Source organism: Glycine max, chromosome 20, assembly GCF_000004515.6.
Source record: "Glycine max cultivar Williams 82 chromosome 20, Glycine_max_v4.0, whole genome shotgun sequence".
NCBI lineage: Eukaryota > Viridiplantae > Streptophyta > Magnoliopsida > Fabales > Fabaceae > Glycine > Glycine max.
Window position 1 is genome coordinate 1,803,467 of NC_038256.2, and position 55,505 is coordinate 1,858,971.

At 32.1% G+C, this 55,505-nt stretch overlaps 3 protein-coding genes across 4 annotated transcripts; 1 reads left to right on the forward strand and 2 right to left on the reverse strand.

The window, feature by feature from the left end:
• The first annotated feature begins 27,384 nt into the window (after window positions 1–27,384).
• On the forward strand, window positions 27,385–28,144 carry MSG (MLP-like protein 28-like). Its single transcript, NM_001253938.2, is given in 2 exon segments — window positions 27,385–27,634; window positions 27,740–28,144. Coding segments are annotated over 2 exon segments (462 nt in total). The 5' UTR covers window positions 27,385–27,444; the 3' UTR covers window positions 28,012–28,144.
• Window positions 28,145–33,235: 5,091 nt separating this feature from the next.
• LOC100810397 (phosphomannomutase/phosphoglucomutase) lies at window positions 33,236–37,209 on the reverse strand. Its single transcript, XM_003556092.5, has 7 exons — window positions 36,597–37,209; window positions 36,032–36,295; window positions 34,961–35,477; window positions 34,670–34,869; window positions 33,954–34,066; window positions 33,710–33,850; window positions 33,236–33,617 (listed from the first exon to the last, which is right to left on the reverse strand). Exons 1-7 carry the CDS (start codon window positions 37,137–37,139, stop codon window positions 33,536–33,538), a joined length of 1,860 nt encoding a protein of 619 aa, XP_003556140.1. The 5' UTR covers window positions 37,140–37,209; the 3' UTR covers window positions 33,236–33,535.
• Window positions 37,210–41,518: 4,309 nt separating this feature from the next.
• LOC100790940 (protein C2-DOMAIN ABA-RELATED 7) lies at window positions 41,519–49,153 on the reverse strand. Of its 2 annotated transcripts, none has more exons than XM_041013132.1 (3): window positions 48,926–49,153; window positions 48,367–48,432; window positions 41,519–41,978 (listed from the first exon to the last, which is right to left on the reverse strand). In XM_041013132.1, the coding sequence occupies exons 1-3, from the start codon at window positions 49,034–49,036 to the stop codon at window positions 41,673–41,675; spliced, it is 483 nt and encodes a 160-aa protein (XP_040869066.1). In that variant the 5' UTR covers window positions 49,037–49,153; the 3' UTR covers window positions 41,519–41,672. The 2 variants fall into 2 exon arrangements, with proteins under 2 accessions (XP_040869066.1, XP_040869065.1); XM_041013131.1 differs by having other exon boundaries at window positions 48,337–48,432; window positions 48,926–49,151.
• Window positions 49,154–55,505: the final 6,352 nt, after the last annotated feature.

Consider the following 55,505-nt stretch of genomic DNA (forward strand, 5'->3'; position numbering starts at 1 on the left):
ACGGGCTGCACGATTTATTCAGACACATCCAGAATTAAGGTAAAAAGGTAGGGGCTAAGGGTTGATCCTTGATGTAAACCAATTGTGATGGGAAAATCGTCTGACTCTCCACCCTGTGTCCTAACACTAGTCGATACCCTATCATACATATCTTGGATAGCTCGAATATATGCAACCCTAACCCCTTTCTTCTCTAGAGCTTTCCACAAAATCTCTCTAGGCACTCTATCATACGCTTTCTCCAAGTCAATAAAAATCAAGTGCAAGTCTTGTTGGGCCATGCGATATTGCTCCATCACCCGCCGTAATAAATAAATCGCTTCCATGGTCGACCTTCCCGGCATGAAACCAAATTGATTCTCAGTAACTTGAGTCTCCTTTCTTAATCTCCGTTCGATCACTCTTTCCCATAATTTCATGGTATGACTCATGAGCTTGATTCCCCTATAATTTGCACAATTTTGTATATCCCCCTTGTTCTTATAGATTGGCACTAACGTGCTTCTCCTCCATTCCTCCGGCATGCGTTTTGACCTCATAATTTCGTTAAAGAGTTCGGTGAGCCACTCAAGACCTCTATCTCCAAGAGTTTTCCACACTTCAATAGGTATGTTGTCTGGCCCCACCGCCTTACCATTACTCATTCTTTTCAACGCTTCCTTTACTTCCTGTTTCTGAATCCGACGATAGTACTTATAGTTCCGGTCCTCTTCTCTTGTGTCTAGACTGCTAGAGTCATATCCATATCCATCATTAAATAAGTTGTGGAAATACACCTTCCACCTTTCCTTGATATCTTTTTCATGCACTAAGACTTTGCCTTCTTCATCCTTAACACACTTTACTTGATCCAAATCTCTAGTCTTCCTCTCTCTACCCTTAGCAAGCTTATATATAGATCTTTCTCCGTCCTTGGTTCCTAGAGCTTCGTATAGTCCGTCAAAAGCTTGGGCTCTTGCCTCACTCACCACCTTTTTGGTTTCATTTCTAGCTATCTTATACTTATCCCAAGTTTCAGAATTTCTACACCTAGACCACTCCTTGAAACACTCCTTTTTTACTCTAACTTTGCTCTGAACATTTTCATTCCACCACCACGATTCTTTACCCCTAGGTCCAAAACCTCTAGATTCACCCAACGTCTCTTTAGCCACTTTAATAATCTCTTGGGACATCTTGTTCCACATATCATTTGCACTTCCTTGTGATTGTCCACACCAACCCTCCCATATCTTTTGTTGGAAGATTCCTTGTTTCTCACCCTTCAAGTGCCACCATTTGATCCTTGGTGCTACCAGAGGACTTCTTCTCTTTGCCCTATCTCTAATTCTTACATCCATAACCAAAACTCTATGTTGGGTAGTCAAGCTCTCTCCCGGGATAACTTTACAGTTCAAGCAATACTTCCTATCAGACTTCCTGATAAGGAAGAAATCTATCTGAGAACATGTCCCTCCACTTTTGTAAGTGATAAGATGTTCCTCTCTTTTCTTAAACCATGTATTGGCTATAGAAAGATCCAAAGCCTCCGAAAACTCCAAGATGGATTTACCCTCCCCATTCATCTCCCCTAGGCCAAAATCCCCATGCACCCCCTCAAAACCTCTAGCCACGCTACCTACATGTCCATTGAGATCCCCTCCTAGGAAAACTTTCTCTCCTTGGGGTATATCCTGAAGTACCCCTTCTAGATCCTCCCAAAATTTTACCTTAAAGTGTTCTGCTAACCCAACCTGAGGTGCGTACCCACTAATAACATTAAAGGTGTCCTGTCCCACTACCAATTTTAAGACTATGATACGATCTCCTACTCTTCTTACATCCACGACATCCTTCTTCCACTCCTTATCCACAATAATCCCTACCCCATTTCTTGATCTGATTTTTCCCGTATACCACAGCTTAAATCCCGAGTTGTCTAATTCTTTCGCTTTTTCACCTGTCCACTTAGTTTCTTGTAGGCACATAAAATTGATCTTCCTCCTCACCATAACATCCACTATTTCCATAGATTTTCCAGTAAGTGTGCCTATATTCCATGTACCAAAGTGAATCCTCCTGTCATGAACTAGCTTCTTTACCCACACCCGTTCACGAAAATGTGGGAACCCTTGCTTACTTTTCACTACATCCGGGCGGCGATGCAGAAGCCCTTGCTCTTTTGACACTGTACTCGAGCCATACAGCGCGTTGCTTCCGGGCAACGACCTAGCATTCACATTATTACGTAATTGATCCATGTCATAGAGATTCGACAAAGTTTAACGTTGACTGTCGAAAGCCTAACACAATCCTCTCCTTTTATCCGGGCTTGGGACCGGCTAAGAATAGCAAAGCTACCCTAGGCAGGATTACTATAACTTGTTATTCAAGAACAAAAAAACAAATAATACATGATTAGATTAGTTTATTTTAAAAAAACAATTATTTATACTTTTTTTTTAGTTTTCCTAAACAAAACTTGTTATTAATTTCAAATAGTGATTGGAAGTCATCTCTTCACTTCAAACATCTCATTAATATCAATTATATTCTTCTTGATTATCATATCTAGCCACCCTTTTATCTCATTTCTTTCACTACATGTCAAATATTTTTGTAGTGTCTATCAATCCATTTATATATATAGATATATATTATTGATTATATTATTGATATAAAATAGTTACTATCGGAAGTAACAATTAATATTTATTCAAAACTGTAAGCGCACATAAGATAAATACTCTCTTTTTATTATGATTTATTTTATATTCAAAGTCAGAATTCAAATCCTATATCCCTTGCTTATTAAACACAAATATATTTTTTATGCATATATTTCATTGAAAATAAACATAAAAATGACACTTAATAATAATTGTTTTCTTTCTATTTTTTGAAATACCAAAACTTTGTTCCATATGTAAAAGGGGAAAGAATAGTACTAAAAATACTATTAAGCTACACTATGAATCAAACTAAAATTATCATTGGAATCATATAAAAAAATCAAAAAATTTATCATATATTATAATTTATGATTTGATAACAATAGGATAAAAGTTTTACACTTTCATTGCAATAGTATATAATATGACATTTACTTTGTACCTTTGAGTCCACTTATTCTTTAATAATAGTAGAAGAGGAAAGTGAAATTCAATATTTACTTCTTCATTTTCCCTTCGTTCATAATTTTTCAACTTTGAAAGTTTTTTGTCTTTTTTCAAAAGAAATTCTCATTGTATTAATACATTGAGAAAACAAGGCAAAGATAAAAACAATGTTAAATTTAAGATGTGAAAAACCACAACCATTTAAGCCTCTATATATAGGTGTCTTGTATGCTCAAACATGACAAGCCAGTTATAGTGGCTTTCACATAACTGATAGTTGTGTGCAATTATTTGAATTCAAGAATGTCTCACCCCGACTTATAGGTGGTTGAGATTGAGGTGAAAACCTATGCTGAACACAAATTTATTTTTTACGCAAAAGTGCTGAGCACATATGGTAAGAAACAACATCGTATTCATGATGTTGCTCGTCATCATATCCACAAGGTGGAAGTTCATGAAGGTGAGTGGGATAAATCTGACAATATCAAGGTGCTTCCATGAATCTTTTCATGCTTCTCATGTTTCTTGGTATGTTTATGGTATTCTTTTTTTTTTGCAGATGGAATCCAAAAAGAAGCGCACTGCTCCTTCTCGCCCTTTAGAGGCCTATGACTCCTCTCATTTTGTTTTTGAGGAGGCATGGGACCGCTATCAAACCAATGTCAGTCTCCGGAACGTCTTACCAGAGAGGAATGTTGAGCTAGCCCAATCGCACTATGACGAGTTCCTGCATGGGCTCGAGCGTCGCCAATGGCATTGTCATCTCACCCAGGAGATGGAGAACCCCATAGATATGGCGCTGGTCAAAGAGTTCTATGCAAACTTATATGATCTTAAGGACCGTTCCCCTTGACAATGCAAGGTTCGAGGGAAGACCATCAAATTTGATGCCACCACTCTGAATTCTTTCTTGGAGACCCCAATGGTTCTCAAGGTGGGGGAGCACTACGCTGAATACTCCCGTTATTGCCACACATATCCTGATCACCAAGCCATAGCATCTAAGCTATATGTTTCTGGAGGAGTATTTGTTCTGAATGCTAAGGGACCCCTGGAAGATCCTAAGGAAGGATCTGACCACCCTGACTCAAACCTAGAGTGTCCTATTGTACTCCAACATTGCTCCCACCTCACGTACCTCGGACCTTAATATGGAGCGAGCTTGTCTGGTTTATGGGCTTGTCATGAAGATGAACATGGATTTGGGTGCCATGATCTCCTTTTAAATTTCTCAGATCGCCCAATCCAACTCCTCGAGGTTGGGATTTCTAGCTTTGATGACTGCTCTTTGTGAAGCCCGGGGGTTGTCTTTGACTCTTTTACCTTTGAGTCCCTTAGTCTGATCATTAATTTGGCCTATCTTAGAAAGAATTGCTGGAACCCCACCGACCCATCTATCACTTTTCTAGGGACCCACAAGGCCAGGGCTAGGGCTCTCTTAGAGGCACCCCCACCTACCAGGCCATTGTCGTCTTCTTTCTCCTCCGCTCCACCATACTAGATCGTCCCCATGTTGGAAAGCTTGCATCAGGGGTAGTGCCTGCTAGCATAGAGCCTCCCTTACCTATCTTTGCAACAATCGATCATGACTCTTTAAGCTTTCTTGGAGCAGGTGGCCTGGCCCGAAGTCCAGCCTTCCCTTGTTGGGGAGGGGGGTGATGCTTTTGATGCTCCAGACCCAGATGCAGAGGCTGATGCTAGTGCCGAAATTGATTCTAATTACGTAGCTGATGTCACCTTCGCATAGGGAGCCTGGGCACCATAGCCCACCCATGATTGAGTAGCAGGATCAGGACTCTATTTATTTTCTTCACATTGCAGACATTTTATTTTTATTATGGTTTAGCAGTTTATTTATGATTTAGCAATTTACTTTTAGCACTTAGTCATTTTGGTAATTCAGACAGTTAGTTGATGCATGATAGACAATCTAATACTTTTTGGGTTTGATTAAATGATGTTTGGTAGGTAGAATTTCTCTTTTTGGTCTGATTGATTCATAAAATTTTGGTGCAGTCTGTTATTTAAATCGATTGCATGATTTAGGGTGAACTGCATTTTGATAACTGTTTTATGAAAACTTTAGACTTCAAGTGAGCATGCGTTGTTTTGATTGATAAAGTGTGAAAGTCTTGCATGTGAGTGAAGCGGTTAGTTTGCATGACAGGAAAGTATGGACTGATAAACTAATTGCTTTGTAAACCAGTGAGATGTGTGAATCTCAACTATGAGAGAAGGACTGATGTTAAATTACTGATTTTGCATGATTCTCGAAATGTTGAATAGATGCATGATGTGGAGATGATGAAGGTCATGTTGTTTAATTTCTATTTTATCTATTGAGCCAAATATCCACCTGTATTAGCAAATGAATGAATCCTTTGCACCTCTTTGAGCCAAATGTGAATGAATTTGTTATTGAATCGTGAGCTGCATGAAATTACTATTGTGCATACCTTATCTTAGGTTGTAGGAGAGCATTGTCCTAGAGAAAGATAAATTTGTTCCAAATTTGGGGGAATGTATGTGAACTGTGAAATATGGTACATTGCCATTCTAAAAAAAACTGAATGAAAAATAGGAAATAGAAGAAATTGTATCCTAAAAGAATATTGTGTGTTGTTAAAGGGGTAATTAAATAAAGGAGGGATTGTAGCAAGGAAGTCATGATAGGTTAGGAAAATAGGAATAGGTGAATGCTCTCCTAAAATCTAAGCTTTGCATCCAAGAAAAACCATGAATTCTTTGCTAACCTGACCACGCTACAAGCTTAATAAACTCCTTAGTGATCTACATCGTGTATGTATTATTGCATGGAATGAGATGAAATGCAAAGTTGGGAATTGACTGTTAGTTGCTTGGATGTATAGACACTTACTTGAAACACTTGTGTGCTTGAGAGAAACACTAGCCTTGTGAGGAAAGAAGCATGGTTGATCTTCGTTGATCCTTGTCATGCTTGCTAACCAATTTTATCCCTAGAGCACACTATTGCATGCTTCTATCTTCAAATCATGAAAAATCAAATTTAGGGGAGATGATAATTTGTAAAATGTATGCAATCATCTCAGATACTATGGTTGGTACATTCTAAACAAGTCATTAATCTAACTCAGCATAGTTAGCTTTATTTTGCTTGAGGATAAACAAGGTTTTAAATTTGGGGGAGTTTGATAACCGATGTGCATACGTATATTCTGTAATTAAAACACATAGGGATTATCAATATTCTCCTCTTTTATTGCTTCTCTTTGTGTGAATCATTGGAATTTTGGCATCCTTTGATTTTTTGTGTAGTGGATGCCTAAACTATTAGATTTATATTGTTTTGGTGGTTTTTGTTTTGTAGAAACACAAATAAGGGATTGGAAGAGCAATTGAAGCCTGATGATTCTCGCTTCGCGCACTAGCCTCGCTTAGCGAGTTGTAGTCGCTTAGCGGGAAGATCCTGCTTAGCGTGAAAAAGCTTCTTAGAGAGCTTGAAATCATGTGAAGATGCGCTTAGCGCCCAATCACTTACTCGCGCGTAGCGCAGAAATAGGGAAAATCTCATATCAGAATGGTTTTAAGTGGAAAACAAGAGAAAGAGAAGGATATTCAGAGAGAAGTGATACAAAACCCTAGAGCTTGAAGAAAAGAAGAAGACAACCATTGGGAGCCAGTGACTCTCCCAACATTCATCTTCCTTCCATTCCCCCTCATATTTCTATCCCTTTTGTATAGTTAAGCCTCTCATGACAATGAGAGGCTAAACAACCCATTGTTGGAAAGTTTTTCACCAAACTCTCTTGATGTAATGACTATCATTATCTATTTAATGTTATTATTGGTTTTCATTTTCTCTTTTTGTGCTTATTCACATGTATTTGATTTGATCACCCATTTATATGCTATGTTTAGGGTTTAGGCATTAGAAAATGTTTTTAATCCTTAGATCCAGAAAGAACATCTAAATACTTTATTGTTAGGGATAGTGTGAGGTTTAGCCTGTTTATACATCTCTTTTGGTCATGAAATTCAATTAATTTAGTTCTTGAGGGATTAAGAAAGGAATTAGGGGAATTAGGCTCTCTCACGTAAGGAATCACGGTTTGAGTATATTAACAGATGTAGGTGATAACTAGAGTAATATTAAATAGAAAAAAATTAATTATATTACATCAAGAGTAGTTTCGGTAGGAAGCCACCGACTATATTCAACTCCTACATTCACAACTCTTTGTCATTCCTAGTGTTTGTTTTCCTTGTCGAGTCACAGTTTAGAATCATATAATTATCTAATTTATAAAAAAATGATTCAAATTACACTTCTTAAAGCTATTCATTAATTGCACAAAAAATGAATATACATAATCACGAGTACAAACAAAATCTCTGTACAAACGATACTTAGTCTTACTGTTTTAAAATACTACTTGGACGAATTGGTGCACTTGCCAATGAGTTAATAATTTTTCTTTTGAGTTTTACAATTTTAATATGTAATTTATTTTTTATATTATTGTTATATTTTTTTTTACCATTTGCCATATATAAAATTAGGTGACGACAAATCTTATTATAAATCATGTCAAAAAAAAAAATCATGACTTTAAATTTTGTTTGTAAAGATGTTTTTCCAAAGTTTAATATATGTTGTTAATTTTTTTTAGTTAATGTTATTGTATAGTTAGTTATACACGTATCGTGTTTTGCCTATGTTTTTCTTAGGATTTTGAAGTATTCTACCTTTTGTGAAATACTGAAACCCACGGTTATCAAACTCTCACAAACACATGTTGCTATGGTATTCTTTGATAATTTGTCAAACTTTCAGGCAAATTATCAAAGAATACCATAACAACATGTGTTTGTTGCACAATAGAAATCCAAGAACATCAGGTTCTATGAATAAAAAAACGAAGAGGAGTTGAGTATATGAATGAAGAACCTGAGTAACATGAAGCTTCCCTCGTACGTAGTCAGCGTGATAAGGACATGGCTTGCGAGGTTTCACTTGAATCCATGAGAGTAAAAGGCAAAATAAATAAACCAAACAATAGTTCAAAATGCATGATAAGTTGAAACACAACAGTATTGATAAAACTTTTTATTATGTCATTCAATCATTTGGTATCATTTTGGGGCAGTCAAGGATGCAGTTGGCATAGACCCAACATTTGATATAACATAGACAATATGATCATTGTGTCAAAATGGAAACAAACTCCAAATATAGGAGGCCAAATGAAGGAGCAAAGACCAATACTTAAAAAAACTGAAATGCCTACTATTTGTTTAACAATACTGATGACCAAATTAAGGACCAAAGGCCAAATGAAGGACCAAAGACCAATAGGAGGCCAACTGAAATACAAACTCCAAAAATAGAAAGCCAAATGAAGGACCAAAGGCCAAATAAAGAACCAAAGACCAATACTTAACAAAACTAAAATACCTAGCTACCATTTGTTTAAAAAATTGACAATACGCAGGTTAATCGATTGAATGTGTTGCACCTCCATGGGTTAGAAGGTTATACTTTTCAGACCACGTCCATTTTGTGCAAAGGATCTTCGTGGTATGCTTTGTGGTCTGTTGTCTGAACAATGCAAATAGATGGATAAATAAATGGCCATACAACATTCTTTTGACCTCCATGATATCATGCTCCCTCTCAACAAGACGCTGGCATGTAACCTTCAGCAAAGCGTTGATTTGCCTGTCATTAAGTCTTTTCGAGTACCTTTGACCTTCCACTACGTTGCAAACCTACATAAGCAGACAACATTTTATTTAAAGTAGGTACATCCCAAAAAATAGCCACATGATTATTGTAACATGAGATCAGACCTGCAGTCCTACAAAATAAATGTTGTTTCAATAATAAGGTTGTAAGTTATAACTATATTAGGTTGGCAAAATAATGCCTAAACAAATGTGATTGTCATCCACCCAACAAAGTCAATGAGTCGGTAAACAATTCATGAAACCAAAGAAAATCCATTATTATAGCTAAGTAACTTCTATCTGATACAGTAAGCATGGCACTGCAACAACATATATTTTGAAACTTCAACATGCTTACTTCAGTGTTGTCTTTTTCTTCAAAGCAGTACTGTAAAAATCATGTATCTCCTGAGGAGCTGAGAAATTCGCAAGGCAAGTCTTTAACACATCCCATAATGCCGAAGAAAAGTATACTCATAGAAACTAGAAATATCAAACACTACCATAAATTAATGTCGTACTGTGTTGTGTTTTCTATTTATGGATTTCAGATAACAATAACAAAGTTTAATTACATTTAATTTAATGCATATAACAAGGCAAATTGATAAGCTTTTAACGTTTTTTAGGTTAATAATGAACTTGGTGAAAGCAGTTTTAGCAAACCGTGCATATAAAATTCTTGTTGAAACAACATGTAACATTGTTGGGAAAATATTGATAGATGCCATAGTAGTGGGGTTCAAATATGTACACCCATAGTAGTGGAATACCCATTGGAGTACTGACCAATGCTGGGAAATTGATGACGTCTATCCCTTGGAGATGCAACTCGTAATACAGATGGAAATTGTTTGTAGATGTAAAAAAAGACTGAATGTCATGCTATAGAGATCAATAAATCTTTGTTATCGGTCCCTACTTTTCAACCAAATTAAAACAACAAAGTAAACAATAAACATATAACACACAAAAAAAATTGGGTTTTGTTTTAATCAATTTTTCTTCTCAGAGGCAACCATAAGTCATTATGTTGTAACTTCTTCAAATTTTTCTTCCCAAACGACTCGTGAGATGAAGTTGGTCTAATCTTAGGAGACTGACAAGAAGAACACCTACAATGTTAGTTTTTTCAATTCAAGAGAAGGAAAAATGGGGATTGGGTCACATGTGGTTTACTTTCATGGGTTCACTAAGGATGCTTTCATCAGACATTTACATGTCCAATGCTTCTTTAGAATGCACAAACAAAAACCACTATTCTAAGAATGGGGATTGACTAAAAACAAAAACCAAGTGCGCGAAGTAAGTCCATGCTTCTTTAAAATGCCTCAACAAAAATCAAGCTATCGGTGTGAGTGACTAAAAAACAAAAATGACACAAAATAGGGTACCAAACTAAAACTTACCAGCTGGGTGATGATGGCCGAAGGCGCGCGACATCGTAGATTGAGGTCTGAAGACAGGGGGCACGAGCTTAAAGTTACACAAACAACATGTACGGGAGAACTAGCTAGCAGGTCGATTTGAACACGAGACAATTAAACCAAAGCGTGCGTGACACATGCGATAAATTAGGGTACTAGAGATGACGACGGTCTTTGACCAACACCCATCTTTTTTTAACTTAACATAATTACAAATATGTCACCGTGGTACATTCATAGGCGGTTATTAATAACCGTCTTAGCATGTGCGATGTAAAATAAAAAAAAATTATACTTAATTAAAAAAATGTCACCGTGGCACATTCTTAGACAATTATTAATAACCGACTTAGAATATACGTCATAGAAAGACTATTTTGCTGTAGTGAAAGCACGCATTCATGTATTAATAGTTTTTTTAAATCTAATGTACCTATAAATTGAATGCAACAATTTATTTAATATTACAAAATCCAAAACAGGATCCCACAAGTAGTCATTGAAACATCTTCAACAAAACAGTCACAATAACAGGAGTTTCTTTCCAATATTTCCTACAAATACTGCTACCATTTTACTTTCTCATAGATGGTCTCTGAACTATTCATTCATATAACCGTGTCATGCCTCTATGCAACAGCTCATAGCCACACTGTTTTCTACTTCTTTTCTTCCTTACAAAAAAGTAAAAATAAATAAATCTAAACCAATAAATTATAAAAGCCTTAGTCAATGCAAGGTTCCTACCCACATTCAATTCTATTGCAACATTTTTATGCAACCTCACCTACCTTTTGTCAATGTCATTTATTTTGGAATTACTCACTCGTAATTTCAGTGTTTGGGGCCCTCTTTTCCAGCCATATGCCAAATGCTTCATTCTCGTACGAATACTATCTGGCAAAAACTTAGAAAGTAGGAGAGTAGTTAAAGAATTAATAAAAAAAATCATATTTAATTATAAATTCCATTAAAAATATATTAAAATCGTGCTATGGTTTGTTAGTTTGTAGTTTTTGCAATATCTCTATTTTTAATAATAAATTAAGATCTTCATTTTTATTATACAATATATTTCAAGATTAAAAAAAATATTTTTTTCAATTAATTCCCATCCAAAATTTTCAATTGTCCAATTATTATAACTGCTTAGTCTTACTAATGAAAATAATAATAAATGATGTATCATATCATATTAAGATTTATCAGCTATAATTTAAATTAAAACAAGTAATTTTTTAAAATAATATATTTTTTACGACTTTAAATAATTCAGAACCTCAAGCAACTGCCTCATTGAAAAACATGATAATATACGGAAGATTTTAAATAATGCGTAGCACTTTTTTCCACATCTAAATTAGTCAGCTATTAAAACATGATAATTACATAAAATATACGGAAGATTTTATAGGCACTGAAAAAATAAGTTTAAGTTTGTGGTTTTTAGCTGAATTTCTTCCGGATATATTAGTCAACTTTTAGTTTAAGCCAAACAATATTTATCTAGATATATGCATGAGGAAAGAGTTTTTTTAGTTTATACTTAGAACAAATGTTAATGAATAGAAATATAATTTATTCAAAGGAAAAAATACATAAGTATTTAATATTTCATTTTAGTCATTATAGCTGTAATTTTTTTTATAATTTTTTTGGTCCTCGCTCTCTAAAATTGTTTAGTTCAGTTACATCTAAATCTTTTAAAATTGTTACAAAACCAGATCTAATAATGTAAAACTGCTGAAAAGGGATTTTTGGTAGTTTTTAACCATATCTAATAATAAAAAAAAGGCTTTGCTGTGCCATCCACCATGGCCATAGTAGAGCCACACGTGATAACTTTCATGAACGAATTGAGAATTTTATTGGTGTTGGGCCGACCCTTCGATCAGCGTTTGAGTTTGTTTTGTTGACGGTTTTATATCATAAATTCTAGATTTGTAACCATTTTGAAACATGAATATTTGCATTAGGCGACTTTAGACATCGAGAACCAAAAGGGTTAGAAAAATATTGTAAGTTTGTAATTATTGGAATCAAAATAAGATATATTTTAAACTAGAAGAACTAAAAAAAAGTTGTTGCAACTAAATTTACCAAAAGGTAATTAAACTTTTACTAAAATAGCAAGCCTATGAAATATACGTGTTAACGTGTGTACTAAAGTTTTGCTGCATGAGTGGAATACACAAATCCAATATAATTGATCACCATACTTCAGACAAAATAATGTTGGCTAGTCCCATTTAATGTAAGACTCAAAATCTATGGCAGTTGACACGAAGGGAATTTGATCAACTCATTTTTTTTTCCAAAAAAACACCTCTAAGTAGTTGAAAAATAGGATTTAAGATTAAAAAATCGGTTGGTTGAATCTTAAATCCTATTTTTGGAAAAAATGAGTTGACTAAATCCCCTTCGGAAATTTGTCAGGAAATTCCTCGTTTAATTTCTAGTATTTTGACATATTATGGGCCTTAAACGGATATTCCTATCAAAAGTTACGACCATTTCAAGTTCAAAAAAATTTTCGTACGAAAGTATTTCGCCATTCGTAATGACGAAATACACTGTGCCTACTGCCACATGTACCAACTGTATCACCCAGTCAACCTGGCGAAACCCTATCTCGCTAGTGGCATTGGCGAATTCGCCACGTGTCGTGTTCCAACCGTGTTTCGCGAGCCTCCTTGACGGAATGCCTTTAAAAAAAAGACTCCCTCTAGAATTAGTTTCAAAAGAAACCCCTTTTAAAAAATAATTTGTAAAATTAACCCCATTTGATCAATTTGTGGCAAAGAATCCATATTAAAGACTTTTTAAATTATCAGCCGTGGCGGATCCAAATTTTTTTCTTCAGTGGGCAAAAAAATATTCTAACATTTTCTCATACATAAGATAGTATAATCTTTTATTAAAAGACTATTAGAGAAATTAAAAACAGAAAATTTTTAAAGGATAAATAAAATAAAATTAATATTAATTTATTTTTTCTTTTATTTTTACAAATTTTTATATTCAACTTTTTTAAAAAATTATCTTATGAAAATAATATTTATTTGTTTATGGAAAAAATATTTAATATTTAAAGTAAAAAAATTTACTTTGCAAGACTCATTCCCATCATTACCCTTTATGTAAACCCGTCACTTATTGCCGCTAATTATTTTTTGGATTGAATATAATGTTAAAGTATTTATAATAATAATCAAATAATTGACTATAGGTGTTTAATGTGTTGTAATTAAAGATAAAAGTATTATCTAACTTTAATTCAAGGATGGAAATAATTATTGATCAAATTTTATTCATATTTTAATTAAATTTTGAATTACTCAGCATTCATTTTTTTCTTATGTCCGCATGAGGTAAATTGATCACATTGGGTTTTATTTACAAACTATTTCCCAATGAGGGTCTAAAAATTTTTTTAGCATCAATTAATATTTTATTTTATAATTGAAAAAGATTTTTAATCAAATTTCTTAATTGATGCTAATAAATATATTAAACAACATCAATTTCGCCAATGAAGATGGCGAAATCCACTATCAGTATCATGATAAAAAAAATTTAATTATGATAACAAATTTGGAAAGATTAAAAATCGTTTGTAATTATAAGATAATCGATGCTAATAAATATATTTATTTTATAACATTATTGATGCTAAAATCGTTTAATCAAATCTCTTAATTAATGTTAATAAATATATTTACTTTTTTTTTAGCATCAATTAATATTTTATTTTATAATTGAAAAGGATTTTTAATCAAATCTCTGTTAATAAATACGATTTCAGCACCAATTTTGTCAATGAGGATGACGAAATCCACTCTCTTGCACCTATTTTGCCAATCGAGATGACAAAATCCACTCTGTCAAGCCTTTTTTGCCAACCGCAATGACGAAATGCATTTCATCAACCCAATGACAAAATGCATTCCAAGCTGCCACGTGGACGGATTTGCTAATTGGACTCGCAAAATGTTTACCAAAATAGACTTCCCGCACAATATGTTTCAAAATGGATTCTCATTGAAAAATAATTTGTAAATGAAACTTAGTGTGATCAATTTACTGTTTGCGTGAACCAAGTGTTAAAAAAAATAATTTATTATAATTTATATATTTTACTCATGATACCCCTCGACCAATGCACCCTATTCAAGTGAGCTACTTGATTTAGAATGAAAAAAAAAGAAGTTTACAGTATACTCAGTACTTATAAATATACTTATGGACAAATCCATCTTATTTCAATTTGATTTTTAGTAAAAGTAATTAATACTTAAACTTTAATTGTCTTTTAGCTAAATTCCGAATTACTTAAAATCTATTTTCCTTCATGAATCAAGGATTGAAAAAAAAATAATTTATACATTTTATTTCCAACTAAATTATATTAATTGACAAATCACCCTATTCAAGTGAGCTACATAGTTTAGAATGAAAAAAAAAAGTATACAATACAGTCCGTACTTTTAAATATAATATTTGAAAATTTTACATTTGTTTGGATAAGAAATGCTGCCGACAACCGGCCAGGTATTCATAAACAGACAAGTCATGAATTTGGAAAAGAGTGCTGCGATATAGTACACCACTTATTAAACATAATTATTAAAAGAAAAAAAAAAACGTTTTTTTGGATAATCATGCAGGTGAGTAGGTGATAACCAGCTAATGAAAATTAATGTAAAAGTTTTAGATGACAATAATTTAATTGCAGTTTCCGTATAAATGTGATAAGTTATTTGAATTTTTTTTCAGAATATAAATTTTTTTTATCTAAATATATAACTTTACCCATTATTTATCTTAATATACAATTTTACTATTCACAATGTAAATTCGAATTAGAGAGATCCGAATTTATATTGTGATTTTTTTAAAAATTCAATTTTGTGTTGAGAATTCGGGTTTCCAAATCCAATTCTCAACATGGTTTTTTTATTTAATTTTTTAAAATATATATATAAATAAAGGAAAATAATAAAACTAAAGAAAATTATCAACTTAAATAAAATTAGTTAAAAATATACAGTGTAAATATTTTATTAATTTATTAATGATGTGAAATGAAATATATTGATAGTGAAATAAAAATTAATTTGTTTGACTTGAACTTCTGGGATGGTGGGAACACTTATTTTTCGAATGACCAATCAACCTTTAGATGAAACACCATTTTGATTGACCTTTTTCTCTCTTGTTCATATTTGTTTGGATTCTTGTAGATTTTGGTTGACCTTTTTTGTTTCTTCTCATGGCTAGATTGATACATAATTGTGATCTTTCATATGTGGCCAGTAATCATGATGATGCATGCCTGCTAATGGGACTTTGTAGACACTTGACACGTAATCCAATGTGTACACTGGACTAACATATTGCAAGTAATCTATATTGATGTGCTTACATGCAGCAATGACATATGCATATGGCATGTGTAGCTTCTGAGGTTTCCCACAATCACATATTCTTTGATCCAGCCTGACAATGAATTTCCCCATTCGACGTCGCTCTCTCATATTCACTTTTTCCTCAACTTAAAATTGAAATATTTGGCGGTCAAATTGTTGAACGAAGTGAGTGTTGGACTTAGTTTCTTCTTCGGTGATGAATTTGGCTGCAATAAGTGTGTAAACTTGTCCAGAGACAATCATTGCATCAGCCTGAGTCCCACGGTCAACAAAATATTTGTTTAACTTGTCATATGTGGCTCTGACCAAGGCTATGATTGGAAAATATCGAATTTTTTTTAGCACCGAGTTTAGTGACTCTGCCAAATTAGTGGTCATGTGTCCCCACCGTTTTGCGTCATCCCTGTGAATGTATGAATACATGATTTTGATGATGTCAAAGAATAATCAAACAAGGTTGCTTTCAAGATTACTTCAACAAACATTCAAAGGTTAAGCATTGCTTCAAGATTAAGACAAGGTTGCTTCAGCAAACAAGCATTGCTTTAAGATTCATTCAAGATCATCTTTTGCCTTAAAACACATTGTTTCCAACATATCAAGGCTTTGGTAATTGATTACTAGGCAGCGTAATCGATTACCAAAAGACAAGTTTGCAAATCAGCTTCTTAAAAGGGTTTGAAATTTAAATTTTGAATGTGTAATCGATTACCATTGATGTGTAATCGATTACCAGCAACGAAACTCTTGAAATTCAATTTGAAAAGACATGAGCCTTTAAAATATAACTGTGTAATCAATTAACAGTGAAAAATTTCAGAAAAAACTTTTTGAAAAGACACATCTCTTCAAACCATTTTGAAAAGGCACAAAGGGCCTATATATATTTGTGTCTGACTTTGAAAAGAAAGAGAAAGATATTCTAAGAGATTTTCATTGTCAAATGCTCTCTCAACAACTCTTGGGCAAACACTTGCAAATCTATTGAGAGTTCATCCAGGAACATTAAATTGTATTATCCATTCTAAAGGAGAAAAATCTTTATGTTCATCTCAGAAAGTAAGTTGTAATCAAGAGATTGGTTGTCTCTTGAATTGTTAGTTTCCTAAACACAAGGGAAAATGATTCCTTGGGTGTTCAGAAGTTGTAAAAAGGTTTTTACAAAGTTAGTGAAAATCTCAAGTGGGTTGCTTGAGGATTGGACGTAGGCACGGGAAGTGGTCGAACCAATATAAATCAAGTTCGCATTTCTCTCTTCTCTTATCTCAGTTATTTTATTGCAGTTTACTTTGTCTTGGGCATTTAATAGAACATTGTTAAATTAATTGCTTCTTCTTCTTCTTTTGCATTCTAAGCCTATCATTTAAAAGGGGGTTTAAGTTTGTTAGTGGGAAAATTTTGAAACTTAATTCACCCCCCTTCTTAAGTTATTAAGGCCACTTATCCAACAATCCCATGTGAAGGTCCATTACTCCCTTGGTATTTGATCAAGCCATGTTGTGCCGTGCGGGTTGTCTTCCTATAACTCCCGGTAGTGGCAAAAAAACTCTGGTTGAGTCATGGCATACACTGTAGTTTGAAAAAAAAATGTCAATTTGAAAGTTAGTTTAATGTTAAATAATTAAATATTATGCGTTAGAATATAAACAAAATATCTTACCCATACCCAAGACGCTTTTTCTTTCGTCCTCATTTTTGAACTATTTTTTTTTTGTAGTTTTGGCCTATGTGCCAAATACATAACACATGTAATGAGTTGTATGTTGTCCACCCATTGGCAGGTCGTCTGTATACACTTTTGATTGACTCGTGCCTGTTAGAGATTAAGCATATATCATGTTGTGGTGTCATATGTGTTCTCAAGTTTTGCAAAAAAAAGTGTCACTCATCTGCTGTCTCACCCTCGACAATGGCAAATACCAATGGAAATATGCTGTTAGCGCCATCTTGTGCAACTGCAACTAACAATGTCCCTTTGTATCTTCCATATAGCCATGTTTCATCGATTTGCACAATGGGTTTACAAAATACAAACGCATCAATGCATGCTTTAAATGACCAAAAAAGTCGATGGAATATGACCTTGTGTTGGGATTGGTTGGTTGGACTCGTCCAATGAAGGAATAGTTTGAATCCTGACAATTGTGCCAGGGACAAAAAGTTGCAAAGCTTGTAGGTATTTGGGAAGTAAGTTGTATGACTCTTCCCAATTACCGTATACCTGCTCGAGGGTTCATTGTTTTGCCAGCCATGCTTTACGATATGTGATGGTGTATCCGAACTCTTATCTTACAAATGCGATGAATGTAGGAATGGTTAGTTGCTCGTTTTCTTCAACCATCGCAAGGATATTTTTGCCTACAAGTTCCGAGTCCATCTTATTGTGATCTTGTGAAATGGTTGGCATGACGCATGTGTGAGGCTCCTCTATCATTCTAATTTCCCTAACTTTTAGATTTTTTCTTTCGGACGCTCTAAGTTTCCACTGGCACCCTTCAGCAGGGCAACATAAGACCCATGTATTCTTGGCACACCTCTTGGATTTGAAAGTTACATGGTTCTTAATGTGCCACATTTTTACGGCATGTTTAAGGTCCTCCAATTGACGGAATCGTTGACCAACATACAACTTGTCATCATGCGAGTCAAATTGTTGTTGTTGGTCCAAAAAATGCCTATAGTTGGGGTTGTTAGGCACTTGGTTGTCACCAACATCAGCGCTATTTGGATATGGAAGATAGACATTTTCAGTTGATGTTTGTTGGAAAAGGAACTATATGTCATTATCGTCGTTGTCGTTGTTGTTGCTATTGTTCGCCAAAATTTCGTCTTCGTCATCACTGAAGTCACCAACTACTTAATCCGGCAACCCATTTTGAGCATGGTAGTCCTGTGACATTTCGTTTCTTTCAGACTAAGCAATATGGATATCAGTAGTTGGGTCGACATTTAGTTGGGAGGGCTCATTTAGTTGGGGAGTTGTCTTATAGTAGTTTAACGATCCACCAAGCAGTTGTGTGTATGAAGTAAAGTAGGTATTGAATTCGGTGGGTTAAAAATGAGGGACGTAATAATCATTTGTGGTTGTGTATGGGATTGGGGTGTAAGAGGATGGACCTTCATGGCAGGTTTGAGTATAGTAGTTAGTGTATGGTGTTTCATGAATTTGTGGTGATTGAATGGTTGTTTCGACATTAGCGGTAGAAAAAGGTTGTTGTTCGTATTGTATGAGCAACTGAAAGCCACTTAAGCATTGATGTCGGTTATAGACATCGAACATGCCATCAATATCCTCATCGTCACTGATGGTAACAGCTTGGTAATTGAACATGCCAGACCTAGCAGAAATGGGATATCGATAAATGACTGCAGTTATGGTTTAACCTTGGTTTAGGCTCATCTTACGTTGGATTTTTGTTTTCAAGACATTGAAGGTCATGCCTCTCCTCATTGAAATAAGTATATTGTTTCCACCCTTAAACTCAACGCCCTCGTCACAATCAACTACATAGGCATTGTAGTAGACTATGACAGGGACGTTTTCATTTCTGCTTGCCATGGTGACTGAGAGTGATTTGGTTTGGAGACTGAGAGTGATTTGGTTTGGAGACTGTGAGTGATTTGGTTTGGATACTGAGAGTGATTTATTTTGGAGACTGAGAGTGATTTGGGTTGGAGACTAAGAGTGATTTGGGTTGGAGACTCAGAGTGATTTGGAACTTCTGTTGTGAAGTGTTTTCTGTGTGTAAAAGAATACGTTTGGAGACCTATTTATAGTTTCATGGCTAGGGATAGATCCAACGGTTGTCATCACACTAACAATTTTAATAGTCTAGATTGTGTCCACAGGGTCATGAACAATGCACCGACAGTTTTTGCGCTCGAAATTGCGTGAACAATGCCGTGAACATTGCACCAACAGTTTTTGCAGTAAAAAATTGATCTACAGTAACATAAACAGTATGTGAACAGTGTTCTGACGCGTGCGGTATTTCTGCAGGATTCCCGACATGAATAGTAAAGTGACCAATACAATGAACAATAATGAACAATGCACGCACAAATGTTTTTCTGCCTATAAATACTTTCGCAGGTAACTTGTTTCATTCACATGCTCTTCTGAATATCAGTAACTAAATTTGGAATCATTTGATTGTGTTAAGTGAGAATGGAGACAACAACATTGTTATGGAAACAAGATTGGTACCGAGCTTAAAAGATACAAAACGTGGTAAGTACCAATTAGATGATATTATAACCTTTTCTTGTTATGACAATTAAAAATGTAACTTTTGTTTTACAAGGACAACCACCAATAATCATTTCTTATTATCATTCGATGCCCGCTCCTCATCCTTTAATTGAGCCACTGCTTATTCATACTGGGTTTGCTAATGTGGCAAAATTACGCCACTTCAAAATTGATCATCATCTAGTGACTGCACTTGTTGAGCGATGGAGACCAGAGATGCACCCTTTTCATCTTCCTGTTGAAGAATGTACAATTACACTGGAGGATGTAGCACTACAGCTTGGCATAAGGGTCGACGGTAGGCCAATCACTAGTGCAACCTACTATGATTGGGAGGAAATGTGTGAACAATATTTGGGTGCTGTTTCGCCAAAGGGAGAAGCAATAATAGGCTCTTCCATTAAGCTTAAGTGGTTGCAAGATAATATGTCGCCGTTTCCCTCAGAACCGACACAATAACAGTTAGAAGCATATTGTAGAGCTTATAGTTTACGGCTAATTGGTGGGGTATTAATGTCAGACAAGACGAGAAATCGGGTTCATTTGATGTACATCACTGTCTTGGTTGATCTTGACCGAGTCAGGTGGTATGGTTGGGGCTCTGCTTGTCTGGCAACGCTGTACAGAGAAATGTGTAGGGCCACTGACCCTGATGCCAAAACCATGGGCGGTTATGCATCATTGCTGCAATCTTGGGCATGGTATCGCATGGCCTTCATTGCAGCAAGAGTTAATCGGAAACCATTGTATCCGTTGGTTACGAGATAATATGAATCACAAATTCATTGTTATATGATTAACATAGTATCAATTAAATTAATAAGTTTTATTTATTAGATGAAGTGGCGGTGGATTAAGCTTTACTGGTACACACATGGAGATGTCATTGGTTATAGAATGAGATTAGACCACATGACAGTTGAACAGGTAATAAATAAAGTATGAGTTACATAAAAATAATGTTGAGTTTTGTGTTTTTAATAATTAATTAATTATTCATGTTGTATTATTTTAGTTCTTGTGGAATCCATATCTCCACCTTTTGGATGTTTTGGAGTCGACAGCTTTCGTAGACTCCTCCATATGAACAGCCTATACCCCTCTAATTTGTTTCTCAATAGTAGAATGACACCAAGCGGATAGAGTTAAACTTCAATTTCGCCTTCAACAAGACATACCAGATCCCCCAAGAAACATGGACAAACTTCACAAAATCGACATGCGAGATCGAGCTGACACAAATTGGGCGAAAAAACATGCAAAGTGGATAAGGTATTGACAACAAAGTCAATCAATGGTTTTACAGGGACAACCTATTATAGGGCATGCAAAGCATTCTCAAGAATACATGGCATGATATCAAAGTAATACTATTATTTTTTTAAATATACAACCGCCAATGAATTTTGAAATTGGTCAATCGTCAAGGACAACAAACATCATGTAACTAGAATGTAATCATGTATATACACCAATTCCTCCCATGACAGATTACATTCCACTCACATACACACCAATTATGCCCCTCGACGGATTACGCTTTTCCTAGTGCTTCGAACATGGACTACACTCTACCGATTGTCCAACCAGATGATTTCCTGAACAATGTTTTAATTTTAGGATAAACAATGTTTTTAGTTGTTAAAATTTTTAGTATTTTTTTAATCTTTTAAACTTTTTATTTATGTTTTTTATTTTAATTTTTTTATTCTTATTTTTAATCTTTTAACTCTTTTTTGTCTTTACTTTTATTTTTTTATTAAGAAAATAAAAATAAGAAAAAAAAAGTTAAAAGTTTAAAAGTCAAGATGAAACAAATTAAACAACTAAAAATAAGTTAAAAAAAGAAATTCAGTAAAAAAAACAGATTTAAAAAAAATAAGAACTAAAAGTATAATAAATACTAAGTTTTAAAAAAAATTTATGGATCTAGATATAAACTAAAAATAAAAATATGAGACACAAATTAACATTTATACGGGGATATATTAAAATCTCGTTATATTAAAAATTTTAATTTTTTTTACTCTGTGTATATATGTTGCTTTGTTACATAAAACATTAAAATTGACATTTACTCGCATTAAGTATTATATTTATTCACATTAATTTTGTTGTGTTTCAAAGTTTGGGTACCCAATAGTTATGATTATATGAAATCATACAAAGCAATGATTATATTAACTGCAACATATCATTTAACTGTATTTATTATAATAATTATATATGATAATAAACATACAATAAAATTGTGAAACCTCAATTTTTATTTTTTTTATCCATCTTACAAACAAAGATTCAATAAAACTATGAAATGCTATGTGAACCCTCAATTTTTATTTTGCTTGACACTTCAATCTCTACATGTAAGTACAATATGTTATGAATTGAAAATGAATAGTTTAAAGGGTATATGCAGATAAATTAAATAATTTTTTTATACTTGCATATTAACAAGGCATGGGGGCACTAAGATACCCGAATCCGTCCGTAATTTGGAATTGTTTTAATAATTTTATTTATATATAAATTAAGTTACTCTAGCTAATTTAGTTTTAGTAAAAATATAAATAATTCAAAATTATTTATTTTTAATATAAATATATTTTTCAAAATTTCTTTTTATAATATGTTTCAAATTTATTTGTTTTTAAATTAAATTAATTTTTCAATTGTTTTAAATTTTTTATTTTAATTGATATTCATGGGTATCCATGAATATACTTGAAAATATTAATAAAATTCATTGATAGTAATTTATATTCATGTAAGTACTAGGAAATCACGACATATATATCAGGTTTTTTTTTATTCAATATGACGATCATAAAAGAATATTATCCATGTGCTTCACCTTATTATTATCTCTAATAATGATTTAGTCAACAAAATAACAAATCATATTTATTAGAAATATTAATATTTTATACACTATATTAACATTTAAGAATTATTATATCTACTATTTATATATACATATATTAAAAATACAAATACACTAGAATAATAACATAAAAGTAAACATCATCATTGTTTTTATATTAAGAAAGCATCATCCACTTAATTTCACTAATATTAAAGTAAATACACTTAGAATTTTAGTAATAATACAAGATATATATTTTTAAAAGTTGTTTTAAATATATTTGTTGTGTCTGATAAATGATAAAATTTTATTTTTTATTCTCATTATGTTTTTTGTTTTTGGTCCCTAAATAATTTATAATTTTATTTTTAGTCCCTAATGGACTATCTAAATCTCATTATTTCACTATTTAAAGTGTTGTCTATATAAATATATGGATCAAAAATAAGATTTTAAATTTATCAAGACCAACAGTGGATCTTTTTTTTTTAGAAATCAAAAATAAAATTTGATCATTTATTAATCATAAAAAATATATTTAAACTTAAAAAATTAATATTACATATTAATTAAAATAATAATAAAATTCTAATTTATGAGCCCGACACATGTCTACATACTAGTTATTTGAAAAAAGAGAATATATTAAGACAAAATAGAAATATAATAATATTTTTCAAAATTATTCTATTTATTTCAATAAAAATATTATTCTAATTTGTTTTTTAGGAATGAAAAACATCTTTAAAATGGAAAATGCAAGCCTGGTCACCTAGTAGTCTTACACATGTGACTTGTTATTCATGTCACACAAAGTGCCATGTGACTACCACATCACTCAAGGTGCCCGCACGTACAAAGTGTAGTTTCATTACACATGTTTAGTACATCAGTTAATAGACATTAAGACCAGAGTTAGGATATTTCATATAAGTGTGATAAATAAAATACGAACAGCTTGTAAGAACAAAAATCAAAATTTGAAATTCTTATAAGAGCCCAACATCATTAACCCAAAATGTTACTATAATTTGTTATTCAAGAACAAAAAAACAAATAATACACGATTAGAATAGTTTATTTTAAAAAAACAATTATTTATACTTTTTTTAGTTTTCCTAAACAAAAATTATTATTAATTTCAAATAGTGATTGAAAGTCATCTCTTATGTAACATCTCATTTTTCGTAAGCTAATTTAAAAAGAATTATTATTTATAAATAAATAGAGTTTTAGAAAAATGATGAGATTTTATAAATAAATAAATAAGGAGATATAATTATTAATTAAAATAATAGTTTGAGAGAAAATAAAAAGAATATTTTATTTATTTGTTTGATAGAGAATAAAATAGAGTTTGTTTTTATAAAATAATAAATAAATAAATAGAGCAAACCTAATTATAAATAACGTTAGGTCAGTTTTCACAGTGGCGGTGGCTCTTCTTTCCTCATTTTCGTTTTTCTCATTCTCCTTTCAAAGCTCTCTCTTTTTCCCGCAGACCACCAAACCTTTTTGAGAAAAATGACGATCTCGTACTCATTCACCGTTGGATCGTCATGAAATTTAAGAATCAGGTTTGAAACTCAATTCCGAGCCTTCTTACCGTTGAGAATTACGAAAAAGATGTTGGAGATGAGAGAAATATTGTTCGCATCGTGACTTTTTGTTTACCCGCAGAAATCCAAAGATGTGTCGGTAAAACTATGATCCCGGATTATTTAACCGTTGGTTTTCACGAAATTTTGGTATGTTGTTAGAAATTAAATTCTGCACACCTTAACCGTTGGGATTTTTGAGATAATAATCGTGGAGGGAGAAAAAGGAATCGCATGAAGACAATATAAATGGAGGCTTCAATCCCTTCTTCGTTTCTCTGACGTTTGGGAACCGCTAGAGATGTTGCTATTGTAGTCGGAAGACATGTGAGTCCGCTTAGAGGTAAGGGATGAGTTATTCACAATTGGAGGTTAGTGAGAACATGTGTAGAGATCCTTAGAGGATTAAATTAGGGTTTTATTTTGGGATGTTTTTTAAATTGCAATTTTTCCTTTATGATTATAAATAAAATATTGATGTTCTAATGAGAATTGCTTGATAAATTGTGCTCTTGATATTTGTATATTTTGACCTATGATTTTGATATAATTGTGTAATATTATTTAAGGGGTTTTACTCCTCAGGTTGTGATAGTCTTTTGTATAAATTGTTATATTGAGGATATGAAATGATGATTCAAATTGTGAGTATGCGATGAATTGAACATGTGATGAATGATGGAATACATGTATATTGAGATGTGTATTATGTTGTGAGTTATGAATTGTGCAATTGCACAACTATAAGATCCTTTAAGGGCGACAAATTTTGGACAACGAGTATTGCGATGAGATCCATTGTGGAAACCCGACGAGTTTAATCACAAGCACAACGAGTTAAAATGATTTTGAAAATAATTGAGTAGTTGTGTGTATTGCATAGTTCATAGGTAAAGTGTGTGTGATTCATGAAATGTGATGACATGTTAAATTGAGATTATACTATTGTGATTGAGATCGAGTGTATGTGATAAATTGAGTATGTACGTGATTGTGATGTTGTTTGCATTGAGTTATGAACTATGAATTGTACAATCATATGACTTTAAGACCCTTTAAGGGCGGCGAGTTAATTATAAGACCCTTAAAGGGCGGTGAGTTAATTATAAGACCCTTTAAGTGCGGTGAGTTAATTATAAGACCCTTTAAGGGCGGTGAGTTAATGCTAAGACCCTTTAAGGGTGACGAGTTAAAACTATTTTTGAGAATAATTGAGGACTCGTGTGTTTTGTACAGTTCATAGATAGAGTTTGTGTGCTAAAATGTTTTCTGAGTTGGACCTGAATCAGGAGGGAGAGGCCCTGACGGACTCTTCGGAGTGTAGGCCTTGGGGGTCACCCGATTTGAGTGTTTCTTTAAGCCTATGTTGATCCCATATGATTGGAGCATTCTCGTAAAACACTGTGATCCTGACTGGTCTCCCTATGATATTACCTAGTGAGAGTTACTTGACTTACTAGTGTGTGGTTTGTCTTGTCATGTACTCCTAGGCGCCCGACGAGATTTTTCACTGACATGGTACCACATTGCATATAGACTTGAGTTTTAGCATAACTGTTGCATACGCTTGCTAATTGTTTATCATGAAATTGATGTGTTATTATGTCTTGATCAGAGTGTGTGATTCTTGTATATTGTGATGGATGATTGAAAGGTGTGATTGATTGAAAAGTGAATTTTGAATGACAAAGTGGTGAAATAATGTGAGCTATGCTAAGTAGATTGTATTTGGCTACTATATGTTATCTCGTTTCTCTCTAGTAGTTAGGAATGTGATAACTCACTCTCGGTTTGCTGGTATTTGAATCCTGTGATGATCCTGAATTTTGTATTCAAGGGAGCAGATGACTAGATGAACTGCTTTAAGGAATATTGTGCTGAAGGATGTCGGGACACAATGCTCTGATAGGATGTGACATTGGATAATAAGTTTTTATATTAATTTTATCATGTTAATCTATTTTATTTTACCTCACTGATTTAACAAAATATTTTTATAAATTTTGACGGACTTATTTTGAGCCGAATATGTTTTTAATAAGTTTTAATTGATAATAGTGCAGTGGATGTGAACCTTTTAGCCATGTGAATTTGTTTTCCAATATTTTTATATATTTTATTTATATATACATATATGTCGGGGTAGAGGATGTCACATCTTCACTCCAAACATCTCATTAATATCAATCATATTCTTCTTGATTATCATATCTAGCCACCCTTTTATCTCATTTCTTTCACTAGGTGTCCAATAATTTTTTAGTGTCTACCAATCCATTTTTATATATAGATATATATTGTTGATTATGGTATTGATATAAAATAATTACTATTGAAAGTAACGATTAATATTCATTAGAAATCGTGAGCACACTTAAGGTAAGTACTCTCCTTTCATTATGATTTATTTTATATCCAAAGTCAGAATTCAAATTCTATATCGCTTGCTTATTAAACACAAACTTATTTTTTACATATATATTTCACTGAAAATAAACATAAAAATGACACTTAATAATAATTGTTTTCTTTCTATTTTTTGAAATACCAAAACTTTGTTTCATATGTAAAGGGAAAAGAATAATACTATTAAGCTACACCATGAATCAAACAAAAATTATCATTGGAATGATATAAAAAAATCAATAAATTTATCACATATTATAATTTATGATTTCATAACAATAGGATAATAGTTTTACACTTTCATTGCAACAGTATATAATATGACATATTTAATTTTTACGTTTGTGCCCACTTATTCTTTAATAATAGTAGAAGAGGAAAGGGAAATTCAATATTTACTTCTTCATTTTCCCTTTTAGCCGTTCATCATTTTTTCAACTTTGAAAGTTTTTTTTTGTCTTTTTTCAAAAGAAATTCTCATTGTATTAATACATTGAGAAAAGAAGACAAAGATAAAACAATGTTAAGTTTAAGATGTGAAAAACCACGACCATTTGAGCCTCTATATATAGGTGTCTCGTATGCTCAAACATGACAAGCCAGTGATAGTTGCTTTCAGATAACTGATAGTTGTGTGCAATTATTTGAATTCAAGAATGTCTCAACCCGACTCGTTGGTGGCTGAGATTGAGGTGAAAACCTCTGCTGATCACTTTTACGACACCTTGAAGGGTAAGAAACAGCATCGTATTCATGATGTTGCCCCTCATCATATCCATAAGGTGGAAGTTCATGAAGGTGAGTGGGATAAATCTGGCAATATCAAGGTGCTTACATTCGCTGATGGTAAGTTAAACTTAATAAACACAATTCACAGCTATATATCTTCTATTCCATATTGTTGTTATGATTAAGTTATCATTGTTATTATTGTTGTTGAATATTATGTAGGGGACACTGTTGAGACCTTAAAGGAGAGAGTTGATTTTGATGATGAAAACAAGAAGATAACCTACACCATATTGGAGGGTGTCATGTTGAAGTACTATAAGAGCTACAAGGTTATCGTTCATGTTTTACCAAAAGGTGATGAGCACAGCCTTGTGAAGTGGACTTTCTTGTATGAGAAGGTGGATCACACTGCCCCTGAGCCAACCAAGTACAAAGATTTGGTGGTTAAACTCACCAAGAACGTGGAGGCTCATCTTGTTGAGGCTCGTTAAAATGATCCCTAAGTGGTTCACGCTAAATAAAGTTGTGATGTGTGTGGTGTGTTGCATGTGGCCCCTTGGTTAATTATCAGCCATTATGTTTGCTTTAAATTGCCGTGCGTAATATGTTGTTGGTTAACTTGTTAAAAATATTGGTTCTCAACCATAAGTTGTGTAATGTGTTGTTGGTTTATTCAAAATATTGGCCGGGGATCACAGGGAGGGCTACATGCCTTTGTATGTCTGTGATTTGTAATCTTCGACCAGCTATTGATTAATTGATGTTAAGGGGGATTTATCCTTGTTTGTCTCAAACATTTTGCCAAATACTTTTGATAACTAGAAGGTTTGTGGATAGCCGGTTTTTCTTCATTGGGAAGCTTACAGGCATGCATTGGCTAAAAACCAGAAGAAATTAAATGTCAAAATGCTTCCACAAAAGTTGTTTAATTTAAATTAAACACTTGAATATGTTTTAATCCCTGAAAAATTTACAGATCTTGCATTTGATATTTAATAATTTCTTTCTTAACTTTTGATTCCTGAAAAATTATTTTATATTTGATTCTTGTCATTACATTAGCTCTATATTAACTTGAGAGATTAGCATTTGATAGAAAACATATTGGCGGTTGTGATACAAAAAAAAAATCAATGACCAAAAGAAAGATCTAAAAATGTTTTAGGAACAACTTAACATAGCCAACATAATGAAAGAGACGAAATATAAATTAAACAAAAAATTCAGGACCAAAGGCAAAATTAGAAGGAAAAAATAGGGACCAAATGCAGAATCTATAAATTTTTCAAAAACCAAAAATATATTGAAGTCAAATTTAAATTACAATTTTAGTACAATTGTGGAGGTACTGCTTTGTAATTTTAAATAAATTTCAACTCCCTTTCCATGCATGGAAAAATTATACAATAATCACTCTGAACATTGCAATTGACATGACAATTTTAATAAAATGGTCTCAAATTTTGTGGTCCAACGTGCAATGGTACAACTCCAAATGGGGATGTACTATAATGTAAATGACCTTGGTTGGAAACGAGCTGGCAGCACGACTGCAAATAATTGAACCGATTGAGCCATGTTTATCCTTTGCTTAATCGGTGACCGTGAATTTTTTCTCTCAAAAGCCGAATTAAATGATGATGTTTGGTAGTTGTACAGTAAAAGATGATCATTACGATGAGTTTATGTATTTTTAAAACTCTTTTTAATAATTTAACGTAATGCTTATTGATATTTTATAAGGATTTTTTAAAATTTCAACAAGTAATATCAAAGTTACCGTTATTTAGATTTAAACTTATTTCCGAGATTTAAAATTATTTGATTCTAATTATACTTGGATTGCTTTGGTTATATGAATCCAATTTTTTTTTTTGGAACAACACATATTAATTGTCCATAAATTCAAATACTACCATATTGGATATTTGATTTAAATTCGAGTGTATTTTGTTCTTTGGCATCTTTAGTTGGTTTTGTGAATAACTTCTCTTCATGGCTACAGTTCACATTACATATAAGGGAATTTTTTATGCATGTAGTTTTTTGTTTTTTTATTTTTGGTTAAAAAAGGAGAAGTTATATAAGGGAATACATAATAAAAATGTCTAACTTGACATCAAAACTGATAGCACTTAAGTTAGAGCTTGGTAAAGACATGTTGGTGTATTTAGTTTTGATCTCACTTCTTGCACACTTTGGGCAATTCAAAGTGAGCTATAACACAAGGACATGTTAGCAAAAGAAACAAAAGAAATATGAAGAATTTTCTTGCTACTTCTACAAGAAGTTTGAACACTTTGGACAATTCAAAGTGAGTTATAACACAAGGACAAATTATCTATTAATGAGCTTATATCTCATTGTGTCAGCAAAAGAAACAAAAGAAATATGAAGAATTTTCTTGCTACTTCTACAAGAAGTCTGGACACATGAAGAAAGAGCGTCCAAGGTACGTTGCATGGCGTGTAAATAAAGGTAAATCTCTTGTTCTTATTTGTTTTGAAGTTAATTTAATCATTCTCATTCATTTGCATATCTAGTGATTTTTTTAATTAAATTGATTGACGTGATATATTGTCAAAGTGATCCTTATTGTGAAAATTGATTTGATTAAAATTACATAGATTTTTGTATAAATTATTTATGCAAATTGTGTTCGGCTCAAAGGAAGACACAATTTGGCCAAATAATATTATACCAGTGATAATAAATGTGTGACAATTATAAGGTGTTTTCATGTAAATTATAGTCGATCCAAAGAAAGGCCATTATTTGACAGAATTTATTGTCAATATTTGATCATTACGTTAGGAGTATCAATTACAAATTAATTTCTCTGTTCAAAGACTAGAAATTAAGGTTGTGCTAGATATATTGTGATGAGTTTGTTCTGCAAAATATTTGCATATTTTGTTATATATATTTTCATATAATTAAATTATATGTGAAAGTTGTGTACTTTTAAGACCTCCCATTTATTATATTAAATTGTCTTGTATTTTTTGGTTAAATTGTTTGAAATAACATGTTGTCAAAGTAATCCCTAATGTGTAAGTTGATTTGATTGAATTTGCATAGATGTTACATGGAATTATTCATGCGAATGATGTTCGGCCCAAAGGAAGACACAATTTGACAGAATAATTACATGCTTCCGATGGTAAACATGTGGTGATTATAAATAGTATGATTTTCCATGTGAATAATGAAATGTTCAAGAAAAAAATATAATAATTAAATAATGATGTTACTTCTAACATTATTAAAAGACAAGACAACATTGAGATTATCTCTCAAGCATCACCTAAAGTTCAAACTCAATAGTCTCAAGAAGTGTCATTAAGAAGATCCTCTAGAGAAATAGAAAATGTAATTTGATATGATTATGTCATATTTCTTAAAGAACATGCATATGACATCAGGTTGACTAAGAAGACCTAATTGACTTTAGTCAACTCATGTTGTGCTCTAACTCTCATGTGGATTGATTCCATAAATGATGTAATAAAATCGATGGTTGAACATGACATTTGAGATATCGTCAAATTGCTTGAAAGTGTGAAACTCATAAGTTATAGATAAATATCTATAGTCAAAAGAGATTCAATGGGTAATATTGAGATATATAAAGTTTATCTTGTCGCCAAAAGTTTTACAAGAAGGGAGGCATTGATCACAAAGATACTTTCTCTTTGATTTCTTAGAAAGACTTTCTTAGGACTATAATGACACAGTAGATCATTTTGATAATTGTTTTGCATAGATGGATGTAAATATTACGTTTCTAAATAGAAACATTGATGAAACACTTTATACGGTGCAACCAGAAAACCTTGTTTAAGATGATCTAAAGTCTATAGTATGCAAACTAAAGAAATCCATTTATGCTTTTAAACAAGTCTCTCATCTATGGTATTACAAAATTCACCAAGATTACTTCTTATGGTGTTGGGATAAATTTGGTTGATGATTGCATATACTAAAAGTTTAGTAGGACTAAATTTATTATTTTGGTATTATATGTTGATAACATCCTACTAGAATCATATGGTTTATTGTTGCAAAACAGTTATATTGCACTTTATCATGTATTCTTAAGTTTTTTTTATTGTCCTAAAATAATTTTTTTGTGGGAGTCCTAAGGTGATATATGAGTAATCTTGGTATGCAACACTAGAAAGTAGTAAAGTGCATTATGCATTAATTGAAGAAAATAAGAAACTACATGTTTTCATATCGAAAGTCTAGAAGTTTAGAGATCATTAGGTATTCTAACTTCGATTTTTTTGGAATGTCTAAATAGCAATCACTCCACATAAGGATCCACATTTAACCATGTTGATAGAGTTAATGTTTTGCTATGAGATATCATACTAGAATTTATGATTGCTAAATTATTGTAACTGGCTTGCTTGTTGTCGCCAACATTAAGAAGCCATCGGATGTTTATTGGGATAATATCTTAGCGGTCTTATTAAGGATTCAACCAAGTAAAAGTTTGTGAACATAAAATATTTAGTTGTTAAATAAATAATTCAGAAAATGCATATTTATATAGAACATATAGGAACTTATTTCATGCTAATTAATCCACTTACTAAAGGTCTAACACTTAAAAGTTTGTTTTTCATGAGCACACTGCTCATATGGGTGTAATTCCTGATAGTACCTTAGTTTAGTGAAAGTCTTGCTTATGTTCTATATATTATGACTTTCAAACATTTTATTGTTTGGATTTTCTGCAGAAATAAAGTTGAAATTTATCATTTCATTATCAGCTTGTTTTGTTTGCAATATTTATGTTGTGTTTGGATAGATATCTATAAATAATAAAGTTTGGACCAGTTGAAAATAGGCATGACTAAGATCACATTGCATGTAATTTTCATGTTGTTTATCCATATTGACCTATGTCATTGAGTGTACTGATGTGGTGGTCCTTGGGGTCTAGTTACATTTGTTGTAGTGACGAAAGCCATAATGATTCCATTATGGATACATGAGATGGACCAGGTTGTTAAGGTGGAAGTCTAAAGATAAATAACATATAGATGCACGCTTAAGGATTTTCGATATAATTGCTGCAATATGTAATCCAAGTGTAAGATTGTTGAAATTTTCTATTTCAATAATTAATATGGACTAATGTTATAAGACAATTATATTAGTCATTTATCAATAGTGAATTTTATTGTATGTGATCAAATTAAGTGAGCCCGTTAGACAAATGATATGGACTTAAATGAGCATTGTTGGCCCACTAGGGGATAATGAGAACCCAAGTTAACACACTATAAGAAGGCTATGTCCCTAATATACTGAGCTGTCGCATATAGTTTCTCTTCTCCCCATCTGAAGAGTTACGAAGGTCCTATTAAAAAATAAGAGATTCCGGTTGAGGAAGAACCATGAAGTCATCGGTTACACTGTTAGTGAGTTATCCGTTGTCTCTACACCATTTCGTAACAAATCCTAAGAATAACACATAAATCAGAAATCACATAAGGATTCAGATTCCGTTGTGTTTGTTTGATCAATTATTATGGATTTAGGTATTCCTAAAACTCTTCTTAATAATCTAACTTAATGTATTCCTGATGGTTATTGGTATTTTATAAGGATCTCCTAAAATTCCAACTAATAGATCATACTAAAATCTTTCAAAAGACAACATAGAGGAGTTACCTGCAATACCAATTGTCTCTAATCCAATTGCGGAGTTTGAACTGATATATGTTATTCAAAAGCTTATGACAGGAATCAGTAATTATGATTGAAATGTTGCTTTGCTTACCTAACACTATTATACTTTTTTATTTTTTTTTATGGAAACACTGTTATACTTTTTTTACTATGTACTCAATTGTAGTTGTATACTTTCTTTTCCTTTTCTTAAAGTTTATGTTGCAATAATTCACTTAAACTACTATAATATTGAAATTATACAGAAGTTTGAGCTTTGATGAAGGCTTCAATCTGCAGACTCTCAGCATTTTTATTAAGTATTGCAAATTAGGCTTTGGAGCCATTTTCAGCAAACTTATCAACTTGAGTAATGTCAAGGAATGTATGAACTCCACTTGCTTTGAGGAACCTGCAATGATTGAATAAGCAAATTAAATCAGCTAACAAAATTAAAGCCCTCAAAAATGCTTTTGAAGACATTAATGTGGCAAAATGACATACTCATCTCTAAAAGCTCTTGCCATAGACAAGCAACCTCCCCGAACAGATGATTGCAGGTTCACAGCAATGTTTGGGTTGTGAATACTCTGCCTCATGTGAACCCAACCATGTTGTGCATGCTCATCGTTTGATACTTTTGCCCTGAATTTGTCACAATTAAATCAGTTTTGATGAGCAAAACATAAAGAAATGTAAAATCGGATCTATTGAAGCGCTGCTTGAATTTTCTTTAACTTGATTCCACCTGTACATTTGAGCATCAATGGGAGCTGGGGTGTCATTTGTATCTACAAGGCACCCTTCACTCACCCAACAATCACCACATGAGTCTAACTCCCACCCTTTAAGTCTCCCTTCCTGTATAGAAAGAAACTCTTTTATGTTTTGAATCTTTGATAACCACAATGTTTTCAAAATATGGAGCAAGGTTTTGAAAAACAATTCACAAAGCCAATTTCAAGGTTTTTTTGGAATTATTATTGTGACTGAAATTGCAGCTTCATCTGCAGCATTTGTCTGCAATTTCATGCAACATCAAGGATCACAATGAAACCGTGATCCGGACTTTAATTTAAAACCTCGATATGGATTTGGATTATAAGATTAGAAGTGCTAGCACAATACTCTTCAACATACTTTTACTAACATTCTCTATTACTAGTAACAAAATTATTAGAAACCACAAAATTATAAGTAAAAATTCATTAAGGGTGTGTTTGATTGAGGGAGAGAGGAGAGAAATAGAGAAAAAATTGTGTGACCCCATATGAGTCTCACACTTCTTACACTCTAATTTAATTCAAAAAAAAATTCTATTTTTATTTTTTCTATTTCCATTCTCTAAATCAAACACACCCTAAATAAGAAGTGAGATCCTTTCAAATTTGTGATTTTCAAGAAATTTTAGTTATAATAAAAAAAACATAATTAAAGCATTTTCTTATAAGATCCAAAGTATACCTCAATGTAATTTCTAAATATTTCAATAGCCTCGATTCCTTTGGCTTTAGCAAGTCGAGGTTCAGAGATGATATTTATCCTAAGTTCCACTGATTCATACGGTTCTTCAAGATCTTCTATAAGACTACCAATCCCTTCATTTGATCCAGCAAGCTTCATCCTAACCATTTCAATTATAATCTTCACCACCATGTAAGCCCCTTCATTAAAAAGGCAAAAACATTATCAATAACAACATGGCAAATCAAAACAATGAAACAAAAACATTCATGAATATTAACTTTAACCAACCGTCATCAAGGAAATGATTTTCTTTGAGAGCACCATGACCAGATGTTTCCATCATAAGATGCGTTTCAATTCCGTCATTGTTAAGATGCACTCCCTTGTCAATGACATTTCTGTATCCGACACGGTATAGGCAATGGTGACCACCTCTATCAGTTATGAATCTAGTGAGTGCCATGCTAGTACGAGCATCAGTCACTATGGTTGATCCTGGATGTTCCCTCAGCACAATTGCAGACATGAGAGCAATCAGCTTGTCACCATTTATTGGATTCCCTTTGCTATCAACCACGCCGCTTCGGTCGACATCGGTGTCAAAAACTATTCCAAGATCAGCTGAGTTTTGTAGCACTGCTGCTCTGGTGAGTGCCATGGCAGTTTTGTCCTCAGGGTTGGGAATGTGATTTGGAAACATTCCATCAGGGTTAAGATGTAGAGAGCCAAAGGTATCTGCACCAAGTTTGTCTAACACATCCCATGTGAAGAACCCTCCTGAGCCGTTTCCAGCATTTACTATTATCTGTAGTTTTTGTTTCATTGCAATGAAAGTGTAAAATTTTCAGAACATAATGTCCAATGACAATAAGAATAGAGGATAAAGACTTAAATTAAAGCACAACATAGATGATGTTTTAATAGGATGACAGTCCCCTATATGTTATAAACTAAGACAATCAACTATTTCACATTTACATTTAATTTGCAGTAATTTATTATTTTGTTAGAAGAATTTTATTTGGGAGTGGATGAATTGCCCTAAATATTTCATCTTTTTAGACTCATCCTGTTCAGAAGTTAAGGACTAATCTATTTAAGGGGTTAAGTTTTCCATCAAATATTCTTTCATACATACGGGTCTAAGAATCAAACTCCTAACTGCATGTTCAACGAACATGATTATCTCTCAATCATATTATACTATATAGATAAATATAAATAGTACTAAATATTGTAGCTACTAAGAACCCAATATAAAGGATAAAATGAGGGTGAATTAGAATATACTCCAGAGAGGCATGTGTAACAAACAAACAATAAATATTTATGTATATTATACTGTATAATTAGTCAAACCTGAAATCCCTGGAGTGGAGTGTCATAATGCAAAGGATGATTGATTCTCTCCTTGATGATTTCTCGTAGGTGCATTGAGTAGGTGCTCATAAAATCAACTTTTGTTGGAAGAACATTAAGCAAAGTAGACACCTTGGCCATCCTATTTGCATATTTACGAGCAGCTTTTTCACATATTTCCTCCACCTCTGTTGAAGTCAGTCCACCTCTCTTTGTAAAAAATTTCAGACCATTTCTGGTGTATGGCAAGTGAGAAGCTGTCATCTGCAGCACAAAATGCATAATTCATTTGCAGCATTAGTATTAGGCCTAATTATTGTGCACATCTACATTATAAGCCTTCCAATATTCCTATTATAAATTTAGTAACAATTTGAATTTTTTGTTAGTTTATAAATTTTAACATTTTTTTATCCGTAAGAATTGAACACGGCACCAGGAGATTTATAATACTCACACATCTTATCCAACTAATTGAACTATACTCAATTTGGTTATAAATTTCAACATAAAGTAGCACTAGGCTACTAGCAAGTTATTGCTATTATAAATTTTGGTAGCCTACCATCATTGAAGCATCATAGGCAAATGGAGGCAACAAAGTGCTCATGAAACAAGCCGGGGTGGTGGCTAGTCCCATATCATACACCATGCAACCGGCGCGAGCCAGACCTGCAAAGACTGCGACGCTCAATTTGGACCCTGTGACTCGAGGGTCACGCCCGAGAGACACTCTAACATTCTCTACAGGGTATCCTTTTTCCTTCTTTAAACCTTTGATAATCCACTCTCCAAAACTCTCTGATATTGCCTCAACTGCAGGAGGAGTAAGGTCAACTGTTCTGCCCTTTTCACCCTCCAATGCCACTCCTCTAACATCTGAACCATTCTGCAGCCTTCTAATCTTGTCCAACTCTTCATCCACCACAACTTCATCATACTTCGCCGTGCCAATGGATTTCACACGTATCGATTTATTGAACGGAAAAGAAAATGAGAAACTAAGTTTGGTGTGCAGAGTTTTCTTCCCTGGTAAAGAAGGAAACTTTGTTTTGTGGGAGTTCTTATGCAAAGATGTTGTGAAGTTTGGAGAAGTAGAAGCAGCCATTGCTTGTTTTGTTTGGCGCTCTTGCCTTGTTTGAATAAAAATCAAGCTTTGGGAGATAAGGTAAACACAATAGCATTAAACCATAACCTTACAATCCAATATCTCGGGAACAAAAAAAAAATATCTTTTAACAAACTAACAAACTCCCAAGATTTTTGTACATCTTTTTGTCTATATGCCAATTATTTTGTCACTAATTGATTTATTAGTTGCATGTGATGTTTTCTGGGTAGAATGAGCACCTGGTATATTCTTGCATATTACTACAAGTGTATGTAAAACGTGTTCAGGAATTTATGGTTATTTGTCATTACGCATATTGATTATTCAAACACAATTGATGACCAAGTTTGTGGCTTGTGTCAATTGAAATACCAAAACAATTTCTAGCAGTAAGTGGAGCTAAACGCGCCAGAACTGAAGTCTTCTCCTTACAAGTTTTGAAGCAAAGACACGGGGAATTACTAAAATATTAATGAACAAAATCCTTATCCCTCTAAAGAGAGGAAATGCTCGTGTTCTCTGAATCTCAAATACACTAATTAATGGCACACTCTATAGAAATTATATGTAGCGACATCCAGTGAAGTCATAGAAAGGACCACAAGAAATTTGGATCCTCTCATGTTGTTTCTGGAGAACCATATAATTAATATCTACTTGCTAGTGGACACATGTTTCATTTGTTTTTTAAATATAAGTTTAGGGTCTTACACACATATTTATCTGTCAAGACAAACCATATAAAAAAAAAAATAGAAAATGCATGCTGATACATATTTTTTTTTCAGAAAAAGTTATTGTAGTCATATTCAGGTGATGGTGAGTTAAGACTAAGGGAGATTTTTTTATGTCATGGATGTTATTCAATAATTCATTCATTCTATTCTCGAAAATCCAATGTCAAGATTTATGTGTTACGTGGGTATATATATATATATATATATATATTATATTGTTGGGTGATTAGTAACTTAACGATAAATCATAATAAATGCTTTTAGAATATGTTCTTCTAAAACTTTTATGTAACAAAAGGTATATATAAATTTGAATTGATATTAGCACAGGTCTATTAAATTTTAATATTAAATATTTCCTCTGTTATATATATAGAAACGTTTTAGAAAGTTTGTTCTGTTCTTTTTTAAGATTCTTTGTAAATTATTCATTTTATTTTACAAAATACTCTTAATTATTTTTTCTGTTCAATAAACAATAAAGTAATTTCTTGAATTCTCTTTTCATAATAAGGATAGGGAAGATTACTGATCAAAATTATCTGATTCACATTGTTTTTTATATACAATACAAAAGTCATTATCACTTAAGTAGAGGTACATCAATTAATTCATTAGACGGAAAGAGATATCGAGATTGATGCATCCTCCATCATATTTTAGCATTGTTTTGCATGCATTTTGGGCTATTTTTTTGTTTCATTCTATCATTATTTTCTTAATTTATTTTGTTTAGGACTTTGTGTTGTATTACGTTGTGTTTTTGTGATTTTAGAAAATATTGCTTATCCCTTCAAAAAAAGAAAATATTGCTTATCCCTTCAAAAAAAAGAAAATATTGCTTATGGAATGAACTAGTAGAGCACGAGGAAGTGGAGCAATCATAACTTGAGATCCAATAATGTGATTAAAGTGATCTTGGTGTCTAGAAAATTTAAAGATCTATAATTTTCATGAAGATACTTTGATCCAATTAAGCATGGATCTTTAACACAATTGAATGTTAAAACTTAAACTCAAGACTATACCGATAAAACCGGAACAATCCTGCATAAGTTAATCCGCGCACATGGTGGTTAAGAGAGCAAATTTCACTATATTGTAAATGTTTCCTATTTGAATTAAGATTCCATCTCTCAAAGAATACATTATACTTGTAGTCTTAACCAAAAAATACTAAAATTTATTTTGCTATTTTTTTTTATGTATTTAAATCGTGTGTTTGTGTTGAAGTTAGACATTTTTGTTTGTGTTATAGTAAGTCCCCAATCGAAGTACTTGATTATGTGAAACACTGGTCTCGTTAATGCCTTATCAATATAAATCATATTGACCATATTCGTTTTCATTACCTTTACCTTTAATTTCGGTAATCATTTTAGGCTCTTCTTATACTTCTAGTATATATCATCGCTATTTGCAACACCGTTCTATTAAGTCACGATGACTCAAGAATAGAAGTTTACAAATAGCCACCCCAGATGTTACAGGTAGCAAATGCTGAAATTCAAAGTACATGCATAACTAAAGCAACATGATCTGCTACCATCTTCTCAGTATGGCTCGTGATGCACACATCTCAGCATTGCTGACCACTGGCCAGGCCTTATTCTTTTAATAAAATAAGAAAACCACTCTCCAAGCAACTCAATTGGTCACAAATGATGATAGCCGATTCAGACTTGAAATAAAGTTTAAAGTTTAACTAACTACACTTTCTCAGTAGATTTTATAAGTAACACTGGGCTTGTTTGGATAAATTTCTTCATAAGTACTTCCAGGAAAAGAAAAAAAAATGAAATAGACTTCTCTATAAAATAAAATTAGCTTATGCATAAGCTACTTTGTAAAAACTCTCATATATCTTTTCTAAAATATGATTTTTTTATTTATGTATAAGACAATTTTAGTTTATGAAAAAACTCATTTCTTTTTTTACTTCTTATTTTCTTCTCCTATAAATACTTATGAATAAACTTATCCAAACAGGCTAAGATCTTCAAGGATAACGGAGTATAACTAGCTATCATGTGATTGTTATTACTTACTCTGTTATAATTATTAGGTAACTCTTGTTCTGTTATAACTGTTACAGTAGCTAGTATGCAGTTGTTGTTAGTTTCGATGCATCTTCCTCTTGTAGACTTCACTTATATTGATGAGAATCCTGAAATTGGCCAAATATAGGCTAAAGGCCCAAGTGGAGAAGGGCGAAGGCCCAAGTGGAGAAGGATAAAGCCCCCGAGTGGAGAAGGATGAAAACCCAAGTGGAGAAGGATGAAGGTCCAGAGGCAGAGACACTATCAAGACAATTAATTGTTGCTGAAGGCCCAAACTAACTTGAAGGCCCAAGTTTAATAAGTTTTTAGTTATAATTAATTTTTATTGTAATTTTGGCCCAAACTGTTTACAAGGCCCATGTCTATTTTTATCTTTTTGTTCAGATACACTATAAGTATTTGTTTTTGTTTTCAATAAAAAAAAACTTTTGGCATTTTGATAAAATTTGGTGAGTTTCTCTCTGGGTTCCTTGTTGAACCAATTATCAGACTTATCAAGGTAATCCTTGTGGCGTCTACCCAGACTTATCTTCCTTCATTGGAAGTGGCGTCTACCCAGACTTATCTTCCTTAACCGGAAGTGGCGTCTACCTTGACTTATCTTCCTTCACTGGAAGTGGCGTCTACCATGACTTATCTTCCTTCACTGGAAGTGGTGTCATCCAAACCTTCGTAGCCTGTATCAAACGATCCGCCCCGTAAGATTCACATCAACAAGGAACCCAGAGAGAAACTCACCAAATTTTATCAAAATGCCAAAAGTTTTTTTTTATTGAAAACAAAAACAAATACTTATAGTGTATCTGAACAAAAAGATAAAAATAGACATGGGCCTTGTAAACAGTTTGGGCCAAAATTACAATAAAAATTAATTATAACTAAAAACTTATTAAACTTGGGCCTTCAAGTTAGTTTGGGCCTTCAGCAACAATTAATTGTCTTGATAGTGTCTCTGCCTCTGGACCTTCATCCTTCTCCACTTGGGTTTTCATCCTTCTCCACTCGGGGGCTTTATCCTTCTCCACTTGGGCCTTCGCCCTTCTCCACTTGGGCCTTTAGCCTGTATTTGGCCAATTTCAGGATTCTCATCATATATCTATCGCCAATTTCAATTCAATCAATTCTAGAGCTTGCTACCGATCCTCTCCTTTACATTTACCTCTATGATATGTTTCCATATCAGAAATCTAGCACTAGATTTCTGATAAAGGTGTCTGCCTACAACCTGAACATAATAGGGCCAATTTGATTGAAGCTACAAGCTCCTTTACATAATTATTTTTAACTGTTGATCCCTTAATTTTAGATCAAGCTGATGGCAATATGAAATAAAAAATTATTAGTGGACACCTCCAATCTAAATGACACCTATTAAGAAACAGAGAGAAAAAAATGTACGTATGATGGGTGATATAATGTGATAAGAAGGCAGTGATAGAGAAAAATATTTGGTGCTAATGAAATGTTTAAGTGGAGAAGTGTCCACTAATCTTTACTCATTAAATGCCTATGTTTGTGAGGTATGTCCAGCAGCAATTCTTGAGAAATACTAAATACTTGGTTACTAGCACTGATCATGTCATCGTAATATAAACTTAAGATTAGATTAGATATTTCTGCAACTCACCTAGTTCTAGTTTTCACTCCAAAAGTTACATAGTAACATCAACTTATGATATGTTACGTATATCAGCTCAAGTAGTACAGCATAAAGTTAAGGCATGCACACACACCTAAAACTCAACTTCTGATAAGCCCTTTGAATCTGGAAGATTAACCCACTCAATTTCCACAGTTATTTCCCCAGACTTAACATTTCTCAATCTTAAACTCATCTCTTGGATGAGTTTTCCATTCTTCCATATGCAGCTGCTCTCTTCAGCAAGGCAGTTAGTCCTATCTGGTTGAACCCTCTTGACTACATGGCTATCAGGAAGATCGCTCAAGTCCATCTTCACACACTGAAGATACGGCTTTAAGTCTATCTCTGCATCGCCCATGCTGTCATCTACAGAGAAAGTGTCTTTGTCTGAAACTGTCTGAAGAGAACAATGTTAGAACAAATCTCTTTTAACCTTGGGAATTTACAACTCCAGAAACACAGGTTATTAATAAAATGCGGAAATTACAGATCAAATCATACCTCCAGCCATTCCTATGAAGAGTTTCTTGTTTTGGTTCTTCCAAGCTCTCTCTCTTTCTACTCTCTAGATGGTGTATAAGATTGAATTCGAAGGGATGAGCTCAGGGACCAAATTCATGTGCTTATATAGGCATTCTACCATCAAGAATGCATTTACCAGCCATTACCACTCATTATTGGCTGTTACAATTCATTATTGGCCATTATCATCCATTAACAGCCATTCAATTTGGCTTTCAAAACTGATGAGCGTTACAAAATTTCAAAATGTTATGACCATGAATTATTACATTCTCCCACTTGGTCCAAACATTTTGACTTAATGCTCAATCTTCTTAAGAAATGAATATATGAATCATAGTGATAGTTCCTCTTATAACGAGTAATATCATCTATGTATTACAATATACTCAATTTCCCAAGCAGTATACTTAAAGTGGTAATAAAACTTCATGAATAAACCCAATGTTTATTCTTGGTCCAAAACATAATTTTTCTCAAATAAATCAATGTGCACCAAAATATGAGAAAATATCATAATATAAAAGTTTCAATTTTTACATATATGTATACAATCATAAATTGGAACCAAGTCCCATTCTTTCTACATGATCCTTAAATTTAAACGGTGACATGCCTTTAGTTAAAGGATCAGCGATCATCAACTCAGTGCTTATATGCTCAATGACCACTTTCTTGTCTTTTACTCTTTCTCTAATGGCTAAGTACTTAATGTCGATGTGCTTACTTCGACTTCCACTTTTGTTATTCTTAGCCATAAAGACAGCAGCTGAGTTATCGCAAAAAATTCTTAAAGGCCTTGAAATAGTATCAATTATCTTCAGCCCAGAAATGAAACTTTTAAGCCATACACCATGTGATGTAGCCTCAAAACAAGAGACAAACTCAGCTTCCATGGTAGAAGTAGCAGTCAAAGACTGCTTAACACTCCTCCATGAAATAGCTCCACCAGCCATCATGAAAATGTACCCAGATGTTGATCTACGAGAGTCAACACAACCAGCAAAGTCTGAGTCTGAATAACCAATCACATCTAGATTGTCTGTCTGTCTATACATAAGCATGTAATCTTTGGTCCCTTGAAGGTACCTCAACACTTTCTTAGCAGCTCTCCAGTGGTCAATACCTGGATTACTCTGATATCTTCCTAACATTCCAACTGCAAAAGCAATGTCAGGCCTTGTGCATACTTGAGTATACATGAGGCTTCCAACAACTGAAGCATAAGGAATGTTTTTCATTTGTTCCCTCTCAAAGTCATTCTTTGGACATTGGTTCAAATTAAACCTATCACCCTTCACAATGGGAGCAACACTTGGTGAACAATCTTTCATCCGAAATCTCTCTAGAATTTTGTTAATATAGGTTTCCTGTGATAGACCCAAAATACCTCGAGATCTATCTCTATGAATCTTAATGCCGATGACATAAGATGCATCACCCATATCCTTCATGTCAAAATTCTTAGAGAGAAATTGTTTCACCTCATGTAGCAAACCCCGATCATTGGCTGCAAGTAAAATATCATCTACATATAAAACAAGAAAGCATATTTTACTCCCACTAACCTTGTGGTATATGCATTGATCCATGGGGTTTTCATCAAAACCAAATGAAGAAATTATCCCATGAAACTTAAGGTACCACTGACGGGAAGCTTGTTTTAAACCATATATAGATTTATTAAGCTTGCAAACCAAATGCTCACCACTATTAGAGGAGAAACCTTCAGGTTGTTTCATATAAACCTCCTCCTCTAAATCACCATTAAGAAAGCTGTTTTCACATCCATTTGTTGCAACTCAAGGTCAAAATGAGCAACTAATGCCAAGATTATACGAAGAGAATCTTTCTTAGATACTGGAGAAAAAGTCTCTTTATAATCTATTCCTTCCTTTTGAGTAAATCCCTTAGCAACAAGTCTTGCCTTGTATCTCTCAATGTTGCCTAATGAATCCTTTTTGGTCTTAAAGACCCATTTACATCCAATGGCCTTCGCCCCATTAGGCAACTCTACAAGGTTCCAAACTTTGTTACTCTGCATGGAACTCATCTCATCCTTCATGGCATCATACCATAAATTTGACTCTTTACAACTCATGGCTTGATCAAAAGTTTCAGGATCATTTTCAGCTCCAATATTATAGTCAGATTCTTGCAAATATACAATATAATCACTAGGAATAGCTGATTTTCTTACTCTAGTAGACCTCCTTAATGTTGCATCAACATTTTCTTGGGGATCATGTTGTTCAACTGGTTGTTCATCATTTTCATGAATTTGATGATCAACTTGATCTACTAGATTATCAACAACAGTTTGTGGAATGCCAATCATGTGTTGTTCATCATCCCTTTGAACTTGAGGGGTATGAATTACAACCAATCTTTCATTTGACGTGGAAGGTTGAGATTCTATATAATCAATTTCAGAACCTAAGTCCCTCAATTGATCACTCCCACTGATCAAATCATTTTCAATAAATTTGGCATTTCTTGATTCCACAATCCTAGTAATATGATGTGGACAATAAAACCTATAACCTTTAGACCTTTCGGCATATCCAATGAAATACCCACTAATGGTCCTCGGGTCAAGTTTCTTCTCTTGTGGGTTATATATTCTCACCTCAGACAGACAACCCCAAACGCGCATATGTTTCAAACTCGGTTTCCAACCTTTAAATAACTCAAAAGGTGTCTTTGGGACAGCCTTGGTTGGAACACGATTTAATATATACGCTGCCGTCTTTAGTGCTTCAGCCCACAAGGATTTAGGAAGATTGGAGTTGCTAAGCATACTCCGCACCATGTCCAATAATGTTCGGTTCCTTCTTTCTGCCACACCATTCTGATTCGGAGAACCAGGCATAGTGTATTGGGCAACAATCCCATGTTCTTGAAGGAACTTTGCAAAGGGACCAGGTGCTTGTCCATTCTCAGTATACCTGCCATAGTATTCTCCACCTCTATCTGATCTCACTATTTTTATTTGCTTGCCACATTGGTTCTCAACTTCAGCCTTAAAGACTTTGAAGACATCCAATGCTTCGTATTTGTTATGAAGCAAATAAACATTCATATATCGTGAATAATCATCTATAAAGGTGATAAAATATTTCTGACCATGTGCATCCATATCTGGACAACAAATATCAGTATGAATTATTTCTAATATGCTTGAACTCCTATTAGCACCTTTCTTAGACATGTTGGTCTGCTTACCCTTAATGCAGTCCATACAAGTCTTAAAGTCAGCAAAATCTAGAGTATTGAGTACCCCATCTTTCACTAACCTTTTAATCCTCTCAATGGAGATATGTCCTAATCTCCGGTGCCATAACATAGAGGAATTCTCATTAATATTACACCTTTTAATACCAGTTTGAACATGCATAGAACTATAAGTGGCATTATTTTGTAAACCAAGAAGATAAAGACCATCAGACAATATACCATTCCCAACACATTCAGAATTATAAAATAACTCAAATGATGTGTCTTTGAAATTAAAGGAATATCCAAACGGTACAAGCCTTGAAATAGAAATCAAGTTTCGGGAAAAACTTGGTACATAAAAAGTCCTTTCTAATTTTAAAATAAAGCCACTACTTAAAGTCAAAATGCAAGTTCCAATGGCCTCCACATGTGAGCCTAGCTTATTGCCTGATAAAATGCTTTGCTCACTTCCCACTGGTTTCCTTAGGTTTTGCATACCCTGTAAAGAATTTGCAATATGAATAGTAGATCCAGAATCAATCCACCAGGTGTTAATATTAACACTAACCATATTAGATTCATAACATACTAATGAGATTGATTTACCTTTCTTCTCAAGCCATTTCTGGAATCCGGGGCAATTCTTTTTCATGTGTCCCTTCTTCTTGCAAAAGAAACACTTTGCCACCTTCTTAATATCAGCTTGAGGTGGTATTTTACCATTCCCCTTCTGATAAGCTTGAGACTTAATTGCTTTGTTCTTCCCATAAGCAGTAGTCAGTAGTGCACTCTCACCCATCTCCATTACAAGCCTTTCTTCTTCCTGAACACACATGGTCATTAATTCATTGATAGACCATTTATCTTTATGTGTGTTGTAGGAAATCTTAAATGGCCCATATTCATGCGGAAGGGTGTTCAAAATGAAATGCACTAGGAAGGACTCAGACATATCAACCTCTAGTTTCTTAAGTTGAGCTGAAATATCTCGCATTTTCATGATGTACTCACGCACACCTTTCACACTGGTGAGCCGAAGAGAAGAAAACTTCATGATCAAGGTGCTTGCTAAAGTCTTATCTGAAGTGATGAACTGGTCATCAATGGCCTTAAGCAAGTCTCGGACCTTTTCATGCTGGTCAACAGAACCACGTATCCCAGCCGAGATTTTAGTCTTAATGAACATCACGCTGAGCCGGTTGGATCGTTCCCACCGCTCATATAGCGCAACGTCAGCTGGGCTACTTTCATTTGTGATTGCAGGTGGTTCGTCTTTCCTTATAGCATAATCTATGTCCATCCACCCCAATTGTAAAAGAATTCTCTCCTTCCATATCTTATAGTTATCTCCTTTGAGTTCGGGAACATCACATTGAATATCAGAAAAATTAATAGTTTGAGAAGCTGCAAAATTCAAAGGCTTATGTCAAAATTTGAGGCATACTAATCTTAATTGTATCTTTTACCAATGTAAACATACCATAAAATTGAATCTTGTGACATAAAAATTGCCTGTGGGCTAAATTTTTAATTCAATAAGAAACAATTAAACCTTATGATAGAATAATCAAATTATTTGCTTAATATTCATGCTTTACGGGTACAATATGAAAATAATTTAATTTCTATCGTAAATTTTTACTTTATGATAAAATCGACAAATTATACATATATCATGATGCCTGTGGGTAAATCATGAAAAATAATACGTCATTTTATCCCAATTAATTATACAGATATAATAAAAATTCTTGTGAGATAAAATTCATTATATAAGTATAATTAATTACAATATTATGTCTAATTCCTTATATGATCTTTAACCAACTTAATATATAATTTTAATCAAATATAGATGCTGTGGCTAATCCATAATTAATCAAAATCATAAAGATCACTTAGACATAAAAATTTATTATATGAGAATAAATAGTATTTTGCATTTCAAAATCAAGATACAATATAATTATGAATAAGATTCTCATATAATTTTATAATTGAAATATAATATTATGCATTTGATTTCATATATATATGCATAGAATAAAATGTTCTAGAATATATTCATGCATAAATTAAATCAAAATTCAAAAAACTGTAAAGCACAATGTGTATATAAGGTATTAAAAACGACAACATATCAAAAAAGCCTTACTAGTTTAGTGGTCCGCACATATATTAGTGTTCTCAGAGTCAAGGGTTCGACACCCAGCTAGCACAAAACGTAGGAGTTTTTGTCTTTTTTTTTTTTTTTTTTTTTAAAACACTGTTCATCATCTTCAACCTTTAGCGGGTCAAACCCGACCCATACGCAGACCCGTTTGTTTTTCATTCATTCGGACACCATTTTTCACGATTCAAAAGCCAAAATTAAGGAAATCAAACGAAATACATATTTCTAATTTTATTTTTTAAGAAACAAGGCCCTTCATACCATAAACAAAATCAAATCGGAAAATACCGAAAAACGAAAATGGACAAGGCAGAGGCAATTCCTGCTCTGATACCAAATGTTAGAACAAATCTCTTTTAACCTGTGATATTACAAACTACAAAGAAACACAGGTTATTAATAAAATGCGGAAATTACAGATCAAATCATACCTCCAGCCATTCCTATGAAGAGTTTCTTGTTTTGGTTCTTCCAAGCTCTCTCTTTCTACTCTCTAGATGGTGTATAAGATTGAATTCGAAGGGATGAGCTCAGGGACCAAATTCATGTGCTTATATAGGCATTCTACCATCAAGAATGCATTTACCAGCCATTACCACTCATTATTGGCTGTTACAATTCATTATTGGCCATTATCATCCATTAACAGCCATTCAATTTGGCTTTCAAAACTGATGAGCGTTACAAAATTTCAAAATGTTATGACCATGAATTATTACAAACAACACAATTATTCCAAGCAATCACCAATTTAAAATTAGGCTATTCTGGTAATGATATATAGCCTAGCAGGTAGCAACATTACTGATGCATGATATAGACTATTTCATTCAGTACTCACCAGATGTACGGGAATATTAACATTGCTTACATAAAGTGTCAATTCTTCATTCCACTCTGGATTAATGCTATCTTTCACAACACCAGTTTTCAGTTTCTGCATCAATATGAGATCAAGTCTTCAGACCAAGCAATTGAGATTTGAGAGCAACAAATAGCCGTGGCAAAAAGTGAATTTAATCATTGATTACCAATGAAAAATAAGGTTTTAGATTCAACTTGGCATCGTTAACATTTAATCTCTAATTGAATCGCTCCTTAAATTTAAAAAATGCAATAGTGATTTACTTAAAAATAAGAGATCAAAATAGATCATACAAAAATGGTATCCACTCCACTCCTTGAAATACATTAAAATGCACCGGTGCACACATTTTTTTTTTTATCAACAAATCTTAATGGTTAATTTGTTAGTTTTTGTTAGAGGAATTCGCACACAGATCTTGAAGACCTGGATGCGAAGAACTTAGGACCTTTGAAGCTCTTTTTCACTGCCTCTAGTCTCAATACAAATCCTATAATTAATCAAGGTGCAGAATAGAAAAATATAATTCATACCCAATAAGAAAGTATAATCTCAAGCTTCTAACCTGTTCGGCCATGGTGACAAAGACATATGGGTCACAGGTACGAGTATCACAAACTTTGAGATTAGTGCCTCTTTTGATACGAAGTTTGATGAGACCCAGAATGTTCTCCATGCCTTGTGATTGCGGAGTGGAAAAGAAATCACGCGAAGAAGAGAGTGGAAAAATAAAAGAGAAGCAACTAATGTCATTCGCAAAAAAAATACAAGCTTTGACGTGTTTGAACTAAAATCTAAGTTGGACAGTTAGCAACGTTTTTTAAGATGCAAACAAACCTAGTACCACAGAATTTTGGTCCACTAAAGGAATTTTACTCATTCAAAACCATAATGGACAAAAAATAAAATAAAAATAGAAGGTGAAAAATATAATTACAGGATCAATAATATCGTTGTTGGCAAGCACTAGAATTTGTGAGTTTCATATGTCATGCTCTTTTCTCTACGACAAATTATTAGATTGTTTAGCACTATCCATCATTCACAGTTTGGATCAATAATCATATTATTCTTACATGTCTATCTAATAAGGATTAACTAGATTATTTCTTAATTTAAAGAATTTCAATTAATTTAATATTTTAAATTATTTATGTGTCAAATAATTATTAGTCAAAATTATAAATAACATGATGATTTTAGATCACCTAATAATTTGTGATAGACAATACACCTCTATTGTCCTTATATAGTCATCTACAAAATTAAATTTCTATACCATCAATTAGGGGTGGATATATATATATATATATATATATATATATATATATATATATATATATATATAAGAATTTATTTAAAGAGAAAAAAATTATGTATTGATAATGAAATTTGTTTTACATAATCATCCAATCACAACTTTATCTTAAAATAATTCAAATGATAATTTGTGATTAAATAACGATAGAAGTACATAGACATTAAACTTTTATTTAAATGTGTTACTAATTTGATAAATTAAGTATAAATTATTTTTATTAAATTTCTCAATGTTTATTCTCATGATGAGAAACAAGTATGTTGTTTTCCAATAACATGAGAATAATAGTTATATTCAAAAAATGCTTTTAAAAATATCAAATACATATTAAAAGTATTTTTATTTTACTAAAAAGTATTCCCGAAAAAGGTATTTTTATCTATCAGGAAATAATTATTGATTTGTATCCGTTATTGTCCTCAATTATTTTACTGTCAAAGTGAATCAACTCTAGTTAGCTTGGAAAAAAAAAAAAAAAGAACTGTTTCACATTTTTTGCCCAATTAAATATTACCTACATTGGTCTGGACTCAAAATTAACGAACGTGACATGGACTGGCCCACAATGAGTCAGACCAATGTGTTCAACATATAATTATTATTCATACCTCCCTCTTTTGATAATATACCTCCCTTTTTTCTTTTTATTCCAAAAAATACCACTTTGTAATTTATACCTCTTGTAAGGGTGTTCATAAACCATCCTCAGCTTTCATCTATATATATTTTTAGACCTAGCTAATGCTTAATGTACCGTAAGGGACACACCAAGTACTCAATTAGGGCAAATCGACCACCCACGACGCATACACGTCCATAATGGACGATACTTGGTAGTTACCAATGGTCATTATAAAGAAGACGTCATAGGAGAAATGTAAGTTCTATTCAATACAGAAGATATTCATCTAAACACCTATTGACTTAAGCATCAGAGTCAATTTGCAGACATTCACATCTCACTTACAATAGGAAGATGATGCAGAGGACATATATCATATCATCCATCAGAAGCCACCACTAACAAGATCGGTCGAGGTAGAACTCGGTAAGAACACCTAATATATGATCATCAAGGCCCTTGTTTATTTTACATTCTCAAGGTCTATTTTCATTATGTGTACCCTCCAAGAGCACCGACTTAAACTACTCCTACAATGGGTTTTAAAGGTTACACCAATTTTCAAACCTAATAATCATATAAAATTTAAGATACTTGAAAAGAAGAATCTCTTTGTTCGAGCATATACATGTGCTGTCGAACTTCCTTTTTTCCGCGAGACATGCACACTCATATATACTCTTCACTGATGCTTCCTTTAACAAAAGCAAGTTTTTCACAAAAACCCCTTTATGAAATTTATCTCCCAGATTCATATCCCATTGGATACATAAAGGGGAAAAAAATATGGCATTGACTATCTAACAAAAGACTTCTAGAGTGGTCCTAATGATATATATATATATATATATAATTTATTCATATTCATTTATAGTTTTTTAAATAATAAAGATTACGCAATAAAGAGTACTCATATTTTTCTTACATATTATATATAATTTATTTATATTGAATATAATTTAAATTTAAATATCTAAAACTTGTCAATGAAGTATCTAACACCAAACTATTTCGATTCAAAGAGCCTTTTGAAACGTAATCTTTTCTTCTTTTTTGTTTTAATATCTTTTTCAGTGAGATCACGTGCAAGGCTGGGGGAGATGCCATTTGGTAATTAGAGTTAAAGTGAAAAACTCTATTGCAACTTAAATATATTTGCTCCAGATCAAAGATTAAAAAGTGAACCCCATATTAAAGTACATGTGGCTGATTATACAAGTTGGGAGAAACGTACCACACATGTATATGGTGTCCAGTGCATTGACAAGACAAAAACAGCTTGATTCGATTAGATTTGCAACTTACAAAAAGTGATGTATTGATTCTAATTTATCTGTTTTGTCACAATGAGTTTAAAAGAAATTACATTTATAGCTAGTCACAATTTGAAGTTTAAATTTCCATCAAAGTCCTTCCTACTACGCGAACAAACATAATACTAGCAAAGTAGCGTTTGAACTTATAAAATAAAAGTACGAAGTATTTTAGACGATTCTTTTTTTTGAACTGCCAAAAATTTATGAAACAGAAGCAAGATCATGGTCACAAGTAGTGCCACCAATCAAGTCAAGCCAAATTACAAAATCCAAGTTTAACTTTAAAAGAAAGGAACATTATATCCCCATCCCATATAGCTACAAGCGCGACAACTAGAAAAATGTAATTTAGCAACCGAAATTAGCGACCGAAAATTTTCGGTCTCTGTTAGCGACCGAATTAGCAACTATACAGTTAACGTGGTAATTCGTGACTGAATTTGCAACAGAAATTGGTCATGATGTATGACTGAATTAGCGACCGAAATGAAAGGTCATTGAAAACTTTGATGGCTATTTCGATTGCTGAATATGTTAAAAAACAAAATTACTTTAGCCACCGAAGTAGCGACCGATATGTAGTTGAAGACAGCAACTGAAGATATTTCGATCGCTATATGAAGATTATAGCGACCGAAACGAATTCGGTCTCTATACATATTTCTGTTTTGAGATTAACGACCGAATTTGCGACTGAAATTTCTTTATTCTATATAAGTGAAGTATAAAAATATTGTATTTATTATAAATTGTAATAAATATATAATATACTTAAATATATTTTATAATAGAAAAATATTGAAATTAGTATATTAGTAATATTTTTCAATTAAGAAAGTAATATTTACATTATTTGATTAAGATAAATAAGGCATGCTTATCATTAGTCTTTTAATTTGTGTTTTATACAAAATAAATATTTAAAAATGATAATAAATACCCTTTTATATTTTGAAAATATATGATAATAAAAATTTATAAAATTAGGTGATTCAAAATATAAGTGTAACACGAGAATTATTCAATAAGTTTAAATATGACATAAGTAAAATTTATGCATTGATTAAGACCCAATTTGACTTTAGTACAACATATGCATTGAACAAGGTCCAATAAGATGTACGTAACATATGCATTCACTAAAATTCCAAATTTACTTTGATTTAAGGCTTAATTGCAAAATATGTCCCCCTATTTTATCTATAATTTCACCAAATTAGTTCTTCTATTTTTTAATTCCCATTTGAGTCACTGATTTTAACTAGGGGTAGATAAACAGACTCAGGTTCATGAATCAGATAGCAGGGCCTATGGTTCGTTCAAGCCAGAAACCATTTTTTTTATAAAATCTATGGCTATGCAAGATTTTGGGTCCGTCCAACATAATCCGCAAGCTATGTGGGTTTGGACGACGGGGTTCATGGGTTGACCCGCAAACCCACAACTACTAACCAAGGCCAACTCAAACCAAATTAATCCTAAAAGTTTAATCCAAAATTTCTTTTGATTTGGTTGTGTTAAAATTTTTGTAATTGAGTATTTGTTAGAGATTTATTAAGATTTTTAAATATATATATATATATATATATATATATATATATATATATATATATATATAATTGAGTGTAATTGACTTTTTTTAAGAGAAAAAACTATATTTATTTTCAAATTTAAGTGTTTCTTTAAAAACTAGGCCTGCGAGGCGGGTGCAGACTAATGTATTAAGTTCGTGTAAAAGTGCGGGACTGTTACCATTGTGGGCTTATGCCGGGCGAGACGGCCTACTTACCTACACCTAATTTTAATCGTTGATGGTTAAATTTCAAACATTAATTATAATAAAAAGTTGACTAACATTTTCTTAAAAAAAATAAAAACTTTAAAAATGCTTGAGGAAGGACAAGAACCATGATGTTTAGAATGAGAAACACACTCTTTTATGACAAAATCTAAGTGCTCATTTGATTATTTGATACAAAATATAATATTAATATAAATTTTATGCAAAAATAGTTCAAATTCAATTTTTGTATTTACTACATTTTTATAATCTTATATATTATCTTTTAGAATATAACATATAAAATTAAATTCTATTTTCACATAAATTAAAATATGTATATTTATATAAGTTTTTTATTTATTTTATATATTACATTTATCTTTTAAAATAATATTTCTGATTCAGTGACAACATTTTTTATCTATATTAAGAAATTCATGTTATTTATTGTAATATAAATAAAAATAATGTCAATAAATTACATAAATCAATATTTTAAAAATAGAAAATATTCTCATTTTATTTAAGTACATTTATTTACTATATAATTTAATTCTTTTACAAAATAACCACTTGATTACATAAAGTTAAATATAAATAAAAAATACTGTTGTAATAAATAATAAAAATAACTTAATCTTAATATATGTAAAAAATACTATTCACATAAATTAGAATAGGTATATTTATATAAATTTTTTTATTTTATATATTATATTTATCTTTTAAAACAATATTTCTGATTTAGTGACAACATTTTTTATCTATATATAAAAATTCATGTTATTTATTGTAAGATACACAAAAATACTGTCAGTAACTTACATAAATAAATATTTTGAAAATAGAAAATATTCTCATTTTATTTAAGTACGTTTATTTACTATATAATTTAATTCTTTTAAAAAATAACCACTTCATAAAGTTAAATATAAATAAAAAATAATGTTCTAATAAATAATAAAAGTAACTTAATCTTAATATATGTAAAAAATACTATTCACATAAATTAGAATAGGTATATTTATATAAGTCTTTTATTTTATATGTTATATTTATCTTTTAAAATAATGTTTCTAATTTAGTGACAATATTTTTTATCTATATTAAGAAGTTCATGTTATTTATTGTATTATAGATAAAAATACTGTCAATAAATTACATAAATAAATATTTTAAAAATAGAAAATATTTTTATTTTATTTGAGTATATTTATTTATTATATAATTTAATTCTTTTAAAAAATGACCACTTGATTACATAAAGTTAAATATAAATAAAAAATATTATTCTAATAAATAATAAAAATAACTTACTCTTAATATATGTAAAAAGTACTATTTACATAAATTAGAATAGGTATATTTATATAAGTTTTTTATTTTATATATTATATTTATCTTTTAAAATAATGTTTCTGATTTAGTGACAATATTTTTTATCTATATTAAGAAATTCATGTTATTTATTGTATTATAGATAAAAATAATGTCATCAAATTACATAAATAAATATTTTAACAATAGAAAATCTTCTCATTTTATTTGAGTACATTTATTTTTTATATAATTTAATTCTTTTAAAAAATAACCACTTGGTTACATAAAATTAAATATAAATAAAAAATACTATTCTAATAAATAATAAAAATAACTGAATCTTAATATATGTAAAAAATACTATTCACATAAATTAGAATAGGTATATTTATATAAGTTTTTTATTTTATATATTATATTTATCTTTTAAAATAATGTTTCTGATTTAGTGGCAATATTTTTTTTCCTATATTAAGAAATTCATGTTATTTATTGTAACATAGATAAAAATACTGTCAATAAATTAAATAAATAAATATTTTAAAAATAGAAAATATTCTCATTTTATTTAAGTACATTTATTTACTATATAATTTAATTCTTTTAAAAAATAACCACTTGATTACCTAAAGTTAAATATAAATAAAAAATATTATTCTAATAAATAATAAAAGTAACTTAATCTTAATATATGTAAAAATACTATTCACATAAATTAGAATAGGTATATTTATATAAGTTTTTTATTTTAAATATTTTATTTATCTTTTAAAATAATGTTTC

What these genes read in the sequence shown, in the direction of transcription:
- LOC100790940 (XM_041013131.1), bottom strand. Translation starts at nt 49,036, where the DNA reads ATGGAGAACATTCTGGGTCTCATCAAACTTCGTATCAAAAGAGGCACT. An exon ending in TTGTCACCATGGCCGAACAG is followed by an intron (nt 48,433 to 48,925) that starts GTTAGAAGCTTG and finishes ATATTGATGCAG; the next exon opens with AAACTGAAAACTGGTGTTGT. An exon ending in TTAATATTCCCGTACATCTG is followed by an intron (nt 41,979 to 48,336) that starts GTGAGTACTGAA and finishes TGTTCTCTTCAG; the next exon opens with ACAGTTTCAGACAAAGACAC.
- LOC100810397 (XM_003556092.5), bottom strand. Translation starts at nt 37,139, where the DNA reads ATGGCTGCTTCTACTTCTCCAAACTTCACAACATCTTTGCATAAGAAC. An exon ending in CCTATGATGCTTCAATGATG is followed by an intron (nt 36,296 to 36,596) that starts GTAGGCTACCAA and finishes TTTGTGCTGCAG; the next exon opens with ATGACAGCTTCTCACTTGCC. An exon ending in AAATCATTTCCTTGATGACG is followed by an intron (nt 34,870 to 34,960) that starts GTTGGTTAAAGT and finishes TTTTTAATGAAG; the next exon opens with GGGCTTACATGGTGGTGAAG.